We start from the raw sequence: 66,398 nt of genomic DNA on the forward strand, positions 1-66,398 counted from the left end.
AGATTTCATACCTTGGTTGGGTTGGATTGATGAATTTAGTGGTGTGTTATCTAAGGGAAAGGAAAGTTGCTAGATCGTTAGATTCGTTGATCCAGAAGAGAGTCGAGGAGCATATAAACGGGTTTGATGATGATGGTCGTAACCAAGAAGATAAAATTCAGTACCTTGTAGACGTTCTGCTTGAAAGTCAGAGGAACGATTCATCCATTGATATGGACACTGTCAAAGCACTTTTTATGGTAAATACCTACTTGTACTTAATAGGAATATTTATAATAGTTGGGCCTCAACCATCACTTTAATATTTTGGTTGAGATGGTTCATCTATCATGGTATCAAAGCCGGTATGACCCAAGGTCACGGGTTCAAATTCTGGCAACCTCAAAACTCCTCAAAAACTCGAAGTGGAAACCCAGCACACGGTACGGGGGAGCCGGTGCACAACTAACCACTCTTCATACCCAATGGGCATTTGAATGAGGGAGCGTAATAGGAATATATTTATAATAGTTTTTTTTCTTAAATGAAATTTTCACTTTTGTTAACCAATTTACGTTGAGTTTACAAGACTTTACGAGTTCTTTTTTTAGTTGAGTTTCGAGTTGATATGGCCTGGGCAGAATATGATTACTGCAGGAATAGAGACAACTGCAACGTTACTAGAATGGACAATGTCTGAGTTGCTTATGCACCCGTTAGTCATGAAAAGGGTGCAAGAAGAAGTGAGGGGATTTCTCAGAGAAAAAACTGTAATCGACGAGGATGATTTGAAGGACATGATGTACTTAAAGGCTGTAATCAAGGAGTCACTAAGGCTACATCCTCCAATTCCCTTTCTACTATTTAGAGAACCTTCTGAAGATGCAAGCGTCCAAAACTATGACATTCGTGCTGGAACACAAGTTATCATCAATGCGTGGGCCCTACAAAGACACCCGGCCTATTGGGAAGAACCAGAGGAATTCAGACCGGATAGATTTCTAAACTATTCGGGGCATGATTTTGAATTCATCCCGTTTGGAGCGGGAAGACGAGGCTGCCCTGGGATGCTTTCGCTAATGTTGATGTTGAGCTCGTGTTAGCGAATCTTATTGGTCATTTCAATTGGAAGTTGCCTGATGAGGTGAATGTTGATTCTTTCATGGCTGCAAGTTTTGGCGCCTCATTGCGTAGGCGAGATCCTCTCATGGCCATTCCAACACCTTATTCGAATTATTAGGTGAAGCTAAAACACTCTGAGTATAATTGTTTCTGTATGTTTTGAGTTCTGTGATAGGATTAAGATGGACTTTGATAATTACCAGCTGATGATAATAAGATACACCTGTCCGTGTGTTTATTTGTTCTAATATTCAATCTGAGTTTGGATCGTCGTTTCTTTTAGGAAACGAAGATGTTCCTAATTTATTCCGATTTTGGATCCTCTCCTAAGAATTGGAGGGTCCAATCGCCTCGCATAAGATAATATAATATTTCACTTGTCATTGTCTTTTCCTTCATTTTTCGGTCGAACAATGTTAGGGCGCTACCGGGTGTTACACAATCTCGATACCACCCTAATTAAAATAATCATATATTAACAAATATTCAAGTTAGTTTAGACTTTGGTGCATTGGGCGTAGGGGCAGAAAAGTAAACTTAATTTACATAGCTATATACGACCATCTGCTTGTTTCTTTATCATACAAGGTTTATGCAGTGATAGCCATAGGTTGTAATCATGATTACAGAAGGAGCTACAATTAGCTAATACTTCGTACAAGCAAACAATTCTATAGCCACGAATTTATTGAAGTCGGTTTCTTAGACAACTGTCACAGTGGAAATTCGTTAAATAATCTCACTTTGAATTGCGATTTGATTTCCGTTAGATGTTTCATAATCAAATTTCATTTAAAAGTTGAGTGTATTTTGCATCGTTTTGCTCATCAGTCGATAAAAGCGTGTACTATTATCTTAAGGCGGTCGACGGTGGTCCATCAGAGATTGATATGGCGACTGGCGTGAAACGAAAAACAAGCTTTAGTTGAAGTCAAAGATTACTAAAATACGGTTATTGTAATTCCATTCTTACCCTTAACTAAATAATTGTTTGACTAATCTTGACTAATAAAGTAGGTGAACTATTGAACGTATTATGCTACTTATCTTCTTGGGTAAGTTATAAGTGTTAAATGTTTGGGCTGAAAAGCCAATTTAATCCCAAAAGCCCAACTTAGCCCACAAAGATTAGGTTTGGGCTCGCTAATAGGCCCACACATACCCAACCCACGCATATGGGCTGTTTTTTTTATCCTAGTCCAGCCCAAGTCCAGAAAAATGGAGAAACTTTCTTTTCTTCTTTTACCTCTCATCTCAATCCTAAGCTTCATAATCATACTCTACAAACGACAACACACCATAACCACCACCGCTACCGCCACAAGCCGAAACTCGAAGTTACCCTCGCCACCAAAGTTGCCCATCATAGGCAACCTTCACCAGCTCGGTACAGGTTATCATCAACGCGTGGGCCGTACAACGACATCCAAGTTATTGGGCCATAGCACCTCGTTGCGTAGGTGAGATCCTCTCATGGCCATTCCAACTCCATACTCGACTTTTTAGGTGATCGAAGCAAAAAGACTGTATGTACTATGTAGTACTTGGGTCTATAATAAAGCGCGTCCTTCTGTTTGTTTATATATGTATTGTTGATCTTGTACATTTTACATAACCGTTATCCCCCTCATTCTCGAGTAGCCGCGCTATATATAGCCAACTTATGAACCCACTACAACCATCCATTGTTGAATTCCGTTGTCTCTCCAAGCCCGAGAAATAAGGTGGTGTCTAGTGGTTAAAACTTGGGTTTCATGTTCAAGCCTCTTAAGAGCAATCTTGTGGAGTATTTATGGCCTGAGGCTATGCCTTTTAAACTTCGAGTTTGTCACTCTCGGTCTCGAGTGGCTTACCTGGTATATATGGTTTGCAGGCTATCACGTATATACTCGAGGATTTACACAATATACTCAATGGTTTACCCAGTGTGCACCAAAGGTTGAAGTTGTGCGTTCCCTTACCAAAAAAAAAAAAAAAAAAATTGAACACCTTTGTTTAATATCATCGAAATTGATGGATTTCTGTCTACGACTTGCAAAGTACGGATAATTATAGAATAAGACGGTTTTATAGCATAAGATAGACTCATAGACCTTTAACTGGGAAAACACTGCTCTTTTGGATTAATCTCCAATTATACTTACAAAAAAATTTAGCAGACCAGAGAGTTACAATTTTTGAAAGTTACCCACAAACTTTAGAATTATTCTCGAAAGATTTAATTAAAGATTAGATTAAGTGTTAAGATTTTGAATTTGTTTTCTTGGTCCTTTTAGAACTCATCAATTTATAACAAAGTTCAAATGACAATAAAACCAGTGATAATTAACCAATAAATTGATCTGATCCGACCCGACCTAGCCTATCTGATCTCTAGCATGGTATAAAAAAGGCCAGTACACTCCTATAAACAGTTGTAGGCCAGTACACTCCTATAAACCGTAGTATTACAGAGACAGAAAAGGATGATTCTTGTTTTTGTATTTTGATCCGTGAATAAAAGGTTGGGAGGAAAAAGTGGAATAGGTAGGTAAGGTGAAAAAAAAAAAGGAGTGGCTGTGAAGTGAATAAAGAAAAAACGAGAAAGAGATAAGGAGAAAAGGGAGCTCACAAGCCCGATTGAAGAGTGATAAACGGGGTCGTCGTACCCGATCAAAACAAATTAACTCAACTAGTAAGGGTAGTTGAGGTCGAATCACAAGGAGATCAAGTTTGAGTATTAGTTTTGTCTTAGATTATAAGTTAGCTACGTGAATCATGAGTAAGATTGATAATAAGCTAAATGACTAAACTAAAGTAACTAACTAAGACTACTAAACTAAGTAAACAAGTAATGAAAAGTGATTTAAACAATAAAGGAAAGCCTTTGGTCCGATCTCACCTCCGACATGTTCATTTACTATCATAATCCCGTTATTTAGTTATTAAGGTAATGTGTAAAGTGGAAAACGCCTCTAATTTGCCTACTAACTCCCTCTCGGGTTCATAATAGGACACTAGCTATCCCAACTAACCCCCTCTCGGGTTCGAAAGTCGGTATCCCAAGTTTAATACCCAACTACCCGAAAACACATGTAATTCTCAAGGTAGCCTAGTATTGACTAAGGTCATTAAGCCCACGTCGGTTTCCGGGTCATCCCTCCCCTTCTCTCGAAGGTTGATTTCAAACACAAGATTAGGGGTGCCCTCCCTTGGTTCTCCCTCTCGGTCTCAACCTAGGTTGGCAATTAAACTTAAATATGGTAACCCGATTCCCAACCTAATCGGCTCCCGCCAATGGACAAGGGTCAAGAGTCAATACTTACCACAAATAAGCACAAGACAAATCAAGTCTCCTAATCAACCTTACTACACCCCCAGCAACTAACTAAAATGGGATTTAATCAAATAACATACACATGTCGGGGCTAAATCGAACCCTAGTGAGAAGACTACTCACTAATCATACTTGAATTAACATAACACATAAACAACCATTATAAACATGGTATTAAATGAAATAAAATGATAAAGATTGAAACTTTAACTAATCTAATAATTAAACATGAATAAATTAACACTAAACATTAGTAAGAGTAATAAAGACTAAAACTTTAACTAATTAAAGTAATTACACTAGTTAAAAACATAACAATAAGTAAAGGAATGAGAGAAAATAATACCAACTTGAATTAAAAAGGGATTGAAAAGGTAGATCTTCATACAATATTGTAAATTAAGACGATAATCTAAATCTATATTAAGATAAATAAAGAAAGATGGGATTTTTGTGGGAATTTTTGAAGATGAAAATGTTGAATTAATCCTATCTACTACTGCTACTCTATTCTCCGTCTTCTGTTTCGTTCCTTTCAACTGCCCAGAACAAAGACAAAATGACGGCTCTCCCTTTTCACTCTTCCGTCCCAGCAACAAAAATGAAGATGTCGTCTCCTTTGTTAATCCCAAATCCAAGGGACTAAAGAGCCCATCAGAATGGTACATAAATAAAAGTCCAAAAATGTGGGTGGTGGAAAAAAAGCATTGATATTTTGTCCACCAATTTGTCCATAAATCAAACATTATCAAAATGGCCAGCTTCGAAATGAAAGGCTCACACAGTCACATATGAAGTCCATCATTGGTGTCAAAATAAGGAGACGCAATAGCTGAGCACAATGTGCTCGGTCCGTTTCGGCTCGTTTCGTCATATCGCTCCTCTATTCCGCGTTTTATTTCCGAAGCGATGCCTACAAAGATTAAATTAACAAAAGCACTACCAAAATCACAAGAAATAATATGAAATAATTTTATTTAAAATCAATCGGCCAATGTACGATATAAGACTAAAATGGATCGATTAAACTAAAACGAGTAATTAATTAGATAGAATAAGGGACAAAATGGGGGTTAAAAATCGGTAAATTACGGTCAGGACGGGTAGAGAGGAGCTAAGTTTGAAGAGGTCCAATACCTATTCCTCAAGCAACTCCCAAAGATAGGTCTGAGCACTTCGGCACACAAACCCAAACCCGCACAAGAACAACCCAATTAGCAGGCCAGACAAGAAAATGCAAGGACAACAAGCAAGGTCCAATTACCTAGCCCAAGCCACAAGAATACGAAAAAATTTCAACTATCCATCCCACATTTTTTTGCCAAAAAACACCCTCTTAACTCACCCTGCGCACTTTTATATTGGGTACTCATATTTTCACGGGATGAATAGACCAATCCACGGGAAATATGAGAACTATGCCTGTAGCGCCCTTTAAATATATTGCCGATTTTGCATGGGGCCCGCAATAAAACAACTTTTTAGGGGTATGATAACTTAGATTGTCCGTGGCTTAGTTTATTCACTCCGTGAATTCATCAGCACCCTTTATATAAGGAGGGATATTTGTTTAATATATAAAATAGTACATCGTTGTCTAAAAAAAGACATTGACAAGAAACTTCATAAATTTACTTTGACTTTAGTGGATCCTACAGTTAGATGTGAAGTGTGAAATTCATTTTTGACGGAAATGTGACGGCAGACAGATGGATATCAAATTCTTAACTAGAAAAATTTAAAGCTTGGGTTATTGTTGAAAAAAATATGCAAAGTTCAGTCCATTATTTTAGGCTTCACTCGTTTTTAAAATAATACTCTGTATTAAATGAGGTGAAGAGTTGTCTAGGGTTTCCTAGGGCTCCGTCTTAATCTTCTTCGTTTTCTCCTCTGGTTCGAGGCTCCTCTCACGATTTTTATCGTGAGATTGGGCAACGCTTTTGTTTTTTCTTTTTGCTTTTTCTTTTCTGTGCAGGTGCTAATGGAAGGCGGATCGAGGGGTCAACACCGGGACGGGAAGGAGCCAATGGGCACGGCCGACGGCTTATTTGAATGGGATGATGAAGGGTCTTCGACTGAAGGTCACGAGAAGATTCTCCTTGTGGGGAAGTTATGGGCATCGAGAGCGATCAATGTGAAAGCCGCCGTCGAGACGATGATTAAGTTATGGAACCCTTCAAAGCCGGTTATGGGTAATGTCCTCGACGCAAAAGAAAAGACTTTCATCTTTCGATTCGAAGCAGAACGCGATAGGGCACGAGTTTTGGAAGGACAACCATGGCATTTCGACAAGTTTATGTGGTGCTTTAACGAACCCAATCAATCAGGTAAAGTTACGGACACATCTCTGGTTCGATTTCCAATTTGGGCACGGGTATATGACCTACCCATTACGGGGAGGACCTGTAGTTCTAATGCGAAGCGATTGGGGGATTGTTTGGGGAAGTTTATCAACTTCGAACATGGTCCAAACCCGGAACTTGACTGGGCTATTCGCGTCCGTGTGCTATATGATATTAGAGACCCGCTTAAAGCTGTTATTCCTATTCGTATGAAGGGAGGACAAACTGTTTCGTTTAATGTGAAATATGAACGCCTTCCGACTTTTTGCTATGGGTGTGGGTTGATTGGGCATGGGGAGAAGGATTGCGAGGACGGTCCGTATGAGGAGGAGGACCTGAAATATGGGGAATGGTTACGTGCTTCGCCTTGGAAAGTCACTAAAACGGTCAAGGAAGGGAGTGGTAGAGTTGCGAGAAACTTAAACACGAAATTCGATGAAATGAAGGTGGGCGAGTCTGAAGATGTTATAAACTCTATGATCACGAAGCCTCAAAATATTGCTCTAGACCTAAAAGCCAAGAAGAATGTGCGGAATGAGAGGTGTCAAAGCGGTAGTGTGAGGGAGTATGCGGATGATTGTAGGGACGTTGGCCCTATTAAAATCCAAGGGCAGGACCAGGGAGGCAGAAAGAATGGGGTCATGGGGGAGGGTGATGCAAGTGGACAGCTGGATACGGGAGTAGGAGAAGGGTTGGATAGTGGCTGCTCTGATAGTGTCGATGTGGGGTCAATGGAAACGGATGGGCAGGTGGTGGAGGCCGTGGTGGTGTCAGTGGAAGCGGGTAAGGATACGGGTGGGGAGAGGAGTGGTAGGGGTTGGCGTAGGTTTATGAGGAATGGTGATAGTTGTGAGGGACGAGAGAAATCGAAGTTGGCTGGGGATCAAGAAGCTATTAAGAGGGGCAGGGAGGAAGAAGAGGGTGAGGAGGCACAAAAGAGGGTTCGCATAAACTTAGACGGGGGCGTCTTAATACCTGAGGCGGAGGTTGAAGGTGGTCAGCCCCGTTGGGCCCAATGAATGCTTTAAGTATTAACTGCCGGGGCTTGGGCAACCCCGATGCAATGTGTGCGCTCTGTGCGTTGGTGCGGAAGGAGGCCCCGACCATACTTTTCTTATGTGAAACTAAATTGTGTGGTCGTGATATGAGGAAGGTGAAGGAGAAATTAGATGGTTATTTCGGGATTGAAGTAGATAGTGTGGGTCGGTCTGGTGGTCTAGCGATGCTTTGGCGTAAGGATGTCGACTGTTCCTTTATGTCGGCCTCAGTTCACCATATGGATTTTTCTATTAAATCTAAAGAAGGGGAGTGGAGAATTACGGGGTTTTATGGTTGGCCGGCTGTTTCAGATCGTCATCTTTCATGGGAATTACTTCGGCTTCTTAGTAGACAGTCACAGCTGCCTTGGGTTTGTCTAGGTGATTTTAACGAAATTCTTTATTCGACGGAGATGATAGGTGGTAGTAGGTCTCAGAGACAGATGAACAATTTCAGGGATGCTATTGATGACTGTGGGCTCAGGGATGTACCATGGGAGGGATACAACTTCTCGTTTGATAATGGGTAAGCCGGGGACGCGAATAGACAGTGCATGCTTGATAGGGCTCTTCGCACGGCTGCTTGGACTGATTTATTCCCTTTTGCCAGGCTATTCTATTTGGCTAGGGAATGGTCAGACCACGCACCCATTAAATTGGTTCTAAATAGAAGGGATATTGAAGAGCCGAGACCTCGTAAATTCAGGTTCGAACAGATTTGGGTTGGAGCGGAGGGGTGCAGTGATGCGGTGGACAGAGGGGTCGAGAAAGGAGGTGGGAAATTGGTACGGGTTTTGCAGGAGTGTGCGAGAGAGTTGCGTGATTGAAGGGGCATGAACATCAACGGTATTGGCAAGAATATAGGGAGAAAACTTAAGCAAGTGGAAAAGTTAAACACGTGTTTGAGGACGACTGAGAATGTGCAGCGAAGGAAGAAGCTTTTGGCCGAGATAGCTGAGTTGAGACGCAAGGAGGAGCAATTTTGGAGGCAACGGTCCCGGGCTTTGTGGTTGAAAGATGATGACAAAAATACAAAGTTCTTTCATACACGTGCATCGGAGAGGAAAAGAAAGAATCACATAGCTAAGCTCGTTGATGATGAGGGGCGGGTTCGGGAAGGGGATGATCAAGTAGCTCAAGTAGCTAATTTATATTTCCAGGAGCTGTTTTCTTCCTCAAATCCCACGGTGCCAGCTGGGGTATTGGCGGGTTTGGAGGGCAGAGTCACAAACGGCATGAATGAGGAGCTAAGGCGAGAATATACGGAAGAGGAGGTGATCAAAGCCTTAAATCAAATGCATCCGTTAAAGGCTCCGGGTCCGGATGGGATGAATGGGCTTTTCTACCAAACATATTGGAGCTCGGTTGGACCGGATGTGATAACTGCTGTACTGGCTATTTTGCGGGGTCATAAATCAGCTCGGGAATTGAACAAGACTAACATTGTTCTTATTCCTAAGAAGAAAGCTCCCGATAAAATTCGTGACTTCCGCCCTATAAGCCTCTGCAACGTTGCGTATAAGTTGGTATCAAAAGTCCTCGCAAACCGTTTGAAGTCCTTTCTTGGTGAAATAGTTTCGGAAAATCAAAGTGCTTTTACTCCCGGGCGAGCGATTTCGGATAATGTCATGATTGCTTTTGAAGTGTTTCATTATATGAAATATTTAAACAATATTGAAGGATACATGGCTATTAAATTGGATATGGCAAAGACGTATGATCGAGTAGAGTGGATTTTTTTGGAGCGTGTGTTGAGTATACTGGGTTTCTGTCGAAGCTGGATTGATCGTATTATGGACTGTGTGTCGACGGTCTCATTTTCGGTTCTTATTAACGGCTGTCCATTGCCCGAGTTTCGACCTAAGAGAGAGCTAAGACAAGGCGACCCCCTTTCACCATACTTGTTTATCTTATGTGCTGAAGTATTATCTAGTCTGGTGAGACGGGCTGTGGAGTCCAATTCCTTACACGGCGTCCGAATATGGCCAAGTGCTCACCGATTTCGCATTTGTTTTTTGCCGATGACAGTATCTTTTTCGCTAAGGCCGCGGTGGAGGAGGTTGAGGTAATCCAGTCCATTCTACATAGCTATGAGAGTGCTTTCGGTCAGCTAGTCAGTTTGGATAAAACTACCATGTCTTTTAGTAAAGGGGTTCCTCGACAGAAGCGGAGCAATTTGGCAACAAGATTGGGCATTGTGATGGTGGAGGAGCAGGAGCGGTATCTAGGTCTTCCCACGGTAATTGGGCGCTCCAAAAAAGTGCTCACGAATATCATGCGAGATAAGCTTAGTAAGTGTTTGTCCTGTTGGAAAGGGAAAACATTGTCTAGGACGGGTAAGGAGGTCCTTATAAAGGCAGTAGCTAATTCGCTCCCTACCTATGTTATGAGTATTTTCAAAATTCCCGTCAACTTTTGTGATGAACTGAGGTCGATGATATCTCGTTTTTGGTGGGGCCATGAGGAAGGAAAGAGGGGGATCTCGTGGGTTGCGTGGAGGAAGCTAACCCAATCGAAGAGTTTGGGGGGAGTGGGTTTCCGGGACTTCCACTTGTTCAATATGGCTCTTATAGGCAAGCAAGTTTGGAGACTTTTAACCGAGCCAAATGGTTTATGGGCGAGAGTTATGCGTGCCAAATATTTCCCAGGGAGCGATGTCCTTAAAGCGGAATTGGGTTCTCATCCAAGTTACACCTGGAGAGGAATTCTTGAAGCTAGAGACTTACTCATGGATGGTTGGCGGGTTCGGATAGGAGATGGGCTAACGACTAGAGTCTGGAAGGATGGGTAGATCCCTGACTCCCATACGGGTCTTATTCTATCCCCGAGGGTTGTGGGTCACGAAGATATGGTAGTGGCAGGGCTGTTAGATGCTAATGGAGTGTGGCGGGATGATTTAATCAACTCACTTTTCCTGAGCTTTGAACGTGATCGAATATACAGTATTCGGATTAGTACTCAGCGTCCTAGTGACTCTTGGTTTTGGGTTGCGGAAAAGGATGGCATTTATACGGTGAAATCTGCCTATAGACGGCTGGTAGGGGACAAGAGTGAGCTCGAAGTGGGAGGGGCTTCGAATTGGGTTAGGGAAAAATGGCTATGGAATCGGCTCTGGAAAATCCCGGTGTGGCCACGAGTGAAGCTCTTCTTTTGGCAGCTGTGCAGCGAAGCTTTGGCAACTAGAGCGAACATCGCGGCTCGAATTCGAGGTGAGTGTCTTTTATGCTCTTTTTGTAATTCACGTCTTGAGTCGAGTCTCCATATTTTTCGTGATTGCAGTTTGGCTAGACGGGTTTGGGAAGGTCTTGGGATGGAGGAGGATGATGGTGAGGATGGGGGAGGAGTGAGGGACTGGATTGAAGCACGGTGGAGGGAGATGGGACCCCGAGAGCAAGCTAGACTAATGGTTGGGTGTTGGGCTTTGTGGGAGCACCGGAATAAAGTCGTCTTTGATGATCGGGAACCGGATCATAGGAGTGTAGTGAGGAGAGTTGTGGAGGTGATGGACGAAATGGAAGGAGGTACGGCTGGTGTGAGGAAGGGGGATGTGGCTCGGGCAGAGGAGGAGGGAGAGCGTGCTCGATGGTTGAAATAAACGTTGATGCTGGCGTGAAGGAAGGGGAGGGGGTGAGCTTGGGGGTGGTTTGTCGTGATGGGCAAGGGGTCGTTAAGTGGGGTATATCGTCTGTTTTGTCGCAAGTGTGGGATCCTACGATGGCGGAAGCAATGGCGGTCCTCGAAGGTGTCACGGAGGCGATTCAAAGAGGATATACAAGGGTGGTTGTGGAAAGCGATTGCCTCCCGGTTATTAAAGCTCTAAAGAAGAGATCGAGTGGTCGAAGTTCTTTAAATTTAGTTTTTGATGATATTTTGTCGCTTTGTAATTCCTTTATTTCGGTTGTTTGGTCGTACACTAGTAGGAACAATAACAATGTGGCGCACGCGCTAGATCACGTGTCACCTAGAGTAGTTGGTAGAGTAGTGTGGTCAGATGGTTTACCATCGGTCGCAAGTTCGTTTGTCATCGTTGATTCATTATTAATGAAGTAAGCCTTAGGGCTTTCCCTTTCAAAAATAAAATAAAATAAAATAAAATAATACTCCGTATTTTGTTAGGTGGTAGATTATGAGACCCATTTAAAAAGGAGAAAAAAATCTTGTCATTGTTGAAATTAGTTCTTAAAAATCAAGTTTGTTATTTGGTGAGATGGGACTGATGTGTTAAAAGACAATGGACATGGAAGGACACGTAACACGGCATCCTATGAAATTTAGGACACGGGACACAATATTCCATGAAATGAGCGATTAAGATCGAGGTAGTATATTTTATAGTTATAAACGTACTATTTTAGTTTTGTAAAAGTATTTGATATCAAATTTAAATAAGTGAAGGTAAAACTTGATCTTGACTATAAATCATTCTCATTTCCAACCCAAAGTCATATTCAAACCAATCTCTTTCGACATCTTATTCCTCCTCTTAAACACACCATTCACCCCAATTCAACTCATTTCCACACTATAAAACAACGCGTACTACTATTCACCTTAAATTTAACTTGGTTCCATTTGAAAGTGTGTCTAAAATGTGTCCAAATACCATGGACACATATCTGAGACGTGCCCAAATACCATGACCACGTACCCAATTAAATGAAGAAAGTTAAACACGGCTTTATAGGCATCCGACACGTTTAGGCGCGTGTTCCACGAGTGTCGATGTTCGACATGGTGTCGGACACGGGACGACTGATTAAGAGGAGTATCCGTGCTATCTAACCAAGTCATATGTATTTTGATCGAAATGCTTGCACTGATTTTGATGCTGACGAGATTTGAACGCAGATCATGAACATCAATCACCTTTCATGACATTACCAATTATACTCCATAATTAACACTACTCGGCCGAGTAGGCTCTACTCGGTCGAGTATACAACTTAATAAAATCCGTAGTATTACACTTATTTACATATTAAGCATATCCATTTTATTACTCTCTTCATTCCACTTTTATTGTCCACTTTTTTCAAAAATTTATTTCAAATTAATTGTCATATTTCTAAATTCGGTATGCTAAAATGGGTGAACTGCTGTTAGTACCCTTAAGCTTTTAACTACCACTCCTCTATCAAAATGACATTGTCCTCATCCTTCATAATTGAAAGGGTAGATTAGTAATTTTATATCTATTTCTTAAATCTTCCTAAAATTGAAAAGTGGACAATAAGTAGAGAACGGATGGAGTACCGAGTATTTATCATGATTTGTACCTACTTTATTATTAATAGTGTCATTTTTTTTTTAAATTGTAAAATGATCTTCAAATAAACTTATTGAGAGAACATCTCTAAAAAAGCTCGCTGATCAAGGCTAAAACCACATTCTACATTTTACATTTACCCAACTATTTTAAAATCCGTGTAACACACGGGCAACACACGAGTATTTTAGTATTTTCAGGTTATATTAATCTCATTATTCTTTTTTCGTTCAAATCTTAATTTTTTTTTCTATTGTGTAATTCTTGGTGCTACACTATATCAAGAATTCCAATAACGAATATGAATCTTGACTTTAAATTTAAAAAATAAATGAAAGAATTGTGTAAGCTAAACACACTAATAACAAAGATTGAGATATTGGACTATTAGATTTTAAAACCGTAATATCTGACTTTGTTTTCCAAAACAATAGAAAACTAAAGACTAATTAGTTATAACTTATAATAACTAGGCCTTCGAATTAGTTTTCATTTAAGGCCTTTGAAATCCTTGACACAACCCTAAATACAATAATAGTGACAACTAACTCGTTTAGTTTAATAACTCTTTCACAAATAGTGTCTCCCACACAAAATCAGAGTGGATAGTTCAAGTGGGTGGGAAATGGATTCCCTCATTTGCCCTCTCACTTGCATTTAGTGAGAGGAGCACTATCCGTCTACAACTTTAGACGGATAATGCCCGTCTACAATGAGACAGATTGAGAATCATTCCCTAATACTTTTTTGTATTCATCACTAATTGAGTTATTAATAAGTGATTACTCTATCTGTTCCAATCAATAGTTATCTATTTAATTTTTTAGTTTAGGATATTTTAATTAATAGTTACTCTCTCCGTCCCGGTCATTTGTTGTGTTTTGGTTTGGCACAAAGACCAAGGAAATGGGAAATGGGTCAATTACTAAATAACATGTGAAATAAATTGAATGTGAATGACCAAATTACTCATCAAATTCATTCTTAAAATAGATAGGACAACAAATGACTGAGACTCTCAAAATGGAAAAGGACAACAAATAACCGAGATTAATCTTACAAGCTAATACTCGTACCTTTTTCAGTACGTCTTGCTCCAGACAGGTCTTTTTGGTCTGAAATAATAAGACAGGATTTTATAACCATTTTACAATTAAATGTGACCACTATTGAAAAACCAGTTACCATAAACTATAACACTACCTATATCATTGTGGTTACTTTTAACTATAAAATGATCGATCACGTATGCACGTTTGAAAAATAAGACGAAAAGTGTTCGTCTGAAACAAGAATTTGTGTACCTTTTTAGTTTATTATACTGATTTCTGTAAACCACCATCACGGGTTTAAAAAATTGATATGTCTCAATAAAATGAGTGAATAATTAACCAAGAATTTTCTTTTTTTGTTTAAATAAACACACTTATGTCACGAGTGAGAATCAAACTCCTGATTTTGTAGTTGGAATAAGAAAGCTTTTACTATTTGGTTAACTCTTGTTCTCATTAACCAAGAAATTTGAAGTAGATCATACTCTACCTGAACCAATTGATGTCGCATTAACGTCCCAAACCCATCATAACCAATTCGCGTGTAATTATATTAAGCAGATAAAATACGAGTCTGAAATAACCTGACCAAAACCAACAAGGCCAAGTAGACCCGGCAAACTGATCGGACCCAAATAATTTGACCCAACACCTGAACTGAGGACCCGAGCATGATCCAAAACCCGAACTAACCCAAACGAATTTTTCCTGACCCGAATGTTTATTGATGCAAACTAGCGATTAACCTTAAATGACTTGATTATAATATACTCAAAAATAACTCGAACCGGAATTGACCCAACCCGACCAGACCATGGCTAAATTCTTACTAAGCCAAAAGACCAAAAGTCATCCAACCTGACCCGAACTCGCTCGATTGACCCATTTGCCGGGCCTACGACCAAGTACCAACCAGATTGTCGACATGGTATGAGGAAACGCTTGAATGCTTCTTTTTTTTATTAATAGAAGGGATAAAATCCCAGAGACCTACAGAGAGTAGAGTCCCAGAAAATTCACAAGAAGCAGAAATATAACCAAACGAGTACAAAAATAAACAATCCATCCTTTTCATCCCTTTCAACACGAAAAACTTGCGTACTAGTATCACGCACCAAGCCTCCTTTGCATAATCCTTTTCTCCTTCTATAAGTAGTAGTAGTGCAATGCTTCTATAAGTAGTAGTAGTGCAAGTGATGATTACAAGAAGCAAATCAGATAAATGGATAACGTGACCATAGTAGTACAAAGTTTAGGGAAACTCCCTTTTCTTCATCTAGCTCTCATCATTTCACTCCTAACCTTCATAATCATATTCTACAAATGCCTATACAACACCACCACCAAAACCAAAAATCCGAAATTGCCCTCGCCGCCAAGGTTGCCTATCATAGGCAACCTTCACCAACTCGGCAAACTCCCACATCGCTATTTACGATCCTTATCGGAGAGATATGGAGACCTTATGTTGCTCCACCTTGGCACCAAGCCAACTCTTGTCGTCTCATCTGCAAACGGAGCAGAGGAAATCATGAAAACCCATGACATCGTCTTTGCAAACCGACCATACTCTAAGATCGCGCGCTTAATCTTGTATGATGGTAAGGACATAGCTTTTGGCAAGTATGGAGAGCGCTGGAGGAAGATTAAGAGTATTTGTGTATTGAACATGTTAAGCAACAAAAAAGTTCGTTCCTTTCGAAAAATCAGGGAAGAAGAAGTTGGGCTCATGGTTGAAAGCATCCAAAAATCGACACCCAATTCGGCACTAAATTTGTCCGACGCTTTAGTAAAAACAGTAACCGGTTTGGTGTTCAGGGTGTCCTTTGGACAAAATTACGATGAAGAGTATTTTGGACCGGTTTTAAAAGAATTTTTTGAGGCACTCGGGTCATTGATTATTGGAGACTTCATACCTTGGTTGGGTTGGATTGATGAATTTAGTGGTGTGTTATCTAAGGGCAGGAAAGTTGCTAGATCATTAGATTCGTTGATCGAGAAGATAGTCGAGGAGCATATGAACGGGTTTGATGATGATGGTCGTAACCAAGAAGATAAAATTCAGTACCTTGTAGACGTTCTGCTTCAAAGTCAGAGGAACGATTCATCCATAGATATGGACACTGTCAAAGCACTTCTTATGGTAAATACCTACTCGTACTGATACTATTCTCTTCGTCTTAATCATTTGTTTTTTTTTTAATGAAATTTTCACTTTGGTTAGCCAATTTACGTTGGGTTTACAAGACTTTACGAGTTCTTTTTTTAGTTGAGTTTCGAGTTGATATGGTCTGCGCAGGATATGATTACTGCAGGAATAGAGACAACTGCAACGTTACTAGAATGGACAATATCGGAGTTGCTTATGCACCCGTTGGTCATGAAAAGGGTGCAAGAAGAAGTGAGGGGATTTCTCATAGATAAAACTGTAATCGACGAGGATGATTTGAAGGACATGATGTACTTAAAGGCCGTAATCAAGGAGTCACTAAGGCTACATCCTCCATTTCCCTTTCTACCATTAAGAGAACCTTCTGAAGATGCACGAGTCCAAAACTATGACATTCGTGCTGGAACACAAGTTATCATCAATGTGTGGGCCATACAACGACACCCGGCCTATTGGGAAGAACCAGAGGAGTTCAGACCAGAGAGATTTCTTAACTATTCGGGGCATGACTTTGGATTCATTCCGTTTGGAGGGGGAAGACGAGGCTGCCCTGGGATTGCTTTCGCTAATGTTGAAGCTGAACTCGCGTTAGCGAATCTTGTAGGTCACTTCAATTGGAAGTTGCCTGATGAGGTGAATGTTGATTCTTTCATGGCTGAAAGTTTTGGCACCTCATTGCGTAGGCGAGATCCTCTCATGGCCATTCCAACACCATATTCAAATCATTAGGTGAGGCAAAAACACTCTGTGTATGTTTGTTTCTGTATGTTTTAAAGTACTATGATAGTATGATATGATAAATAATTACCAGCTGATGATAATGAGATAGTCCTGTCCGTCAGTAAGTAGATTATACATCTGATGTAGTACATCAGATGGTATAGTTTTTGAGTATTAAGATAAAGTTTTTGAGTTTTAATCTAAAATTTTTGAGTTTTATTTTAAAGTTTTTGAGTTTATTTACTTAAATTTTTGAGTTTAATCGCAGAAAAGTAAACTTAATTTACATAGCTATATACGACCATCTGCTTGTTTCTTGATCATACAAGGTTTATGCAGTGATAGACATGGGTTGTAATCATGATTACAGAAGGAGCTACAATTAGCTAATACTTCGTATAAGCAAACAATTCTGTAGCCATGAATTTATTGGAGTCGGTTTCTTTGACAACTGTCACAGTGGAAATTCGTTAAATAATCTCACTTTGAATTGCGATTTGATTTCTGTTAGATGTTTCATAATCAAATTTCATTCAAAAGTTGAGTGTATTTTGCATCGTTTTGCTCATCAATCTATAAAAGCGTGTACTATTAGCTTACGACGGTCGACGGTGGCCCATCAGAGATTGATATGGCGGCTGGCGTGAAACGAAAAACAAGCTTTAGTTGAAGGCAAAGATTACTAAAATACGGTTATTGTAATTCCATTCTTGCCCTTAACTAAATAATGGTTTGACTAATCTTGACTAATAAAGTAGGTGAACTATTGAACTATTATGCTACTTATCTTCTTGGGTAAGTCATAAGTGTTAAATATGAAAATCCAATTGAATCCCAAAAGTCCAACTTAGCCAACAAAGACTAGGTTTAGGCTCGCTAATAGGCCCACACATACCCAACCCACGCATATGGGCTGTTTTTTTTATCCTAGTCCAGCCCAAGTCCAGGAAAATGGAGAAACTTTCTTTTCTTCTTTTACCTCTCATCTCAAATCCTAAGCTTAATAATCATACTCTACAAACGGCAACACACCACAACCACCATCACTAATTCACTACGTCTACCGCCACAAGCCGAAACCCGAAGTTACCCTCGCCACCAAAGTTGCCCATCAAAGGCAACCTTCACCAGCTCGGTACAGGTTATCATCAACGCGTGGGCCATATAACGACATCCAAGTTATTGGGAAGAACTAGAGGAGTTCAGACCGGAGAGATTTCTCAACTATTCAGGGCATGACTTTAAATTCATTCCGTTTAGGAGGGGGAAAACGAATCTGCCCCGGGATTGCTTTCACTAATGCTAGCCGCGTGAGGAGTCTATTGATCGAATACGAAAGAGGGGGGGTGAATTGAGTATTAAAACGATGACCACTTTTTCGAAATATATGATGTAAAATTAATTGTTTGATTTTATTGATTAAAATCAACTAATTAATTTACTAATAATAAGCGCAAAATCGAAATAACAAAAATAAAGAGAGAGAGAAAGAGAGACACACAGGATTTTTGAAGTGGTTCAGTTTCACAAATCGAAACCTACGTCCACTATTCTCGATTAATAATTTTTAGTACCTTTCTCCGGATTACAAAAGTTATCAATCCACTCGTATAATCAACTATATGATTATAACTTAGATTGAGTATCGCTAAATACTCTAGGTTGCTCTTACGTTAATAAGAAAAGTACAACGATAAATACTAATCTCACGTTATGCGAGTGAGTATACTATCTTTGTGTACTTAGTATCCTATAACGATTTTTCTTCGAGTGATTGACAAAATTGATGCGCATCTTTTGTATAAGCAAATTATAAAATAAGAATTAAAGCACAAAGAATTTTGTTTAAAATATTTTTCTCTCTAAAAGTGTAGATGTGTGTCCCTGTTAAATGTTGAATGAATGAGAGTATTTATAGTTGTAGAGAATTAGGGTTTAGGAATGTTTTGGAATTAGGGTTTAGGAATGTTCTGGAATTATAAAACCCTAAACGACTTGATGAACAAGTAAGAGACAAGGGTAGAGGAATTCGGCCTCCTAGGGTTTCGGCCACTAGGGTTCGGCCTCCTAGGGTTTTGGCCGGCCCATTCGGTCCCTCTTGCTTCCATAGTCCACAACAAATTGAGATAGAATTTAGTTTAAACCCTAGGTTGCATGACGACATAAATATCGTGTTACAAACCAATAGTTTATTCAACTTAAATTCTTATTAATTAATTCCAATTAAAATAAATACTCTCTTATTTTTATAAAACACTAAAAAAAAAATTTTCCAAAAATTAACGCATCATTTTTGTCTAGCAATGAAGTTATGGCTATGAGGTCATAACTTCACTAACCTTTAAATCAAACAAAGTAAAACCATTACCGGATGACGACCTATACTATCTAATCTTCAGTAGATCTTCAGTAAACGAATCGTCTTTTCACAAGTCTCTCATCTTGAGTCTCGTGGTAGTTATTTGGTCTTGATCTTGAACATTACGATCAAATGTCTTTGAAGTAAAACCTCCTTGGTCCAATACTTCAAGCTTGCGTCATTGTAATTGTTCCTTTCTAAATTAAGACTTAAGTACACAATTACACGCATATGTTTATAATATTAAGTCCACATACAAATCATTACTGTCATTATCAAAACAACTAATTAGGACTAAAGGTCCAACAAATTCCCCCTTTTTGATGATGACAAGTCTCCTATGATTTGTGTCTAAGTCTAGTTCCCCCTCAACATAATACTTCCCAAATTATAGAACAGTTAAGCGCAGAAACTAATAATCTTTTCAAAGTTATAACTATAGAACGCCTTGAGGGAATTAACTTGAGACGGTCGCAAATCATAAAAACAATTCCTCCTCTTGTCATCATTGAAAAGATGAGAACAAATATAAAACAACTAGAATAATATATTATGAGACAAGAATTAATCATGAAAAACATATTATATTAAACGCAATCTAGTTCTTAATTAGCATAATAATAATATAAACCTGCAATCACACAAGAAATAAAATGCGGAATTGAAAAGCTAATATCCATAAGAATGGATTTTTATTGTGAGCAAAGGAATTAAAAAGATAAGGCTAGGTTGGATGGGTTAGGGCGAGATGGTTACGGGTAGTGTGGGCTCGGCGGGTGTAACCTCGGACGGGTCCGAAATTCCAAGTCCTCGAGTCGCGCGTGACAATGGTCTAGGAGTGCAACTTGAGCAGTCAATCGAGTATCGAAGTTACCAATCCTCAAAGTCATAGCCTTAACTGCCTCATATATCGTATGCATCTCAGACCTCATCTCCTTTCTACAATGTAATAGCTCATCACCAAACTTAACCAAACTATCCAAACCTTCCCTTATAAGAGTAGACTCGGAGTGTGTTCGCACGGCGGCCTTAAGAGCATTGTCGATTTTTGTGTCAAACCGTGTCAACACGGTATTTAGACGCGCCGGGCTAATACTACTTGGTCCACTAGTATCAACTCTCTTTTCCTTTTTAATAAGATCAAACAACTCACTTAATTTCTTGTCTTGCTCATTAATCCTTCCAAAAATAGAAGTAAAATTTGATTCCATCTTAGAATCCAACATCTCAAAACTCACATTGCTTTTTCCTCCTTTTTCTCCTTTTGATTCAAAACATAATTCCGGGCCATTAATAACGAGCTTCATATAAGATAACTAAAGATCGCTCATCTCGTCATTTGTTATAACTCCATAACTATGCATCCCAATAACTCTTTTCTTCTATAAAATTCGAGAGATCCAATTCCCATAAGGCAAACTTAAAGTAGAAGCTAAATCATCCATCTTATCCGTTACACTAGCTTGTATAATTTTATGAAACACAAGCATAGGTAGACTAACATTTTCTCCTTCAAGCCAAGCCTTCATATAATAATAATCTCGTGAACCCCGAATTTATCTCTACCTTCTTTGCGAGGAACAATAGTAGTCCAAAGAAAGTTCAAAAAGAACCTCAAAGTTGGCGACAACTTAGTTGTTAAAATAGTTTCAGACGAAGTCGCATCTTGTTTGAAATACCGTTTCACTATTAACCTGTCATCAGGTGACATACTTCCCCATTCTACGCTTGGATTAATTTCGATTCCTCCTCCAGGAACTCGAGCCAAGTCGCAGAAATCACCAGGTGAGACACGTATGGATGTCTCATTAACCACAGCAAGTAAATTTCCTTCCTTAAATTGAACAGTAGCATAAAATTGATATACCTCAATAGGAAAGACAGGACCACTTACAGCAACAATATTTTCCCATCCTTGATCTTTGAGAAAATTCCTGAAGAACCCAAGTGCTTTATATTTCTTTAACCAATCAATCGAATATACTCGTCCTGCGTGAATGCGATATTGAGCAACCTGATTGATATTCCTTCGTTCTACTTGAGTTAATCAAAGATTATTCAGTCCATTGTTGGTGTAATCATCCATATGATGTGCGTAAAGAACACGTGAAGAACCATCTTGAAGTATATAGCTCTCAGTTTTCGAGCTTACCTCAGTTTCCGAAACCAATTTTCCCTTACCCTTAATTAATTTTCGTCTTTTTGTGAGGTTATTGGGTAGGTCGACGGCGGACCGTGGGGAGCGAGGGGTTTCGGGCGGCGTGACGGAGCGCGTGGTTCTCGGGGGTGATTGGGTTACCTTCTTTCTAACAACAACATGTTTCTTGGATTGAAAACGGGTTGTAGATTGATTTGCCATTATTAAACTTGAAGGTTTTGAAAAGTATTAGGGAAGAAGATAATTGAATTGATGAGAATTATGGAGAGATTAAAAGGGTTTAAATAGCATAAGGAATTTGTGTTTTGGTAACAATAGAATTCTTAAAGATAGAAAATAATACCAATTTCCTTTTTTTTTTTTTCGGTACCATCTTTTTTTTCGCACTTTCTTTTTTTTTTCGTGCTTTTCTTTTTTTTTCGTACTTTTTTTTTCGTGCTTTCTTTTTTTTTTTTTCGTGCTTTCCTTTTTTTTCGGCACTTTTTTTTTGTTTTTGGTATTATCTCCTATTTCTTATATGATAAAAATAAGATAAGAATCCTCTAGTTTGTGTTTAGGCAGGATTGTAAGAGGTGGTTACAAGATATGGCAAGGATAGAGATTTGTGTAGGAATATAATAAGATAGAATTATCTTTATTATATTTAGGCATTTTATTGTAGATTTTGTCGAATTTTTGTAGGAATATGTGATCATACAGAATATAAAATATTACCATACACATAAGCAAGATATAACACGTAAAATAAACATTATTTAACATAATTAAACTTGCAACAAAAATATACGGATACAATCGTACAATCTCATCTTCCTAGCCAGTCATTCAGGTTCCCAGACATAATTATGACGGATTTAATCACTACAAGAAAAAGGCCTATTTGCAACGGACCAATCCGTTGCGAAATAACCCTAATCCGTTGCTTATATACAGTTTGCAACGGATATCCGTTGCAAACTGGTGCGTTGCTTATATGGCGTTGCAAATGAAAAAATATGCAACGGATCGGCGTTGCTAATTTTTATGCAACGGACGTATATTTTTTGCAACGAATGATCCGTTGCTTAAATGAGGTCCACGTGGCACCTGTTTGGTCAATTATGAGACGGATTTCCGTTGCAAAAAAATGTTTTCCGTTGCATAGTAGAGGGAAAAGTCAACAAATTGACTTTTTAAATTAATGGATAGCCGTCACAAAACCTGTAATTTCCGTTGCAAACACAAATGCATTGACTTTTTAATTAATGGATATTTGTCACAAAACCCGTAATTTCCGTTGCAAACACAAATGGGAGATTCAAGCATTCCTGCATCCATTTTCCTCCATTTCGTTACGATATCAAACAATTAAACAATAAACTTTAAAGAAGCCAACAATATAGAAACTTGGAATTGTTCATTTAGCAAATTTAAAAGAGTACATACATTGAAAACATCCTCAAAAAAAAATCCATACGTAATTTGCTAAGCAATTTCGTTGTCTAGCTATTATGGAGTAATCTAGCTAATTAGTTGGGATTGATGTCGAGTTGCCACTTCCACCATCATCATTGAAGTCGTCTCGATTTTGGAACTGGTTGCTAGAGTTTCCCGATCGAGAACAGTAAGCTTTTGACCAAGTCTTGCTGCAAGATTCTGAACAAGTGTAGTTTTACCAGTACCAGTTTCACCAACCGAAATACGGGCTCATTCCATTTTACACCACAAGCTATCATCTCCAAAACGTGAAAAGAACTATGAAGCTCAACAAAAGGTTTCATTGCATGAGAAACCTGTAGCACAGTTAACAAAATACAGTTTAAATATTACATCGGAAAATAACTTGATTATTAGGACAGATTTATTCAACTTACAGCATTCTCTCATCGGAAAAGGTTTCTTTCTGTTTGCAATACAGGTTAAAGCAGCGTACATCCCGCTCCTATTACCCCGTCATAGGCTCGAGGCGTTGAAGCGATAAGATAATTTAAAATACCATACAAATAATATAATATTTTAAACCAATCTCCATAAAAATATTAGGATGAACTCGAAACATAAAATACACATAACGCTCATGACAAGAAAATCATTAAGTATTCATCTCACAGACCTTCAGTGCAGTGATACAAATCAACCTTTGAAGTTGATATAGTTGAAAATAATCGAAAACCTCCGGCAACTGTAATAGCCTGCAAAAAAAGTGAGTGTTCAGAAACCCGGTTAAATTCCCCATACTAATATCATGCTAGCAAATAACGGCAACTTTGAGGCAATGCAAATGACTACCTCTCCATAACCAGTCAGAAAAGAACTATTACCCTCCAGAAGAGGTAATAGAATTGATTGCACATCTGAAGCTGCTTGGTCTATATTTTCAAACACCACCCACAAGCCAGTTTTAATAGCCTGTTTTAAGATAGTCATTCAGTGCATTAAAAAGAGCGTCAATTAGAAGAGATGGGGGAAAAGGATAAATCTGGAACACGAGAGCTCAAGGCCAACTTATAAAATACACATTACAAACTGAGACAACCTGAGTCAGAGGACCTGGTTGCCATCGGAACTCTCCAGGCAGCTCGGTACATACATAGCTTCCAATTAATCGCTTCCCCTGCATTTTAAATGTTCAAAGTTACACTTATATAATTTCATCCTTCTTCTGGTACTAATTATAAGTTGAGTAAGAAAATAAAAAGCTGACAGGTAGTGTAAAGGGGAAATGCCCACAAACAAGACTTTAGTGTTACAAGAGATTGACGTTGTAATTGATCCACATAGCCCAAGTTGTTAGTCCTTTATAATACCCACCACACTGGTGATATTTGGTCAAATTAGTATCTAAACAATTAATATCTAAATAATTTGTTTATTTATAAAATATTTTTGGCCTGTAATGGTTACAAAAAATGTAAATGGTACAAAAAACTAAACACAGTTTGAGAGAATAGGTAGAGACACCTTTTATATGTCGTGTTTTGATGATGCGTAGTATAAAAATTACCGGCTATTGTAGGAAAACAATGAGTAACAAGACGGAAGCGAAAAATTGCTTGAGGTTGACAAACAATATGCACAACCTTCTCCAAAGAAACTGGGCACACACTATAGTCAATAAAAAAAAAATCTTCATGTAATGACGAAAGGGCATACTGATAAGCTGCAATAATAGAGTTGAGTAGTAATAGGAATTCTAACTTGTAACTAAGGAAGTACTGCCATGGAAGTATGCTTGCTACTGGAATATAAAAGGAAGTACTATCATGGAAGCATGACTGAGGAAAATTAAGTTGGACAAAAAATAGTGACAATCACCATGTTCACATAAACACAATCCAAAGTCCCATAAGTGATAACTAATTCTCCCAGTAAATCAGAATAACTCATATATAATATAACCTTGATCAATATTCCTTCTCAGTAAATCACATATCTCTAATTGTGATTAAGATTTTTGAATGAAACGTAAACATTCAACTACTAACTACTACAGATTATAATAACCAACATAAACAAGAACATAACTTCAACTTATAAAATACTCTCTTTGTCCGAATCATTTGTTTACCTTTGATTAAAATAGTGCTCGCAAAGAATATAAAAGTTAAACAAATGTTCGGGACGGAGGGAGGGAGTAAATAATGAAAAAAAATAAAAGCATCAGAACTACCAAATATTGAGCATGTACAGAAGGAGTAATTAATAGCTTCAAATTAGTGTTACAAGGATCATTTATCCTTATGCTTAATTTCTAAGAGTCCACTCAATTTTTGATCCCTCTATAGTTATATCATGGGCTGATATTATCACCCTACTTTTTTTGGGTTTCCAATCACACCTAGGCTCAGATGGCTTTATTTTACTATAGATCAACCTCTTTTAAATCCAAAACCTAATGATTATGAAACAGGAAGAACTTACCTACTAGTCACGAGAAAGATGCTGAATATAGGAAGATCGGCAACATAACAAGTACTGAGAATTCCTCAATCGCATGTTTTTGTCACAACAGTTGGAATAGTTGAGTGGCTCGAATATAGTTATGGTTGATGGCTCTATTTTAACAAATTTTATGATGATCTAGTTTGTTCTCATTGCAAGACATGAAATTATTCACACCTCATTAACACTACACACCCATTGTTGACATGGGAATTAATAATATTAAAAAAAAGTGCGCATTTAGCTCTGATTAAGCAAATCCCAAATCGAAAGATAAAATCCAATTAAAGAAGTTGCACATTTAGCCATTTAGGACTGATTAAACATGCCCTAATCGAAAGTTTAATTCTAATTCTAACCTAGATTTTTAATCTAACAATTAACCACATAAATTTGTAGATAAACTATTTGATTCATACCACATTAGCAGGTTGAAATCAAATCTAAACGTATAGAACAAAAAAAAGTTCCTAAAAAAAATTAAAAACAATGACAACCAGATTGAACTCGACAGTCTGCAAGTATGTGGTAGAACAGAAAATCAAAAACTAGATTAGAAAACTTACCCGAAGATCCCAAATCAATTTGAGTTGGAAATGGAAATAGAGAAATTGATGGTGAGCCAAATCCATCTTCATTGATAGGAACTTACCCGCAAAATCAAAAACCTAGATTAGAAAACTTTCCTTATTTCGTTCATCTTGATCATTTTAACTTGTTTACAGCTTGATCAACAATTAACCCTAATCTTCATCTTCTCCGATTCTCTTCCCTTTAATTTTCCTCAAATCCATCTTCATTACAATACATTATGAGGAAATCGACCAATTCAAAGCCGGGTACATTGATTACTTCCCTGGGGAGCCTCTTAGAAAGGTTGCTCACCGCAAAAGCTGATAGAGAAATTGATAGAAACTTACCCGCAAAAGCTGCCTCTTGGAGTAGTCAGCAAGCAGTATAGACGGCAGTGAGCGGTGCAGCGAATATGGTTGTCGAGGATAGGCTAAAATTGGGTAAGTTTAAATGGAAATGGGCAATCTAATTTGTACCGGGGTGTTCATGTTAGGGTTTAGGAGATGAACAATTGAACAAAGCTCTTACATCGATTATGTATAAACCGATGGCAACAAAATTTTTAACATCAGTTTTATATAAAAACCGATATAAACATACTAAACTACATTCAATTGACATCGGTTTTTTGAAACAACCGATGTCATTTACTAACATTTACATCGTTTCAACCGGGGTTGTGAATTTTGACTTGTCTAAATAGTATAAAGATGGGTTTTTAATAAAGAGGGAAAATGGAAATAAAACCCGCGCATGATGGTTTATTAGGAATTGTAGGAGTTTAACCAATATGCAACGGATAGGCATTACAAAATCCGTTGCATAAATTAACCAGCTTTAAATTTATTAGGCGGGTAAATAGATATGACGCATATCCGTTGCAAATTTTCATTAAGCCGTTACATAATTTAATATCCGTTGCAAATTTTCATTTAGCCGTTGCATAATTTAATATCCGTTGCAAATATAATAATATCTGTTGCAAGTAATACTTAGCAACGGCTTATACAGTTCGTTGCAATTAGTCCGTTGCAAATCAGCCTTTTTCTTGTAGTGAATTATCGCTAATTAAACCAATCTCTAGTCTCAATAACTCAAAGCGTTTTCTAGCTAACGGCTTAGTCAAGATATCAGCCCATTGCCTTTCGGTACTACAAAATTCAAGTGAAATGTTGCCTTTCTCTACATGATCTCGTAGAAAATGGTGTCGAATATCTATATGTTTGGTCCTCGAGTGCTGAGCAGGGTTCTTAGAAATTACTATAGCACTCGTATTGTCACACATAATAGGCATACGACCTACATTTATACTATAAGCACATAGTTGTTGTTTTAACCAAAGTAATTGAGAACATACCAGTCCAATGAGATACATACTTCAAAAGAGAGACATTGCAACTGAATTTTGTTTCTTTGATCCCCATGTGATAATACAAGGTCCAACAAACGTTGCATACCCAGAAGTGATTTTCCTATCTAAAGAGCATCCTGCATAATCTGCATCTGAATACCCTACTAGATCGAAATTACACTCAAGTGGATACCATAAGTACAAATTTGATGTACCAATTAAATATCTCAAGATACGTTTAACTGCAATCATATGTGACTCTTTAGGACACGATTGATATCGCGCACAGACACATACACTATACATTATATCAGGACGACTTGCAGTTAAATATAAAAGTGAACCAATCATACCTCGATATGTAGTCTCATCGACGCACTTACCATGTTCATCTATAGTTATCTTCTTTTCAGGTACCATAAGTGTATCGTAAGATTTTGCATTTTCCATACCGAATTTTTGAATCAGTTCCTTGATATATTTCTGTTGGTGAATCTTTATACCATCCTTTGTTTGTTGAATTTGTAAACCTAGAAAGTACTTCAATTCTCCCATCATGCTCATTTCAAACTCAGAAGTCATTAGATCTGAAAAATACTTGCACAATTTTTCATTAGTAGAACTGAATATAATATCGTCTACATAAATTTGTACAACAAGTAAATTAGAACCTTCGGATTTTAGGAACAAGGTTTTATCGACAGATCCTCTTATAAGATTATTTTGTAATAAAAACTTGGATAATCTGTCATACCATGCCCCTGGAGCTTGTTTCAAACCATATAAAGCTTTGTCTAATTTATAAACGTGGTTTTGAAACTTGCTATCTAAGAATCCGGGAGGTTGTTCTACATAAACTTCTTCTTCCAAATAGCCATTAAGAAATGCAGTCTTAACGTCCATTTGGAATAATTTCATTCCTTTATGAGTAGCAAAGGCAATAATGAGACGAATAGCCTCAAGTCTTGCTACGGGTGCAAAGGTCTCGTCATAATCGATCCCTTCTTGTTGATTGTAGCCTTGGACAACTAGTCGTGCCTTGTTTCTTATAATAAGTCCTGCATCGTCCAGTTTATTTCTAAACACCCATCTTGTACCAATAACAGTTCGATCACTAGGTCGTGGCACTAAGTGTCATACCTTATTGCGTTCGAATTTTTGAAGCTCATCTTGCATAGCGGTTATCCAATCAGGTTCAGCAAGAGCTTCTTTAATATTGGTAGGTTCAATGGTTGATAGAAAAGAAAAGAACGAGCAAAAATTATTCAAGGACCTTCTAGTTTTAATGCCTTGTTCTAGATCCCTTAGGATTTTGTTCAAAGGGTGGGAGCTTTGATGTTTCCACTTTTTGAGAACTCTAGGCTCATTATCATTTGATGAACTCGCACCATCTGCAGACGTGGAATCATGATTTGTTCCCCCTGAGTTGGACTCGGGATTTTCTTCAGAAGTATCACTAACTTCATTAGAAATTTCATGATTTGGATCGGAAGTTACACCATCATTAGGTATAACTTCAAGATCTTTTTCCTTATCTAAGGAAGGATCAATAGTGTCATTAACTACGGACTCATCACTTCTCTTAGGATCGTTTGCAGAATTATCTAGTTCATCATTGATACGTTGAATATCTTTATCTTCATTTAAGGGCTCATTTCTTGCTAAAAAAAATCGGGCTCATCTGGATCCTCTTCTTCCTGTTCAACTTTATCAAACACATTATCTTCGTCAAAGCGAACATGAACACTTTCTTCTATGCGCAAGGTTCTTTTATTGAACACTTTGTAAGCTTTACTATGATCCGAATATCCCAGAAAAACAGCTTTGTCACTTCGGGGATCAAATTTTCTAAATTGTCTTTTCCATTATTGTGAACAAAGCATTTTCTCCCGAAGCAACAGATATGTGTTAAATTGGGTTTTCTCCCTCTCAAAAGTTCATAGGGAGTCTTTTTCAAAAATAGGTCGGATCATAGCTCTATTATGCACATAGCATGCGGTACTAACAGCTTCTGCCCAAAAACTTCTAGGGAGGCCACTACACAAAAGCATAGTGCGAGCCATATCGTCTAGGGTTCGATTCATACGTTCCACGACACCATTTTGTTGTGGGGTACGTGGTGCGGAGAAGTTATGCCCCACACCATTTTCCCTACAAAATTCTATAAACAATTGATTATCAAATTCTGTGCCGTGATCCGTGAATCGAAATAAGCTTTTTGTCATATTTACTTTGGGCAAGCTTAATTAATACCACAAATTCATCGAAAGTTTCATATTTAGAAGAAAGAAAGATTGGCCAGACATACCTTGAGTAATCGTCGACTAGAACAAATATATACTTTGATCCACCACGGCTTCTAACTTTCATAGGTCCACATAAATCCATGTGTACCATCTCAAGTGGTCGTTTAGTGCTAACTACTCTTTTAGGTTTAAATGAGGATCTAACATGTTTGCAGCGGGCACATGAGTCACACATTGTCTCTTGCTCGAATTTAATTGAGGGCAAGCCTTCAACTAAATCCATGGACTTAAGTTTCTTTAAAATAGTTGGACTAATGTGTGCAAACCTCTTGTGCCACAAGCAAGACTCATCTGAGGTTGCTTTCATACACGAGAAGGAATTTGTATTGACAACATTTAAGTCAATCATATACACATTCCTCATACGGTGACCCTCAAGTAAAACATTACTAGTACCTTCAATTATGATACGACAAGCATTGGCATGCAAAACAACTTTGTTACCTTTGTCACATAATTGAGAGATACTAAGTAGGTTATGTTTAAGACCACTTACCAGATATACTTTATCGATTGAATGGGAGGTTGAAATTCCAATTTTTCCTACTCCAATAATCCTACCCTTCTTGTTTTCTCCAAAAGTAACTTTGCCACCGAAGAAGGGCTCTAGTGAAAGAAAAAAATTTATGTCTCCTGTCATGTGTCTCGAGCATCCACTGTCGAAATACCATAGATTATTTTCTTTCACTACTACCTGCAAATGAATCAAATACAACTTTTAGGTACCCAAGCTAAGTTGGGTCCTTTATGGTTAGTGACTCTATATATTTGATCATTTCTAACCCATACTTGTCTTATTATTCTTTTGGCTTTAACATTGGGTTGTCTTGGTCTTTGTCTCACAATCGGAATATAAGGTACTCTAGGTTTTGTTCTAACAAAAGTAGCTCTAGATCTAGTACCTTCATGAGACGCTCCACAGTAATTGCAAATCAAATATTCTGGAAGATTAACATATTTTCTTTTTCTGAAATCGTGATCAGAAGGATTAGATTTGCATTTATCATGGTCTCTACGGCTATAGCATTCATGACCAAGTCCCATCTTCATGTTATTATCAGATTGTTCAGTGAGGAAGTTTAAAACTTTTGTGCTTCCTTCCCATTTATCATGAACTTATCGTGCATGTAAGAGTAATTCTTTCAAGGACTCAATTTCATTTTCACATTTTGAATGATCTACACTTGAATCCTTGGAAGAGTTACCTTTCTCAAAGTCTTCACGAAATTTATCAAAACGTTCATTCAAGACACGTTTCTCATTTTCATGTTGTTCCTTAAGTCCAGACATACTATCACTAGCTTCTTTCAATTGCTTAGAGAGAAATATAATTTCTCTCTTGTGTTCGAAAACCACACTATCTTTGCCATTAAGTTCATCTTTTAAAATCTCATTGACTTTCTTCAGCTCAGAAGTTATAGCATCACTAGCTGTAACTTTAGCTTGAAGATGCTTAATGTTGAGTTTGAGCTCTTAAGTTATGGCATCACTAGCCTTAACTTTTGATTCAAGAGCGTTTTTCTCAGCATTTGTCATGTCTGAAGTTATAGCTGGGGTAGCCATAACATTAGGTTTGAGCTTTTTGGCTTTGGCTTTTAGAAGTTGCTTTTCCTCGGCAATATCTAGAATTTGTTCCTTAAGGTCTTTTAACTCTAGACTTTGTTCATGACAATGATCAAGGGATTGTTCAAGATACTAAATTAAATTATCCTTAGAAAGTTTCTTAACTTGCTTTTTGAGTTCAAGAAAACTTACCTCTTCATCCTCTGAATCTGAATCTGAATTTCCAACAAGACACATCTCGGCATTTGAAGCATTACTTTCATTGTCGCTGTCGGAGAATAGGTCAAGACCGACTATTTGCTTAGGCAAAGATTGGCAGTTTCTTCTTCATCTTCGGATTCGCCATCTTCAGAGTCCAAGTCTCCCCAACAATATGCCATCATTACTTGCTTGAATTCCCTCTTTGTTTTGTCACGTTGATTTTTGTCTTTAATTTTCTTCCATGTAGGGCAATCTTTGATCATGTGATCATTATCACCACACTTGAAGCATCCACGGTTAGAGAAAGACCATTTTGACTCAGAATTTTTCTTGGGAGTTTGTTTTGATTTGTTATTTGTTTTATTTTGATTTTGATTGAAAGCCTTTTTCCTAAAACGTTTAACAAACAACACGGTTTCATCTTCAATGTCTGAAGAATCATTAATCTTGCTAGACTCAGCTTGTAAGGCCATCTTTTTTCTTGTACCAGCTTCCTCCTCATCCTGATTCAGAGTAATCTCGTGAGCCATTAAGGTTCCGAGTAGCTCCTGATAGGATAACGAAGTTAGGTCCTTACATTCCTCTATGGCAGACACTGTGACACCCTTAAAATTAGCGATAAATTAACACCTAAAATCTACGGAAAAACTGACAGGATATGTTTGTAATTGGTTCAACTAGCCAAAAACCTGTAATTTCAAAAAAATTTCTAAACCAATCACAACATTTCCAACATTCCCAATAGGCGGGTGCCAAAACCTGCAATGCTAACGAACTAATTTACATACATAGCTAACGATAAGAAAAAGTAAAGATACAAACCCAAAATAGAAAAGGGAGACATATGTCCCTTCAAATAATATACAAAACCAAAAGTTAAAAGGTTTACTATAAGAATAGCCAAAACTAGGTCCAAGGTTCCTTATGCTCACTAGCTCGTCTGTGACCCCAACAAAGCATCAACAACCTGTCAATCGCATTTTATACAAACACGAAAGCCACAATTCAGCGGGGAGTAACTTCGAGTCCTCCCAGCCACGAATCGTCAAAATTAATGTAACATGTAGTAAAACATGTAAACAATATGATAAACAATGTAATTATCATGTAATCTAACCTATGACCCCTAAACTGACCAAACTAAACTATCATGTGAATCATATAACAAATAGTAATCCAAACTTTATCAACTCTAACCGGCTTACATCTCACCTATTACAGTTCATAAAATCACCATACAAGAAAGGGCAATATATCAAAGACAGGCATAAGTTCTTAGCACCGTCAATAGTCACTTTGTAACTCGAGTCTATACCACGGGGTAGGGAAGGTAATGGAACCGGTATCTTGGCTCAGCGGTTAATATTAATAAAACATGGCCAAGACATAACACAACCCTAGCCTAAAATCTGCGCAGACCTAGACATGCGGATACACACCACCGCACCCAAGACCCACAATTTTTCTAAAACAAAGTGAGTACCCTAAGGAGTCCACCAAAGGGTTGGCTAGTACTTAAGCTGACCACTTACTAACAAAATAAGTAACGAGGTCATGCCCCAACTTGGATATAAATCCACTAGTCAGGAACACAAAGGCTATCAAGCAGTGAACATATACTCGTCAAAGACTATAAAGACCTATCTATGATGAAGGCCGAAATACTCACCTAGGACCTAGTCCCAGCTAGTCCCAGCTTGAATACTTTAGCCCACACCACACAAGACAAGTAAGACACCCACTTAACCATAAGAGGACAAAAAGTCCAACTTACCAACCTAAATGCTAACATTCTATCATGTGAAAGGCTATATAAATGTCTATTCAGCAGATAATCCAACAGTGTCCTCAATAAGAATTCAATACTAATTTCCAATTCTAACAATATTAACCATGTTAAAGGCTTCAGGGAATCTAGGGTCGTTTCTACAATATAAGAAGCTACTTAAATCAACTAATTACACATGTGAAATAAAAATATAATAAATGGCCTAAAACAAGAAAAAAGGCCGATTATCTAATTCATTCAACCGAATTTTTACCCGCAACCCCACCTGCGACAGTGCGGGTTAAATTGCGGCCGACCAATCACTCAATTAATCGACATCGCATCGGTCAAAGGGACTAAGGCTCGATTTTCGCAAGACAATCAACAAAACATTACAATTATCGCTATATAATTCATTCTGAGCCTAATCTTTACAATTTCATTTTCTAACCTATACTAACATATGCAACTACCAAAATAAATATAATTTTTACCTTTAACATAATTTTTATTACTAATTTGATTTAATTCAAAAGTTTACCCATACATTACTTATTCTAATTATCTCATTAATGAACCTAAAATGACGAACAATGCATGGAAAACCGCGAAACAAGCAACGGGCCGACCCGGGCCAGCCATGGGCCAGCCGTGGGCCTGCCGGGCCTGCTGCCGCCCCCCTACACCTCTCTTTTTTCCATTTTTGTTCATTAAAACATCGTCTGAACACGAATTAATCGTTCCCAATTCAACTTTGTTAACTTAAACTAACAAAAGGCATAAATTAAGCATGCATGCATCAAATTTTAACATGTGAAAATTTCTACTCAAACCAAAAATCACAAAACATCCAAAAATAACAAAGCATGTGACGATCTTCCGTCGAGTAACTCGAAATATGTTACCTTAAGCTAGAAAAGGAGCAATTAGCACCTTAAACCCAAACTCTAACAAGCACTAGCCGCTATCCTCGACAATATACGAGTCCTCCAATTCTTCACCTAATTAAACAATAAAAACACACAAATAAGTACATAAAACCGAAATTACCCAAAATTCGTCTTAAAACAACTTCAAGAAAACTGAAATTAAAACATACCAAGGTTATAGATCTCGGCGAGGGGATTCCGGAAATGTAAATTTCGTGAAAATCCGAGTAGAAATGAGGGAGATGTGACGATTTTAGCTTGAAATGTATATGAAAATGGTGTTTTGATAATGGAATGTTAGAGAAGGAAGAAGAAGAATAGAAAAATCAGAAAAAAAAAAAAAAAAAAAAAAAAAAAAGAAAGGGGAAGGGGGTTTGGTCCGCGGGAAAGGGAGAAAGGAAAGGAGGGAGTCGGGTTTGAGTCGGGATTTTTCGAGTCGGTTTTGACTCGTTTCGATAATAATTAAAACCGTAAGTCAAATGCAAATTCCGACAAGACCAAAGTTTTTAAACACGAGATTACAAGAAAATTGAGTATTCATACGACCCATTTCCAAATTCGTTTACCCAACGTTCAAAAGAATTGTCATTTTCCCCCCGATACGCCCTTATTTCGAAATAAAAAGTTTTACACGGTTTAAACTATTTTTAAACATTTCGAAACTATCAAAATAAATACTTTTCTTCAAAATATAATAAAATTATATTTCTTTGAATTATTTTTACTTTAGATACTTAAATATCAACTTTTATTTGATTAATAAATTATTTTCGAAATATATTAACGGTCCGAAATTACGGGGCGTTACAGACACTTTATGTCTCCATCTGCGAGACATGCTTCTGAGAATTTTTCTAGCAATTTCCTCGGAGTCAAAAGTTCTTCCTAAATTCTTTAGCTCATTGATGATGCTAGAAAAGCGAGAGGACATGCTGTCAACTGACTCGTTTTGCTCCATGGCAAACAGCTCGTATTTTCGCATTAGTAATGTCATACGTTGCTTTTTGACAACAGTGGTTCCCTCATAGGCTAATTCTAGACCATCCCATATTTCCTTGGCAGATGAACTGGTTGAGAAACGATCGAATTCAGTAGCAATCATACCGTTTTGCAATAATGTAATACCACTCAAATTTATAACTTTGTTTTTATTTTATAAACTTGAACTCGAGGACGAAGTTTTCTTATAGAGGGAAATATTGCAATATCCAAATATTTTAATATTATAAAAGTAATTTTCCGTCTTTTGATAAATAAACTTACAATATAATTTGCGGATTTCAAATCTCTAGAATTTCATCTTCTCGTCGAGTACGGAATAGACTTTAATATTAATAGTGGAGCCCGTTTCCTAGAATTACAATAAGAGCCAAACCCTACAATTCTTTACTCTCTCGTTCTTTCGGTGCCTCCACCCATTATTCATCTGCTTCATACATAAACATGCGACTATGTTTGTCTATCAATTTTCATGTTTGGCCAAAAATTAGAGCTGCCCACATTCACACAATCACACGTGAAACAAGATTCCTTTTCCTTGCTTTCCGGATTTCTCATATTTGCTCAAATTTATAGTCACCGTTATCCTCGAGTCAGCCGCATCAATTAATTTTCCGTCAAAAGGTAACACGATTCTACCGATCCTATTATTATTACTATTGTTCGAGGTTGTGTGCATATGTGCTATTTAATTTGTCGCGATTTATAAATTGAGGTGTTTTTTTAATGTGATATATTGCTTACCGTTCCTATTTTACATACTACCAATTGTACAATATTTTCTAATTGTGTTTATTTTGGGCGAGATGGGTTGACACAATTGTTGATGTGGTTGGGTTAAAATTTGTGTGTAATAGGAGAATTATGGGCTAATGGATGTGAGTTGTCTATCATGATTACCATGATTACGCAGTATATTAGTTAGGCGTATATAGAGGTTGAATTGATTAATATGGTATTCGGAGATGTGTACAAATGAGATTGAAAGTAATACTCCCTCCCAGTCACTATATTGTTCCCATTTGATATGGGCACAATACTTAAGGAAAAGTATTAAAATAGGAGTAAAAGAGTTGTGTGGGGTTGGTGATAGAAGAGAGGGATGAATTATTAGTAGTTAAATAAAGAATTGTGGGGCCAAAATATAAAGGAAAGTAATAAAATAGGAGTAAAAGAGTTGTGTGGGGTTTGGTGATAGGAGAGAGGAATGAGTAAAATAAGAGTAAAAGTTACCAAAAAAGGAAATGGGAACATTAGTTGAATAACCCATTTCGGGAAAGTGGGAACATTATAGTGACTGGGAGGGATTAGTTTGCATGTGCTGATCAAGCGGTTATCGAGTTTTGTGAGTGAAATAATAAGTTTGACACTAAGTTAGTTGTTATTATAATTGAGCTTCTTGGTTTTTCGGTTCGTATTGTATTTGATTTGTCCCTCTGACATTGACCCGTGGGTGAGTAGCTTAGAGATTTACTCTAAGTGCTGAGCATGGTTCATTATTGGACCTTTAACGATATTGATATTGAAATTAAGATTGGTTACTAGTAGTGAGTTATGGGCCGTTGTGCCATATTGTGTTTACGGTCCAGAGTGACCATGGTTAATGAGTTTTATTTGAGTTTGGAATCGATATTGATATGGAAATATTGTTTTGCGGTTTTACCCGCCAGTTCACTCACCCCTTGTCCTTGGCTTAGATTCGACGATGAAAATACGATACTTGGTTATATTATGAGATAGAGTAATGAGTGAGACGGAGTAATGACTGAGACGAATTAATGAATGAGATGGAGTAATGAGTTGAGATTGAGTTAATTATTGGGTCGAGATAGTATATTATATTTTGGAATTAGAAGGAGTTGGTTGAGTTTCAGATTAGTCATGGGGAGTGTTTTTATTATACTCTGTGTTTATTTTTATTTTTACATGTCTGTGTTTCCACGCCATGACCAAAACTAACTGCTAGATCGGGAAAGTTCCATTTAAGGAAACTTTCCATTTTAAGAAGTTTCTATTTTTGGTAACTTTCTATTTTGGGAACGGGAATAGTTTAAGTAATTGTTTATCATTTATTTATCTTTCAGAGGGCGAAATTGTTGTGGAATATTACTGAGCACCCGACTATTTGACTGCAGTACTGAGGTAGGGAAATACACTTGACTTATTATCGTTGTTGTTGAATTGTGTTGACTTGTTTGTGTTTCATATGACCAAACTGTGAACGTTGACTTGATTCGTGGTTGTTGATTCATGTTATGATTCATATCCTGGAATGTGCTTGACTGAATTGATCGTATTGAGTATATTATCACAACATTGAACCTAAGGCATGATTCTATGATTTACCAGTTCAATGATATACATATTGTGTTGCATTAATTTCTTGAGCATTCATATGCATTGGAGATGGAGGATGATGTGGTGATGTGGTGTGGTGATGATGATGTTGTGATAAGGCCCAGGCGGGTTCTGCAGGACTTGCCCTGGTGTCCTGTGCGAAATGGCGGATCGGCTACGGTCGATATATAGTCTACCGGGGATCGGTATGGCTGGGTTGTACGGGTTATGAGATATGAGTTGAGATGGAGATGGAGGTGACGGAGGAGCATGCATATCATACTTTGTTGTTTCATTGTATTCCCTACTCAACCTCGCGGTTGACCCTGTGTATTCGTGTACGCCCGTGATGATCCATTTTTGGGGAGCGATTGAGTTGTTGAGACATATGGAGCTGGCAGGGGAGAGAGCATGGATCACCTGACTTAGAGCTAGCCCACTTTTATTGCAGTTTAGCTATCAGACTTTATTTTCAGTTTTGGGACATGATCCATTTGAGTTGTAAACATTTATAACTTTCAATTTAAAGTACTGTTTATTTTTCCTTGGTTATCTACTGCCTCGGGTTTCCGAGATGATAACACCCTTCTTTATCTGAGGAGTCCTAGTCCAGGCCCTTAAATAAATGGGGGTGTTACAAATAAGCTTATTGCTTTTGAATTTTTCTCAGCCTTTTTATAATCCGCCTCAATATAATCTTCTTCTTTCTTTTCGACGGTAGTGCCATTATTGGTTGCAAGTAAGATCTTATTCGGACCATTCTTGATAATCTACCAACACTCCCAGTCGTTTCCTTTAATGAAATGGGTCATCATATTTTTCCATAAACCATAGTTCTTCCCATTGAATATAGGACACTTAAGGTGTGGAATCCATTTGATAAAAAATAAATGCAGCGGAAAAAAGATAAATAGACTAAAAAAAAAAGATAGATCAGACTCTAGCCGTTAGGCTTATCAAGAGCACGAGGCTCTGATACCAATTGAGGAGTCTATTGATCGAATACGAAAGAGGGGGGAGGTGAATTGAGTATTAAAACGATGACCACTTTTTCGAAATATATGATGTAAAATTAATTGTTTGATTTTATTGATTAAAATCAACTAATTAATTTACTAATAATAAGCGCAAAATCGAAATAACAAAAATAAAGAGAGAGAGAAAGAGAAAGAGAGACACACAGGATTTTTGAAGTGGTTCAGTTTCACATGTCGAAACCTACGTCCACTATTCTCGATTAATAATTTTTAGTACCTTTCTCCGGATTTCAAAAATTATCAATCCACTCGTATAATCAACTATGTGATTATAACTCAGATTGAGTATCGCTAAATACTCTAGGTTTCTCTTACGTTAATAAGAAAAGTACAACGATAAATACTAATCTCACGTTATGCGAGTGAGTATACTATCTTTGTGTACTTAGTATCCTATAACGATTTTTCTTCGAGTGATTGTCAAAATTGATGCACAACTTTTGTATAAGCAAATTGTAAAATAAGAATTAAAGCTCAAAGAACTTTGCTTAAAATATTTTTCTCTCTAAAAGTGTAGATGTGTGTCCCTATTAAATGTTGAATGAATGAGAGTATTTATAGTAGTAGAGAATTAGGGTTTAGGAATGTTCTGGAATTAGGGTTTAGGAATGTTCTGAAATTAGGGTTTAGGAATGTTCTGGAATTATGAAACCCTAAACGACTTGATGAACAAGTAAGAGACAAGGGTAGAGGAATTCGGCCTCCTAGGGTTTCGGCCACTAGGGTTCGGCCTTCTAGGGTTTTGGCCGGCCCATTCGGTCCCTCTTGCTTCCATAGTCCACAACAAATCGAGATAGAATTTAGTTAAAACCCTAGGTTGCATGACGACATAAATATCGTGTTACAAACCAATAGTTTATTCAACTTAAATTCTTATTAATTAATTTCAATTAAAATAAATACTCTCTTATTCTTATAAAACACTAAAAAATATATTTTCCAAAAATTAACGCATCATTTTTGTCTAGCAATGAAGTTATGGCTATGAGGTCATAACTTCACTAACCTTTAAATCAAACAAAGTAAAACCATTACCGGATGACGACCTATACTATCTAATCTTCAGTATATCTTCAGTAAACGAATCGTCTCTTCACAAATCTCTCATCTTGAGTCTCGTGGTAGTTATTTGGTCTTGATCTTGAACATTACGATCAAATGTCTTTGAAGTAAAACCTCCTTGGTCCAATACTTCAAGCTTGCGTCATTGTAATTGTTCCTTTCTAAATTAAGACTTAAGCACACAATTACACGCATATGTTTATAATATTAAATCCACATACAAATCATTACTGTCATTATCAAAACAACTAATTAGGACTAAAGGTCCAACACCGCGCTAGCCAACTTATTAAACGACAACAACCATCCGTACTTGTTGAATTTCGTTGTCTCTCCAAGCCCGACAAGGAAGGTGGTGTCTAGTGGTTAAAATTTAGGTGAATTCTCAAGGGTCATTTCAGGTTCAAGCCTCCTAAAAGCAATCTTGTGAAGTATTTATGGCATGAGGCTATGCTTTTTAGACTTCGAATCTGTCACTCTCGATCTCGGGTGGCTTACCTGATATATGTGGGTGCAGGCTTTGTGTCTTTTAACACCTTTGTTTAATATCATCGAAATTGATGGATTTCTGTCTGCGACTTGCAAAGTATCGAAAATTGTAGAATAATACGGTTTTATTGCATAAGATAGACTCATAGACCTTTAATTGGTAAAACACTACTCTTTTGGATTAATCTCCAATTATACTTCCAAAAAAATTTAGCAGACCAGAGAGTTACAATTTCTGAAAGGAGTAGGTCTTCTGAGAGACGGTCTTTTAATAAGATTTATTGAGAGACCATTGTACAATTTTAAGAAAAAGTGGTACCAAAGGTAATAAAATAGGTACAAATCATGATTAATGATAAAATGGTTACATTTATTATGTATATAGGTACGAAATTACTATGTCACGATCAACAATAAAAATGATACGAAATACAAATAAAAGGGTATGAAAGATTGGTCTCTCAATAACTTAGTGAGAGACCGTCTCTTCCAAGTTTTAGTGTTCTGAAAGTTACCCACAAACTTTAGAAACACAAATTATTCTCGAAAGATTTAATTAAAGTTTAGATTAGGTGTTACTCCCTCTTATTCATTAAGATCTTCCACATTTCTTAAATTGAAAAATTCACAAAAAATTTCCACTTTTTTTATTTGTCTATCATTTGTGGTTAATATAACATTTAACTAGACCTGGTAAAACGGGTCAACGGGTCGGGTTCAGGTCGGGCCAATTCGGGTCTCTCACTGAATTCGGGTCGGGACAAGTCTTTTTCGGGTCAAGCGGGTCGGGTTGTTTCGGGTCGGGTCATTTTCGGGTCAATTGAATAATAGAGAAATAGCCATTTGAAGTCTTTTCGGTTCATTTAGAGTTGTATTTGTCGGGTCATTTTCGGGTTTGATGGTTTCGGATCGGGTCATTTTCGGGGCGGGTTAGTTAGGGTCAGGAAAACTCGGGTCGGGTCGGGTCAATTTGGGTTTTCAGGTCACATTCGGGTGATGTAGTTCGGGCCTCGGGTCAGTTTTTTCGGGTTGGGTTACTTTTGTCAGGTCTACATTTAACCCCACATTCTTTCTCCTACTTTCATTTTCCTCCACGTATTACCACTCTACTAAATATTGCTCCAAAACGAAGATCATATAAAATAGGAGTGAGTAATATTTTGAATTTGTTTTCCTAACCCTTTTAGAACTCATCGATTTATAACAAAGTTCGAATGACAATAAAATCAGTGATAATTAACCAATAAATTGACCTGATCCGACCCGACCCGTCCTGACCTATCTGATCTCTGGCATGGTATAATAAAAAGGGCCAGTACCCTCCTATAAACAGTTGTAGACTTCATGTTCCAAGTGTTTACGAGACGCAGGCCGAAAAATGGCTAGTGTAGCAATACAATTCCTAGAGAAACTCCCTTTTCATCATCTAGCTCTTCTTGCCATCCTAAGCTTCATAATTATACTCTACAAACGGATATACACCACCACCGTCACCACATCCAAAAACCCGAAATTACCTTCACCACCAAAGCTGCCCATAATAGGCAACTTTCACCAACTCGGCACACTCCCACATCGCTCCTTACGATCCTTTTCAAAGCGATATGGAGACCTTATGTTGCTTCACCTAGGAAGCAAGCCAACTCTTGTCGTTTCCTCTGCTAACGGAGCAGAGGAAATCATGAAAACCCATGATATCGTCTTTGCAAACCGACCTTACTCAAAAATCGCGGCCTTAGTCGTCTATGATGGTAAGGACATAGCGTTTAGCAAGTATGGAGAGTATTGGAGGAAGCTTAAGAGTTTTTGTGTCTTGCATATGCTAAGCAACAAAAAAGTTCGTTCCTTCCGAAAAATCAGGAACGAAGAGGTTGAGCTCATGATTGAAAACGTCAAGAAATCGACACCCAATTCGCGACTAAATTTGTCCGATAGTATCACCAAGATGGCGAGTGATGTGGTGTTTAGGGTGGCCTTCGGGAGAAAGTATGAAGAAGAGAAAGTCGGAATACTTTTGAGTGAGTTTATCGAGGCACTTGGGTCATTCACTATCGGAAATTTCATACCTTGGTTGAGTTGGATCGATGAATTTAGTGGTGTGTTAAGGAAGGCCAGGAAAGTTTCCGGTTTATTGAATTCGTTCATCGGGAAGCGAATTGAGGAGCGTGTGAATGGCTCGGGTAGTGAAGGTAAGGAGGGTGATAAAACTCGGGACTTCATAGACATTCTGCTTGAAGTTCAGAGGAATGATTCATCTTTTGATATGTACACAGTCAAAGCCGTTCTTGTGGTAAATATATACTTCTATCATATTTTCACCTATAATTCTCTGTAGATCTCCAAACGTGCCGGGCGGGTCGGGTCATACGGGTCGGATTAGGGTCAGAATACGGGTCAAGAAATAATTTCTAACGTCTTTTCTAAACGATTTTTTTAATTTAAAAAATGTAAAACATATTTAAAATTAATACTTTAATCATATTCAACGTTTACGTTAATTATATTAACATAATTATTAAAATAAAGTTTTTTTAATAATTATTATATTATTAAATATTATAAAAGTTATATAAAATTGACTTTTTAGTTGTGTTTGTAATTTTAAATAATAAAAAAAAATTAACTATTTGTTCAAATATAATATATAAATATTAATATTTTAATAAAATTCTTGATTTACATTTGACCCGACGGGTCGACCCGTTCGGTCGGGTCTCGACCCTAAAATAACGGGTCATTTCGGGTTCGAGTCGGGAAAACGGGTCGGGTTTCGGGTCGGATCGAGTTTTGACAGGTCTAATTCTCGGATTTACGAGATTTAACTTTTTCGAGTATTGAATTATATTGCTTGCACAGGATATGGTTGCAGGAGGAATAGAGACAATTACGACACTATTAGAATGGACAATGTCGGAGCTGCTGATGCATCCTCTAGTCATGAAAAAGCTTCAAGAAGAAGTAAGGGGATTTGTTAAAGGAAAAAATATAATCGACGAGAATGATTTGAAGGACATGAAATACTTAAAGGCCGTGATCAAGGAAGGACTAAGGCTACATCCTCCACTCCCCTTTCTCGCATTTAGAGAACCTTCTCAAGACGTAAGAGTTCAAAATTACGATATTACTGGTGGAACTCACGTGATTATCAACGCGTGGGCAATACAACGACACCCAAGCTATTGGGAAGAACCAGAAGAGTTCCGACCAGAGAGATTTCTCAACTGTTCAGCGCTTGAATTTAAATTCATTCCATTTGGAGCGGGCAGACGAAGCTGTCCAGGGAATGTTTTCGCTACTGTTGAAGCAGAGCTCGCCTTAGCTAATCTTGTTGGCCTGTTCAATTGGGAGTTGCCTGGTGAGGTGAACTTAGATTCTTTCATGGCTGAACGTTTTGGCACCTCATTGCGTAGGCGAGATCCTCTTGTCGCCATTCCAACTCCATATTCGAATATGTAGTAGTGTAGTACCTAAAACTGTAAGATTATGTACTGTAAGATTGTCTGTTGTTTATTAGCACAGTAGGGTTAATAGGAGCACTCGACCCCTAAATAATGAAATTTTTGATATTTTTAATTTGCATTACCAAAAAAGAAATCAAATTTATTTTATTGTATTACTCGTTTACCATCTTAAACTTTTTTCGCTCCCTAAGTAAAAAATTGGCACTCCAGACTTCAAAGAATCTCCGTCCTTATCGGTACACAGCATTGTATGTCACAAATTTACTGCACTTCAATGAAGTTATATGAAACCAAGGATATATACACATCCTAGCACATTTGCACATATATTGGACACATTAGGCTGTAGATATGTAACACAAGCAAAAAAAACCGTGTCACCTTTAAGAAGTAAGAACGCTTTTAATGCTTTTGTTTGATATCAAACTAAACTGATAGTTATCTGTTTACGGTGGACGACCTTAGTTATGTCAGAAGGGGTTTCGGCTTTCACTGGTTTTTCCTTATCAATTGGCCTCCCTTGACTCAATAATTGACGATTTGACGAATGAACAGCTCATTTAAGCCAAGATACGAAAAAAAATAATCAATTCCGACACTTAGACACACACCAGTATCAAATCTTTCTACACAGGCCTAACATAAGTTGTCATCAACACGTGGGCCATACAATGACACCCGGCTTACTGTGAAGAACCAGAGGAGTTCCGGCCTGAGAGATTTCTTAACTCTTCACGTGTCGGGATATTTGAGGAACTGGTATCCATGACATGTTTGGCATGTCATGGTGTATATGGTCTGTCATGCATTTTATATTATGACGGTTGTGATTGTATATGTTGGAGGATTTGTGTTGTTGTTTTGGTGACGTAAGACGGTTGGGAGACCGTCTTGCTCTTAAGTCGCCTCTTGGAGTTGCCCACTCAAAGAGGGATGTGCGCATTAACGGCTTGAGTTACGGAGGGACTCGTGTGGTTGAGACACGACGTCTGGCAGGGGTCCGGTTGGCTTTAGGACCCGGTACGTTTGGGCGTGTCCCGGTACCTGTTTGTGATTATCGGTATGTCTGGGCGTGTCCCGGGACCAGTGTGGTTGTCGGTATGTCTAAGCGTGTCCCGGTACCGTGGTGGCCGTTGTTTGATAGTGGTTCATTCATATCATAGTCATGTTGTATATTCACACACTCAAGTCGGATCACATTTTATTTATTTTAATGAAACTGACATTTTTTGTGTCTGTGTAATTGTCACCTACTTCCGGGATGGCATGTCTCGATCCATATGATATTTCCGATCATATGGGGAGCAGGTTAAGTACAGGTTGTTTGGATAGCACGTGGGAGACGGGACGAGCTTGATGAGACACGAGACGATTCTAGTGGATTAGAAGAGTATAGTTGTCCTGAGTTATACTTTTATTCATTTGTTTACATTTTATGTAAATCATTAAATATTACGTTAATAAAATGTTCTTTGATTGAAGTTTTGAAACCCGACCTCGGGAAATCGAGATGGTAACACTTCAATTATCTTGGCCGAATAGTTGCGGTGTTACAAGATCATGGTAACGTAAATCAACGTTTCAATGATGCCATAAAATACTAAACAGTCCAACGATTTTAATGATGCCATAAAAGCTAATGTTGTATAATACCTGTTGTTTTACCTACGTAACGCGTAACGGTAACACTGTTCAGGTTTACGTAATTGTTGTAGATTAAAATAATTTAGGCGTGGAGCACTTAAACATGTTTTAGTCTTTCAGAATGCTTACTGTTTTGTGACTTTTTGCCTTCGGTTTTCCATCTTTTTTTCTTGTTTAGTTGTTTGCCTTATCCACCTTTACAGACCCTCTTGAAGTCTTGGTACTATTGTGGCTGATAGGAGGATGTCAAATACTTGGAGGATGTTATACGGAAAAAGCCCGCTTTAGCCAGAAATATAGCCCGTTGAGGGTTTGGGCTTGCAAAATAGGCCCGTAGTTTAGGCCTGGCTCAGCCCAACCCATAATATTGGGCTCTTTGTTAAGCAATGGCCCGGCCCGGCCCCACCCGGCCCGAAATCAGCCCTAGCCCGGTGGATTATTAAAATGTTTTGTTAAAATATTGGAATTTTTTTTTAAAGTTACCTTATGCTATTACTCATTCGCTTTCACTGATAATTTTCGCCCGGTTAAGTTCATATTCTAACTCCGCTGGACCAACAAGCTTGTGTGCTTCTATAAATAGTAGGAGTGCAAGTGATTATGAGAAACAAATCTGGAAAAAAATGAACATGACCCAAGTAATACAAAGTTTATCGAAACTCACTTTTCTTCATCTAACTCTCATTTCACTCCTAAGCTTCATAATCATATTCTACAAACGCTTATACAACACCACCACCAAAATCAAAAACCCAAAATTGCCCTCGCCGCGAAGGTTGCCTATCATAGGCAACCTTCACCAACTCGGCAGACTTCCACATCGCTCCTTACGATCCTTATCGGAGAGATTCGGAGACCTTATGCTGCTCCACCTTGGGACGAAGCTAATTCTTGTTGTGTCGTCTGCTAATGGAGCAGAGGAAATCATGAAAACCCATGACATCGTCTTTGCAAACCGGCCATACTCTAAGATCGCCCGCTTAATCTTGTATGATGGTAAGGACATAGGTTTTGGGAAGTATGGAGAACATTGGAGGAAGCTGAAGAGTATTTGTGTATTGAATATGTTAAGTAACAAGAAAGTTCGTTCCTTCCGAAAAATCAGGGAAGAAGAAGTTAGGCTCATGGTTGAAAGCGTAAAGAAATCGACACCCAATTCGCCACTAAATTTGTCCGATACTTTCATGAAACTAATAAGTGATGTGGTTTTCCGGGTGTCCTTTGGTAAAAATTGTGGTGAAGAATATATTGGACCGCTTTTAAAAGAATTTAGCGAGGTATTCGGGTCATTTATTTTTGGAGATTTCATACCATGGTTGGGTTGGATTGATGAATTTAGTGGTGTGTTATCTAAGGCCAGAAAAGTTGCCAGATTATTCGATTCGTTGATCCAGAAGAGGGTCGAGGAGCATATAAACGGGTTTGATGATGGTCGTAACCAAGAAGATAAAATTCAGTACCTTGTAGACGTTCTGCTTGAAAGTCAGAGGAACGATTCATCCATAGATATGGACACGGTCAAAGCACTTCTTATGGTAAATACCTACTCGTACTGATGTTATTCTCTTCGTCTCAATCATTTGTTTTTTTTTTATTATTATTTGTGATGGGTATTTTAATCAAAGACAAACAAATGATTGGGACAGAGACAATATATCTTTCACCTTGATCCACATTTTTTAAATGAAATTTTCACTTTGGTTAGCCAATTTACATTGGGTTTACAAGATTTTACGAGTTCTTTTTTTAGTTTTGAGTTTCGAGTTGATATGGCCTGCGCAGGATATGATTATCGCAGGAATAGACACAACTAAAGTGCTACTAGAATGGACAATGTCGGAGCTCCTTCTACACCCTCTAGTCATGAAAAAGCTGCAAGAAGAAATAAGAGGATTTATCAAAAGAAAAACCATAATCGAGGAGGACGATTTAAATGACATGATGTACTTAAAAGCCGTGATCAAAGAGGTACTAAGGCTACATCCTCCAAGTCCCTTGCTATTATTTAGAGAAGCTTCACAAAATGTAATAGTCAAGAACTATGATATTGCTGCTGGAACACAAGTTATCATCAACGCGTGGGCAATACAACGACACCCGGCCTATTGGGAAGAACCAGAGGAGTTCAGACCAGAGAGATTTCTTAACTATTCGGGGCATGACTTTGGATTCATTCCGTTTGGAGGGGGAAGACGAGGCTGCCCTGGGGTTGCTTTCGCTAATGTTGAAGCTGAACTCGCGTTAGCGAATCTTGTAGGTCACTTCAATTGGAAGTTGCCTGATGAGGTGAATGTTGATTCTTTCATGGTTGAAAGTTTTGGCACCTCGTTGCGTAGGCGAGATCCTCTCATGGCCATTCCAACACCATATTCGAATTATTAGGTGAAGCAAAAACACTCCGTCTATGTTTGTTTCTGTATGTTTTGAAGTTTATGCTAAGATTAAGATGGACTTTGATCATTACCAGCTGGTGATAATAAAATGTATTCTCTGTTTCTTTTAGGAAATGAAGATGATCCAAATTTATTCCGAGTTTGGATCCTCTCGGCCTCTCCTAAGAATGTGTATGTAGTAGTCTAGTACCTAAAACTGTAAGATTATATGTACTTTAAGATTGTGTGTTGTGGATGGTTTTGAAGTTGAAGTCCGTGGCCAGACTGTCGTCGTACGCCACCAACACGGTATTGCCGGCCGATGCACTTACCTTGTTTTAGATTACGTTATTAGTAGTTCTTTCGTGTTTTATGTCGTTGTTTATAGAATTATAGATATGGCTTAGTGAGTTGTGCCACCACAATGTAAAACATTCTCTTCACCGTTGTCAAAAAAAAAAAAAAAAAAAAAAAATTGTGTGTTGTGTCAGTATACTTGGAAAAACAGTATGTGTATGTAAGCACCCTAGACCTTATGTTTTAACACTTTAACTGGTTAATGAGTTGGTCTCATACGTGAAACTGTCTCACGTTGTTTCTAACTTGTCTCTCTCAGAAATTCGATGTGAGAAATAGCGGTTTTGATTAATTTAGTGTAAATACTCGTACTCTCGTAGTATGAAGTTCATAAATTACGAGTTGTTTGAGAAAATCTAACTAGTCTAAACGACCACCTTTGAATACTCTCGTCACAGTGCTACTTGATCCGACTAAATATCCATGGCCCTTCAGCCGTAGCAAAGCCAGGGGTGCTAATAGGAGCACTCGGCCCCTTGAATAATGAAAAATTTTAAATTTTTTATTTGAACTACCATTTTTTTTTCCGAGTTTACTTATTGTATTACTCGTTCACCATCTTGAACTTTTTTCGCTCCCTAACTCAAAAATCACAATTCCGCCACTGCACTCCAGACTTCAAAGAATCTCCTTGTCGGTACACAGCCCACCAATTTACTGCACTTCAATGAAGCTATGAAACCAAGGAGATATACATCCTTGCAAAGTTGCACATATGTTGGACACATTAGGCTGTAGATATGTAACACAACCAAAAACCGTGTCACCTTAAGAAGTAAGAACACTTTAATGCTTTTGTTTGATATCAAACAAAACTGATGGTTATCTGTTCACGGTCGACGGCCTTAGTTATGTCGGAAGGAGTCTCGGGTCTAGGTGATTTTTCCTATTACATTGTCAAATTATCAGTCAGCCTCCCTTGACTCAATAATTGAGTCTTAATACCCTCGGATTGTACCAAAAAAAAATAAAAAACACGAAATCAATAGTTTAAACCTCGGTCCCAGTTATTCATTTATTCCTGCCAAGTATGGAATATTTGTTTGTGTAAATCGTAGTAGTTTAATTGTATACGAGAATCAAGTTAGAAAAATGGAGAAACTCTCTTTTCTTCTTATACCTCTCATTTCAATCCTAAGCTTTATAATCATAATCTACAAACGGCTACACGCCACCGCCACAAACCATAACTCGAAATTGCCCTCGCCGCCAAAATTGCCCATCATAGGCAACCTTCACCAGCTGGGTACACTCCCACATCGCTCCATACGGTCCTTATCGAAGCAATATGGAGACCTTATGTTGCTTCACCTTGGCTTCAAGCCAACGCTTGTCGTGTCGTCTGCTAATGGAGCAAAGGAAGTCATGAAAACCCATGACACTATCTTTGCAAACCGACCTTACTCTAAGATAGCGTCCTTAACCGTCTATGATGGTAAGGACATAGCGTTTAGCAAGTATGGAGAGCACTGGAGGAAGATTAAGAGCATTTGTGTCTTACATATGCTAAGCAACAAAAAAGTTCGTTCTTTCCGAAAAATCAGGGAAGAAGAAGTCAGGCTCATGGTCGAAAGCATCAAGAAATCAACACACAATGCACCATTAAATTTGTCCGACAAAATCACAAAGACGGCGAGTGATGTGGTGCTCAGGGTCACCTTCGGAAAAAAGTACGAAAAAGAGAACGTTGGACGGCTTTTGAGTGAACTTGTCGAGGCACTTGGAACATCAAGCTTCGGACTTTTCATACCTTGGTTGAGTTGGATTGACGAATTTAGTGGTGTGTTTATTAAGGCCAAGAGAGATTCTCGAGCTTTGAATTTGTTCATCCAGACGAGAATCGAGGAGCATATACATAACTTCGATAATGAGCGTAACGAAGAGGGTAGAACTCAGGACTTTGTTGACATTCTGCTTGAAATACAGAGGAATGATTCATCTATTGACATACTCACGGTTAAAGCACTACTTGTGGTAAATACTCCTGTCATAATTACGATGCCTAGACCTGGCAAAAGCAACCCGACCCGATTGAGTTGACCCGAAAAGGCTGACCCAAGACCCGAAGTTGACCCGAACCACATCACCCGAATGTGACCCGAAAGCCCGAATTGACCTGACCCAGCCCGAACATGACCCGAAACAAAAATGACCGGATCCGAAACCAGCAAACCCAAAAATGACCCGGCAAAATATAACTCTAATTGAACCGAAAAGACTTGAAATGGCTATTTCTCTATTATTCATTGACACGAAAATGACCCGACCTAAAACAACCCGACCCGCTTGACCCAAAACAAACCCGACCATTGTACCCGAAATAGACCCGAAACCTGAAATAATCCGTCCCGACCCGAATTAACCCAAAATCAATGAGAGACCCGACCTGAATTGGCCTGACTCGAACCCGGCCCGTTGACCCGTTTTGCCAGGTCTAGAACTCCATCCCCTCCTTTTATTTAATTCCGCTGTTATAATTCGAGTTTTGGGTTAATATGGCCTGCTCAGAATATGATTGCAGGAGGAATAGAAACAACTGCAACGCTACTAGAATGGACAATGTCGGAGCTACTTGTGCACCCCCTAGTCATGAAAAAGCTGCAAGAAGAAGTCAGGGAATTTCTCAGAGGAAAACTCCTAATCAACGAGGATGATTTAAAGAACATGATCTACTTAAAGGCCGCAATCAAGGAGGTACTAAGGCTACATCCTCCACTTCCGTTTCTATTATTTAGAGAACCTTCTCAAGATGCAAGAATCAAGAACTATGATATCTCTGCTGGAACACAAGTTATCATCAATGCGTGGGCCATACAACGACACCCGGCCTACTGGGTAGAACCAGAGGAGTTCCGACCAGAGAGATTTCTTAACTATTCAGGGAATGACTTTGAATACATACCGTTTGGAGCAGGAAAACGAGGCTGCCCAGGGATTGCTTTCGCTAGCATTGAAGCAGAGCTCGCCTTGGCGAATCTTGTTGGCCAGTTTAATTGGACGTTGCCTGGTCAGGTGAATGTAGATTCGTTCATGGCTGAACGTTTTGGCACCTCGTTGCGTAGGCGAGATCCGCTTGTGGCCATTCCAGCTCTATATTCGAATAATTAGGAGAAGTAGAAACAGTATGTGTATATACTACCTAAGACTATGAGTCTGTCTATCATCCCTTTTGTTTGCTTTATATAATGTAAGATTATATGCTACGATTAATATGGATGTTACTACAGAATACTTCTGAGTTCTGGCCAAAATATAAAGAATTAATGAATATAGGGTCTCTAGCCAAGCCGCTTGCATGTATTTACATTAAAAAAAAAAAAAAAAAAAAAAAAAAAAAAAAAAAAAATAGATCCAATTACTAACACATGACTACATGAGCACAAACGGAGTATTATTCATTTTCAAGAATCGTCCTAAAATCCAAACATTTGTCAGTTACTTCCGAATTCATCAAAACTCTAGAAGTGTATAAGTCGGAAAGGGGCCTTCATCTCTATCCGTCATTTACTTATCAGAAGAGTGAAGTTTGCTGTCCAAGACTCGACTTTTACTTGTAGAAGTTCACGGTGTAGTTTTTTAGCGGACTTTTTTATTTACAATGAACTTCAAAGGAATGAATTATCTTCGTTACAATGAAGTTGCAAGGAATGAACAAATCATGTGAACACGACGTCAAAATGCCATTATGTACCAAATATTTGTACTAAAAGCACATATAAACGAAAATTGGGAGGCAACGGAAGCAAACCAGTTAAAGGGTGTCAATGCTATCTGCTGAATCTTGTCTCCGGTGCTCACTTACAGGAGTCCGTGCTTCTGAGCTGTCGATATCGATAGCCACCTCCTCGGGTGTTGCAGTTAAGGACGAACCGAAAGGCTTCCGGCCATGCCGGGATTTCAGAACACGTGACAACACTTGGACTATGTCTCTCATGGAAGGTCGTTTCTTAGGGGCACGTTTGATGCATTTGTAAGCAAGTGTTGCTACCTCGTTGAGCTCTACAACATCGAATTCACCATTTAAACGGGAATCAACAATTTCCTCCCACCCGGACCCTCCATCTGTATTCATCGCAGCCTGTCATCATTAGATCATAACAAATATGAGCGCAAAATTGGGATATTTAAAGATTTTTCCGATAAGTTTATTTTAAAGTCAGAACACCACGGCACAACAGAGAGCATGATAACATGAGAGCAAAATTGGGATTGCGCCAAGAGAATTTACCGCCGTATCATTAATGTCCTTAGTATTTCTTCCAAAGTTATCCTCTAAAATTCATTTTGGTGAAAGTTAACAATACATCTCATGATAACCGCATGTCTAGCATGTTAAACGCCATTTAATTCTCTTTACTTTATCAGAAACTTTCGTTTTCCTATAATTCGAGGCTCACATTAACATTTCAGACAAGGTCTTTTTAATCCGTTAAACTGCCCAGTATCTTGACAACGAGTCGGAGCCCTAGGAAGCCGAATAAAAAAGATATTGAAGCTTAGGAACAAACTTACCAACTCAACATATTCCATCAGGCCTTGGTGTGGGTTCCTTGCCGCAATAAGTTCAAAAAGCAGTACACCATAACTGTAGACATCACTTTTCTTCGTAAAGGTTCTGGACGAAATATACTCGGGATCAAGATATCCAAAGGTTCCTCTCAAATTGGAGGCATGCCCATCAACCCTCTCTTCCCTTGAAAGCCCAAAATCAGCCACCTGGACATAAATTTTGACATCTACTGATACATCAGAGAGTTCTAGGTTACAGAAAGCCTTCATAAATGAAGGCACATACAGAAAAGGAAGACTTACTCGAGCTTTCATAGACTGATCCAACAAAATATTGGTGCATTTAATGTCTCGATGTATTACAGGAGGAACCGCCTGATTGACACAGAAACAGAAATAACGATCACATCACATTGAAATTGCTGAATAAATATAAAGTTCGCCAAAATAAACAGAGGCAAATAGCAAAAACAGAACTTACGCCGTCATGGAGATACTCCAATCCCCTCGCTACATCCAAGGCTATATGAATCCTTCGATCCCAGCTTAAAGGTTTTATCTTCTCATCTAGATAAACGAGTCACCAAATATTATGCTAACGCGGAGGATCCATCTTATGGCACATAAAAAGGTATAACTGTGGATATATTTACAGATGTGATGAATGTGAGATTAAAAATGCATGGAGTGGGACTTCTGAATTAGTAGTTAAGCGTCACCATTTCATTTACGTAATGAATCCATCTATATGCCAAAAAGACGGATGAAAATAAGGCTAATGAATTACTTACTGTATAAATGAGAAGCTAGATTGCCATTGCTCATATAGACATAAATAAGCATGTTTTTGCCCTTTTCGATACAATACCCAACCAAATTCAAAAGGTTTCTATGATGCAACCTTCCGAGTAGTTTAACCTGAGAATATGGCAGACAAAAGGTAAACAACGTAAGATGAAGAGACCACCCAGCTGAATGCCGCGGCAGAACAGAACATGATAGTTCATCCTCCACTCAAGAAATTAAGAAAAGTCTGTTATTTGCAGTTACCTCTGTTTCGAATTCCCTTTCCCCCTGCTTTGAGTCCGTTGCCAGAACCTTCACGGCAACTACTTCGCCAGTCAACATCTGAGCTTTGTATACAGGACCAAATGCACCCTGTCCGATCAATGTTGTAAAATTTTGGGTTCCTTTTTGTATATCCCTGTCCAAATGATCAGCCACCAAGAGGTCACCAAAAGAAGTATAATTACAGAAGCATGTACATTGACGAACGATGGCAAGAAACGGCTAACAATTACATACTCATTCCACAAAAATGATGATACTGATGATTATGGACAAGGGAGAGGGAAAAGGTGAAACTAGTTAGAGACTGATGTTGGTAAAACTAAATAAATCAGCATCATTCAAATCTTCCGACTGTCAACTTTCCTCTCCCTTCTCTCAACAAAACACATAAAAAACCTTAACCCAATTTCTTTGCTCCGCCGTCTCCACCTTCCACACATCGCCTCCCGCTTTCTTCCCCTACCCTTCGCCGGAGATGGGTTCTTCCCATTGCCTATCTCCGGCGAATCGACAAATTTCCTTGAAATCCCCAATAATCACCTTTGCCATCCACCCAATGTTCCTACGGCTGCGGGCTTCGTGACCGGAGATGGGACCGTCCTTTCTTATCTCCGATGATGCGTCACTCACTCTCATTTTTAATCTTTACCCCAGTTTTCATCTTTTCTTTTCCGATTTGTTTTGACCCGGTTTTTTCGTGGTTCATGAGATCGGGTTTCTCCTGTTCGGTTTCTCATGCCTATCCGTCTGACTCTTTGTTGGTCTCTGTGCATGCAACAAATGAAGTAATGTTTGATCTTGGTGATGGCTTTACAGCCTATCACTTTTTCGGGTTTGGGTCCTTCATTTTCGTTACCGTCCCTCCGGTACCTTGTCCTGTCACCGTTAATGTTGTTTTTAACCCAGGGGTGATCCCCCCATTTCCCCACCCCTGGTTTGTCTGTGGTCGTGTCGATGAGTATAGCTCATCTTGTTGTTGTTGTCCTATGTGGTTGTGTTTTGGGTCCGATATGGTGATCCCCCCATTTCCCCACCTACCGGTCTCATTTCCCTTATCACTAGTGTCTGTCAGTGTCGTCCCTTTGTTTGGTTTGGTTGCATGTAAGATGGTGGTCCTGGGAGGTGTCGTCTGGTGAAACGGCTGTCTTTGCGGTGTCCTCGATCCGTCCGGTGTTATTTGTTGTTCGGTGTTTTACTCCTGTTTTGTTGCATGCATGTATGTTTTCGATGGTTTGGGTCAGTTGAGGTTCGAGTCTTTGGGTCATGACGTTTGGGTGCTCTGGTTTGTGTGGTTGTTGACGGCTTTGGGTCCTTTGCTGGACCTTTTGGTGGTCGTCGGGTCTTTCTTTTCGGTTTGGTGTCTCTGGGTGTTTTTGATTCTTTTTGTTTGTGTGGTCTTGAGTGGGTTTCGGGTTGGGTTGGTTGGCTTATAGGTGATGGCTCAGCTTGGAGTCTGTTTATGATTTATTGGGCTATTTCTGTGTTTTGGAAATGTGTTGGGTAGGGTGAAGTCGGGGTCTGGTAATGTTGTTGGTTGGCCGGATGCGGTGGTCTCCATCTCCGATTAATGTCATCAGTAGTTAATTTGTTTTTTTCTTTAGCCGTTCTAATAATCTCCTATTATAGGAGTTCTTGTTGTAGTCTTGGGTTGCGTTTGAGGTTCTTCGCTGGGAGATTGGTTGGGGTGCACTCTATAGCCGTATTTCTCAATTTACTTGGTTCCTTGGGTTGTTGGTCTTTGGACTGTTTGGGTCGATCACCACGGTGTAGGAGATTTTTCTCCGCTGAAGACAAGCTCGTTCGGCTCGTTCTTCCCCTTTTCTTTCTAGGCTCTTGTGGCGTAAGTGCACCTGGTCCGTCCCGTTGGCCTATGGGAATTTTAAGTAAAGCTGTTGACGTGGACTATTTTGCTCGTGTTCAAGCTTTTCTTCATCAGCCTGCCCTCGTTAATCTATTTTGCTTTGTTGTATTTTTAGTTTTAATAAACGTTTATGTAACCTTTAAATTTGGCTTTGTTGCACTACTTTTGCTAGGCGGACTTTTAGTGCAACCTAGTCTAATAGCTTGTACTGTAACTTTTGGGGTACTATAATCACCCTTTTTCTCTCTGACAAAAAAAAAAAAAAAACTTCCGACTGTCAAACCAGATTCTCGTGTTCATTATGTCAAGAACTTGCCATCGGCACCAGCAAATGAAATCAAGTTAGCACTTAAATAAAAACTGTGTTCACAACAATTCATGCTGTTCAAACAGAAAAGAATTTGTGAAAAAAAACATACCTGTAAGTGTACTCAGGTATACCCGATTTAGAAACAGCATTACTCTTCCGAAACCCATCAAACCACGAGGACATGGCATCAACATTTTTCTCAAACTGCCGGGGTGAATCTGCACCCGTGGTAGAGTCTGAGAAAACTGTACAAGTATCAATACCACGGGACCGAATGGGAATTGCTGATGCTCTCCTAGAACTGCTATCTTCTATATGTGCATGTTTCTTCCGGTATCTTAAACAATACAAGGTAAAAATAGCCAATCCCACACCAATTACTACTCCAATGGAGATACCGAGTATCAAACCACCAGATTCATCACCAGCCATTTCCTTCACAGTGCTAAGCTACCTTGTCATTGATGCATACTTTCGTCAAGTAAAGCTGCCAAATGAAATCAGTCGGGATTACAAAAAAACCCCACAAGAGGATTCAAGTGTTTAGCAAAAAATAGAACAACTCGACATGAAACCAATCAACATATGCCAATAGGGTTTTCATTCTCACCAATACAACAACATTACTAGAGTGCCTCAAGGGCACCCGCAAATTGCAGGGAAGGGAGACAATGCCCAAATGTACACAGCCTTAACCTCTGTGTTAGCAACACCGTGAGACTGTTTTCAGATGACCCAAAATGATAATTGCAACAATAATTGTATCAAATGACGGCTATTTCACAATAAAAAGAAGTATAGTCACTTTAGTGAACCATTTTGCTTTACTCCCGGGCAAAACTGATCAAAAACCTATTAGAACTCATGAGAGCATCCCAAAAACACCCAAAAACCAGCAAAAACACCCAAAAACACATTCATTTCGATTTCGAGAGAAATAGTGAACTTTACATTAACAATGGAGATGGGCAGGCAACATCAATATTGTTGACCCAAAATGTCAATTCTCCCATCTATTTCTCTGTTCTAAGCAATGTATTTCCACAAACTCTCAAAGTGTAGAACTATACTCAACCTTCTACACATTAATTAATAATTAAAAGCATCAAAGCTACTTTAATTTTAGCCTTTTTTTCTAAAATTATCTAAAAAGTAAGAGATTAGGTAAACTAGATCCACCTATCAATCAATCAATAATCAATAAAATATCCACAATTCAGAACTACCCAGTAAAGAACAGTACAGCATCAAGCAAAATTCAATCTCAATACCAAAACCCAAAATCAAAAACACCAACTACGGAATATTCCGTCTGTCTCAATCATTTGTTTAACTTTGATTAAAATACACGTAACCAAGAATAAAAACTGTAAACAAATGATTGGGACGGGGGGAGTACGATACGATAGAATCAAGAAATTCAATTGCTTACAAAACCCACCATGGACTACTAATTTGTATCAAGTCAAAATTTGAACTTGAACGCAGTAATGATGAAAAGATTGAAAATTGAAAAGGAGTTGAAAAAGTCAGAGATCAATACCCCATTATACAAGTAAGAATTTTATGCAATGCCCCTTTGTAAAACGAATCCAAATCACAAGAAAATCAGGACCCGTATTAGAGTAAAAGTAGTTATCAAAAGAACCGTTTTACTATATACTACTTCTATAAGAACTGTTGAAGTCAGGAATTTCTTGGAAATAATTAAGAAATGAAGAAAAAATGGGGAGAGATTCAAGGAGTGATGAAAGAGAAAGATGGATACGATGTGTGACTTTTTGAGTTCTGACTTGTGAGTTGTGACTTCCATATTTCTTACATGAGTTGCTCAATCTCCACTTTTAGGGGATCACTTGTTTTGTTTTTTTCTTGTTTTTGTTTGTTACCCGAACCGAACCGAAACTCGATTTTTAAAATTTCAAGTTTCGGTTTTTCTAAATTTGGATGTTGTATTGGTTATCTGGATAATTTTGAGTTTTGACTTATAAGAATTGAACTTGACTCGCTTTATTGTTTAGAAGACGGGTTTAAAAGTGGTCGAGGTGTAAAGAAAGTGAGAACGGTAATAATCGTTTACTCATTTGTTCTTTTGAGTTTTGAAGACTTAAGTCTATGATTCATCTAACTTCACTTGACCAAAAAAGAACCGGAGGAAAAAAATCAGAATAAACCCTAATTTTATCTGGACTACTGTGCAAGTCGCGGAATCACAATCTAGCATCTCCATTTTCATATTTTCACATTAGTTATCTACTTTGGATATTGCGCCTTTTCTATACGCTTGTAGAGTTTTAAAAAGGTCATAAACTTGTGTAACTTGAAACTTTGTGAGGATATTAAATTTAATTTTCATATGGTGAAGTATAATTTGGAGTTTATATTGGGATTTATTGTTGGTTTTTACTTTTTACAACAATAAGTCAGTTGATAAGTAGGTAACGACATCATGTTTGATCTATAGAAAAAGGACAAAATGTTAAAATCTGGTTCTAAACAAGTTCGGGTGTTCAGATTTGTAACACTCCAAGAGATTGTGAGAAAAATGCCCCACATTGGGAAATTGAAAGGCTATAGTCATATTGTTTATAAGGGCTTTCACTTAGTCTTAGTAAGGCCTTGTACTTTTAGGCTTAACTGAAGACAAATTACGGGTCCAAAGATGCAAATTCTCATCTTAATTCGAGTATCCAATTTTGCTCACGGTTAACATGCCTGAAGAAGAATATTGGGCTCTGAAAAGTATCTGGCCTTGTCCATTTAGTTGGGCTCATTTAATCATTTGTTATTGTTAGGCCCATTTTATGGATTACAGTCTACCACCTTCTCCCCCACTTTCTAAATTTCGTTTTTCAATTGTACAAATTCTCATTTAAGACGGTACTGTCTTAAATTTATAACGGATCAAGTATCATATTACTTGTGTATATAAGACGAATATATTGGTTTTCTCTATACATTCTTATATACATAAGTGGTATGTACTTGATTCATCTTAAACTTAAGACAGATAGTATCATTTAAGAAAGAGATAGTTACTTACTTGTACTCCGCTAATGTTGCCTAAATTTATGGGCGAAAGATTACGTTAATTAATTGATAATTGAAATCTAGCATGACAACAAATTACACTTGCCGGTAGATTTTCCAACAATTATACCACTGAAAAGTGAAAATGCCAAATATTCTTGACTTTTTACCGTCAAAAGTACTACACAATATACTGCCAAAGTAGAAAAGACGTGCTACACGAGTTCTCCATCCCTTTCAGGTGTCAATCGTCCCTTCATAATTCCTTTTTACCGTCGTTACTTGGTTATATGATCGTTGTCTTTTTCTTGAATAATTATCGTTGATCTCCTTTAAGACGGTTACCTGTAAAACAGATTATATATTATCTTATTGGTAATGATACATAATTATCATTGAATAATTATCGCTATATTTAAGAACTAAATTACTTCACAAAATGGCATTAAATTAGAAATTTAAGACACAATTACGCGTAAATTGATGTCATTAATGTTTGATTTAAGGTTTTCATTCCTTTTTAAGATTTTAAATATAAATTTAAATTTGTATTTATCATTTCCCTTATCTTATATAGGTATTAGTAATGTCTTGTGTTTGAAATTGATTAAGAACTACCGAGTACTGAATTTGGTTACCCGAGGCAATGATAATCAAATAAACAATGAAGAAACAACATTTAAATATAAATACTTAGTGAAGAGTACAATTCTCAAAACCAAACCAAAATGCAATACATGTTCTCAAACTGACTGTTCTAACCGAAAAGTAAATAACTAATAAGCTACAAATGGAAGACTTCTATCATCATGTCGTGGCCATCCCCGGCTATCCCAAGATACTCATCTCAATACCGCTCACCATCCCCGAATGGATCACCGCAGTTTACAAAACAACACCGGTCGATACTAATCACACAATTCAATATATACTAACAATCGATAAAAGCATGACTTAACAGCGTCACACACACACAATCACGCCAAACCCAATCATCTCAATCATCGATCGTCCACCTTTGGACACCACGCCGATGGGGGACCGCAACCGTACCCACCAAATCCCCGCTCCACATAGTGAGCGATAACCCTGTCCATTAATGTGCACATCCCTTCTGTGGCGGGTTCCACAGAAGGCGAAACTAGGGCGTGAAGCCACTCCCGCAAGTGACCCCACTCAGCCGAGGCCACGCCTCGCGAACCATCAACAACGATCACAACCACAATCACAATACAATTACTATATCAAACAAACAACCAAACACAATACATCAACCAATATCCCATTATGGGACTAATACTGAGTAGGAAATCCTACCTGGTAAGCACACAATCAGACGGTCTCTACTGCTGAATCAAAAAGCTTCCTCTATGAACCCTCCTCCTATCATACAACACATAAAGGCTACCAAATCACATACTACATAAAACCCCCAAATCTCTAAATTAGGGTTTCAAAGGAAAGACAATAAAAAGGGTACATAGATCTTACCCTCGACGCAAGGAACTCAACGGTATAATCAACGCTAAGAACTGACCTTCCAAACTCCGGGTATTGCTAATAATGCGATTAGGATGAAGAACTTGCATGCTTTCTCTCTTAAACAGTAATTTAGGTTTTGTAAAAGTGATTTAGAATAATGACGACAAAGCTTATATACCTTAATCGCATAATTAACAAAATCCGAGAAAACTCCCCGTAAAATAAATTTACTCGATCGAGTACCGAGGTACTCGATCGAGTACCCCTTACTCGATCGAGTGCCCCAGCTACTCGATCGAGTACCCAACAGGTCAGAAACTTTTCTAAAACGCAACTTAACCTTACTCGACAGAGTAAGGCTTACTTGATAGAGTACCCCAAGACTTATAAATACGGAGTATTACACTGATACTATGTCAAGAAAACATCTTAGTCAAAATCTTAAACTGATGGTTGGAATCCATCGATTTTTATACTCTAACATATCACATTCAACCATATCCATAATCCCAAATAATGCTATTTTTTCATAGAAAGTTCATTAAATTTGTCGATAATTCTTAAAGTTGGATAACTTGGATTTATCCTTATGAACGGAAGAATAAATTCAACTAGAATTCACTTTTAAGGTGTTCAATGCATTGCCTTTTTATGGTGCAAGAGAAACCTAGCTGATTTTTTGCTTTCACGAGTAATTATGTCGTATAATAGTTGAGTCATTGTCGACCTAAAAAAAGTCTTCTTTTATATTCATTTGCTACTTAAAAGGTATATATGATGTGATGTCACATTGTATAAGATAAGAAGAAATCATGAGACCACCAAATTGTCCGATTTACTCGTATATATGTATTTAAGGATAACTTTGAATTTTTGATCATTGATCAATATTCAACATGCAACAGCCGTGAAATAAAATCAATAGAAGGACTTTCAAAGAAAAAGTTTCATGAAAAGGGTATTTGTCTTCGACAATAGGGAGACATCGTCAAAAAAAAAAAAGATAACTAATCAAATGAATTTGGTGTGATGTTATTTACCTCATTCCTTAACTATGAGGTCAAGGGTTCGATTTCTACTTATGGGAATGGAGCAAACTTTTTAGCCAGCTGTTTACCTCTTTGTGAGAACAAGCATCTGCGGCGAGGGGATAATACACTGTTGTGGATGGTGAACACTCCGATTTGCACCAAAATATTAAAATAAGGTAACTTCTGAAATATATATAGGTTATAGAGTACAAAGTTTTATTTAATTATTTAACTAATTTAAGAGATAGCTACGTATTTAGAATATTGAGATAGCGGATTCTTTATCTTATTCAATGTCTCGTCTCTTATCTCATTTTGTATATAATCTCTTGTCTCATTATTTTTTTCTTGTAATTGTCACTGGTTTAATATACTTACCGTCATTTTTATTATTTATTTGAAGATAAATGTAGTGAAACTTGAGATATAACACGTGAGACAAATAATCTCACTAATTACTAAGTTATGTATATTAATCTGCTATTATCTCATCATTAGATATCATCAATGTATAAATCAGCCTCCTACATCTAATTAAAAAAAAATAGCTCTAAATTAAGAAGTACAACAACATTTAGAGCTCGGATATATAAATTTTATTTTTCTTAACAAGCTTGTTGACTGCATTAATAAGACGTCTTATGAAAATATTCATAAGCAACCGAATAAAATTCTAAATAATTTGGGAAAAAAGGACATAAATTATTGGGCAGAATTGTTTATGGATTGCACAATCTAATATTGTGGTTCCATTTAACCCACAATATTAGTCAATATTAATCACTTTATAAATTTAAATTTAACGTGAGCTCGGTCCCTATTCAACCCACAATTACAAGTTGCGAGTCATAAGTCATAACGCGTCAATGCGCAAATTCAGAGTTGAGAGTCAAAGCTACGTGAACGTGGCATTCCATTTTATTTGAAAATTTCAATTTCAATTTCAATATATGAAGCTCATTAGCTCAGTGATTAGATCACGTTTATGTCACGTGATTGACACTAGTCGAACACCTTTATTTCACCAGCATTTCCCAGATTGTGAAGCTCACTCACTAGTCACCACTTTTCTTTTTTATTTTTGCCTCTAGAACATACTTCTTGCTGTTTCACTCCTCGCGTCGGCTAAATTGTCATCTTCTACTTGCTTTTCCTTCAAATCATTTTTACATCATGATAAATACTCCATCTATTCAACTTTTATAATCTCACTTTAATATAATATTAAATATATTGAGGAAATGGGGTGATAAATGTTGAATAAAGGGAATATATTTCTATTACTCTCTATTATTTTTTATACAAAAATTAACTAACGAAATATAAGGGTAAATTTAAATCACACACACATAACCCCACATGCATATGTAAGGACTAAGGTGACCCACAAAAAGCTATCATAAATTGAAATAAACAATTACACTATTGAGTAATACACCTCAAAATAGAAATAAATAATTATAGATCAAAATAGAGGAGGTATTATTTTAATAACATTGCCAAAATCGACAAAACGTGAGGTTAAATTCAGTGTTATTAAAATCGTCTTCTCTGAGAACTTAAAAATTAAACTAAGTGCATGACGAACATGTACTCTAAAGTCTACAACAACAACAACAACAACAACAACAGAGCCTTAATCCCAAAATAATTTGGGGTCGGCTGACATGAATCATCTTTTCGAACCGTCCATGGGTGAACGCATGCCTCAAAATGCGAATAAAAAGGGAAGATGAAAAACAAAAGGAAAGAACGATAATGTAATGGAAAGTCAAGGTGAACTTAAGGGTTTTCATATCATAGAATTGTATGTTGTGTTTGATGATTACATATATATATATATATAGTGTTTAACCAACTACACTAACTTTCTCTAACTAACCATGATTAACTAACTATAGTCAATACTTGACTAATTCTGTTTTATAACTAACTTTAACTAACTCTTCTTATATACTTCAATATCCCCCCTCAAGCTTGATTTTGGGGAAAAACTAATCCAAGCTTGGTTGATAAAAAAATGGTGTTGATCTGCTCCCAAGGCTTTTGTCATGATGTCTGCAATTTGCAGTCCTGTCCTGATATGTTTAGTGATTAAGAAACCCTCATCTTGTTTGTCCCTTACATAGTGGCAGTCGATACTCAAGTATTTCGTCCTTTCGTGAAACACTCGATTGAGAGAAATATGTTGTGCTGCACGATTATCACAAAACAAGGGAATGGGTTTAGGAACCACTATTCTGAAATCTTTCAACAATCCATCTAACCAGACTAATTCTGAAATGGTATATGACATGCTGCGATATTCAGATTCTGCACTGCTTTTAGAAACAGTCTTTTGTTTCTTTGTTTTCCACGATATGAGAGATTTGCCCAGAAACACGTAATAGCCACGTACTCAATGACTTGCAAGAGAAAGAGCATTGCCCCTAATCAGCATATGTATAGGCAGTTAGTTGAAGGCTAGAATCAGCACTATAAAAGAGTCATGTATTCACTGTTCTTTTGTGATATTGCAGGACATGTATTGCTGTTTGGAAGTGAGGCTTGCGTGGTTGACTGACAAATTAACTTAAGTGCTGAACTGAGTAACTAAGGTCTGGTCTAGTCATGTTAAGATAAAGTAATCTGCCTATCAGACGCCTGTACTTCTCAGGATCTTCAAGTATTTCCCCTACATCGGTACCGAGTTTCAGTCCTCTTGGCATTGGAAACTTTGCTTCAGTTGTATTTTCCATATACATATCTTGTAAAATATCCAGAATATATTTTCTCTGGTTGATTAGTAAACCAGAACTATTTCTGGAGATTTATAGCCCCAAAAAGTACCTAGCATTCCCCAAATCCTTAATGAAGAATGCTTCATGTAATCATGTCTTAGTTGTTGTGATTGTTAAAATATCATCACCAGTCAATTGTAACATTCCGTTTGATGTTTATGAGTGTCTTGATATTGGATTTTCTAGTGGATAATATGTTAGTGAAACGGAGCTAGCGGCGTTTGTGGATGGTAGTTGGTAGTGTATGGAGTTAGTGTCGAGAGAGGCGATAATGTGGTGGATACGATATCGTGAGTCATATTGTGGAAGTAGACATAGTTGGTGGAGTTGGTGTTACGAGTTCATGTTTTATAGGTTGGGGTTTCGTTTTGAGTTCTTAGTTGCGTTGTTGTGTCTTGGTCAAGTTTGTATGTTTGTTTTGAGTACGGGTTGAACTTCGGGGACGCAATTCTTTTTAAGGAGAGAAGACTGTAATACTACGGTTTTCTATATCTATGGGTACTCTATCGAGTGGGACTTACTCTGTCGAGTAAGTATGTTTTTATACGAAACAGTAGGCTGCCTGATGGGTACTCGATCGAGTATGTGTGTCACTCGATCGAGTAAGGGGCACTCGATCGAGTAAGGGGCACTACTCGATCGAGTAAGTGAGTCTTACGGGTTATTTTGTCGGGTTTTGATAGTAATGCGAGAAGGATATAAAATCATCTTTTGTCAGTTTCTCTTCATTTTACCCTTTTCCAAGTTTCTTAAAGAGTGAAAACATGTTACGTTACTCTCCTCTTTCGCATTGCTATCAAATCCTAAGGGCTAGAGTCATCGGATCGTCGTGTTCTTTACGCCGTTGAGACCGTCGTATTGAGGGTAAGGTCCTAGTACAGTTTTTACGTTGTTTCTTTGACTTTAGTTGAAACCCTAATTGGGTAATTTAGGGGTTTTGGGGAGTATTGTTGATGTTAGATTGTGATTGTATGTTTGATAGGAAATAATTTCATTGAAGGACGATGTTGATTAGCTGATTGTGACGATCTTGGTGATTGCTGTTCCAGGTAGGGTTTCCCTACTCAGTATTAGTTACATAATGTTGTTGTTGTTGTTGTTGTTGTTGTTGTTGTTATTGTATCTCATATCGTTGTTGGATTGGTTTTGGTGATTGTTGATAGTATAATGTTGATTGGCTGTGTAACTGTCTGTGATCTTCGGGGTGCGTCCCTGACTGAGTGGAGTCACTTACGGGAGTGGCTTCATGCCCTTGATTCGCCTTCTGTGGAACCCGCCATAGAAGGGATGTGCACATTAATGAACATGAGTTTATCGCTCGATGGAGATGAGTGGGGCTTAGGTGGGAACGGTTGCGGTCCCCCACTGGCGGCGAGGAGTATCTGTTGCGATGGGTACTCTGGCAGGGCTACACACTTTGGTGTGTAGTCAGATATGTGGAGATATGATGGAGTTGTGGAAATTGAGATGTGCTGTTTGAGTTGTTTATAATATGGTTTTATTGCGGTTGTTGTTTTTATGTAAATAGTACTGACCCCGTTTAAATGTTTTAAAAACTGTGGTGATCCATTCGGGGGTGGTGAGCAGTTGTTGAGCAGGTATGGTTGATGCGCATGGGATAGCTGGGTTGAGTAATCACGAGATATTGTAGAAGTCTTCCGCTGTGTCGAACGTTGTTCTTTAACTAGTTGGTTTACCATTTAAGAACCTTTGTAATTTCTTTTATCAGTTTCGGTTTTGGTTGTATCACTTTAAACCTTATTTCTATTAAAGTATGTTTCGTTATTGTCTATTTGATTATCATTGCCTCGGGTAACCGAGATGGTGACGTTTGCATACCTTAAGTGGTCCTGGTAAGGCACTTGGAGTATGGGGGTGTCACATCAATAGAACATCGTCCACATACACTAATGCAACAACAAACTTCATGGTGACCTCATTATACTTGGTGAATAGGGAATAATCCTGCTTAGACTGATTAAAACCTTGTCCCACCAAATACTTTGTTAATTCTTTGTTCCACTGCCTTGATGCCTGCTTGAGGCCATACAAGGACTTTTTTAGCTTGCAATCTTTGGCCAATTTGCACTTTATAATCCTCAGGAGGTCTCATATATACTTCTTCAGCTAGAAATCCATGGAGAAATGCATTGTTGATGTCAAGCTGAAACAAATCTCATCATTTTACATCAATAATAGCTAAGAGTGTTCAGATAGAAGTGAACTTTGCTACAGGTGAGAAGGTGTGAGTGTAATCCATATCATTGACTTGATTATACCCCTTTGCTACCAACCGTGCTTTGAATCTCTCTACAGAGCCATCAACTTTATATTTGATTTTGAAAACCTACTTAGAGCCAATAGTTTTCTTGTCTTTAGGCAATTCCATTAAATCCCATGTTTGATTAGCTTCTAATGCTTGAAGCTCTTTAT

At 38.0% G+C, this 66,398-nt stretch overlaps 7 protein-coding genes and 1 long non-coding RNA gene across 9 annotated transcripts; 5 read left to right on the plus strand and 3 right to left on the minus strand.

The window, feature by feature from the left end:
• Positions 1 to 4,670: 4,670 nt before the first annotated feature.
• LOC141645855 (uncharacterized) lies at positions 4,671 to 5,879 on the minus strand. The gene is made up of 2 exons (XR_012545185.1): positions 5,555 to 5,879; positions 4,671 to 5,330 (listed from the first exon to the last, which is right to left on the minus strand). It is a non-coding gene; the product is annotated as an uncharacterized LOC141645855 (long non-coding RNA).
• A 4,765-nt stretch (positions 5,880 to 10,644) lies between these two features.
• On the plus strand, positions 10,645 to 11,391 carry LOC141648569 (uncharacterized). Its single transcript, XM_074457298.1, has one exon. It carries the CDS (start codon positions 10,645 to 10,647, stop codon positions 11,389 to 11,391), a length of 747 nt encoding a protein of 248 aa, XP_074313399.1.
• A 3,895-nt stretch (positions 11,392 to 15,286) lies between these two features.
• LOC141646924 (cytochrome P450 736A117-like) lies at positions 15,287 to 17,230 on the plus strand. Its single transcript, XM_074454929.1, has 2 exons — positions 15,287 to 16,257; positions 16,414 to 17,230. The coding sequence occupies exons 1-2, from the start codon at positions 15,337 to 15,339 to the stop codon at positions 17,011 to 17,013; spliced, it is 1,521 nt and encodes a 506-aa protein (XP_074311030.1). The 5' UTR covers positions 15,287 to 15,336; the 3' UTR covers positions 17,014 to 17,230.
• Positions 17,231 to 22,900: 5,670 nt separating this feature from the next.
• Positions 22,901 to 26,253, minus strand: LOC141645856 (midasin-like). Its single transcript, XM_074454037.1, has 5 exons — positions 26,009 to 26,253; positions 24,037 to 24,114; positions 23,790 to 23,909; positions 23,614 to 23,692; positions 22,901 to 23,293 (listed from the first exon to the last, which is right to left on the minus strand). Exons 1-5 carry the CDS (start codon positions 26,078 to 26,080, stop codon positions 23,265 to 23,267), a joined length of 378 nt encoding a protein of 125 aa, XP_074310138.1. The 5' UTR covers positions 26,081 to 26,253; the 3' UTR covers positions 22,901 to 23,264.
• Positions 26,254 to 41,435: 15,182 nt separating this feature from the next.
• On the plus strand, positions 41,436 to 43,513 carry LOC141648570 (cytochrome P450 736A117-like). Its single transcript, XM_074457299.1, has 2 exons — positions 41,436 to 42,347; positions 42,914 to 43,513. The coding sequence occupies exons 1-2, from the start codon at positions 41,436 to 41,438 to the stop codon at positions 43,511 to 43,513; spliced, it is 1,512 nt and encodes a 503-aa protein (XP_074313400.1).
• Positions 43,514 to 45,785: 2,272 nt separating this feature from the next.
• Positions 45,786 to 47,611, plus strand: LOC141648571 (cytochrome P450 736A117-like). Its single transcript, XM_074457300.1, has 2 exons — positions 45,786 to 46,697; positions 46,945 to 47,611. Exons 1-2 carry the CDS (start codon positions 45,786 to 45,788, stop codon positions 47,542 to 47,544), a joined length of 1,512 nt encoding a protein of 503 aa, XP_074313401.1. The 3' UTR covers positions 47,545 to 47,611.
• A 1,372-nt stretch (positions 47,612 to 48,983) lies between these two features.
• Positions 48,984 to 51,156, plus strand: LOC141648572 (norfluorocurarine oxidase-like). Its single transcript, XM_074457301.1, has 2 exons — positions 48,984 to 49,865; positions 50,400 to 51,156. The coding sequence occupies exons 1-2, from the start codon at positions 48,984 to 48,986 to the stop codon at positions 50,997 to 50,999; spliced, it is 1,482 nt and encodes a 493-aa protein (XP_074313402.1). The 3' UTR covers positions 51,000 to 51,156.
• A 304-nt stretch (positions 51,157 to 51,460) lies between these two features.
• Positions 51,461 to 57,471, minus strand: LOC141646925 (calcium/calmodulin-regulated receptor-like kinase 1). Of its 2 annotated transcripts, none has more exons than XM_074454930.1 (8): positions 57,186 to 57,471; positions 55,752 to 56,129; positions 53,451 to 53,604; positions 53,192 to 53,318; positions 52,882 to 52,967; positions 52,704 to 52,775; positions 52,404 to 52,607; positions 51,461 to 51,969 (listed from the first exon to the last, which is right to left on the minus strand). In XM_074454930.1, exons 2-8 carry the CDS (start codon positions 56,072 to 56,074, stop codon positions 51,643 to 51,645), a joined length of 1,293 nt encoding a protein of 430 aa, XP_074311031.1. In that variant the 5' UTR covers positions 56,075 to 56,129; positions 57,186 to 57,471; the 3' UTR covers positions 51,461 to 51,642. The 2 variants fall into 2 exon arrangements, with proteins under 2 accessions (XP_074311031.1, XP_074311032.1); XM_074454931.1 differs by lacking the exon at positions 57,186 to 57,471 and adding an exon at positions 57,084 to 57,173.
• Positions 57,472 to 66,398: the final 8,927 nt, after the last annotated feature.

This window comes from Silene latifolia, chromosome 3 (assembly GCF_048544455.1).
Source record: "Silene latifolia isolate original U9 population chromosome 3, ASM4854445v1, whole genome shotgun sequence".
Classification (NCBI taxonomy): Eukaryota; Viridiplantae; Streptophyta; class Magnoliopsida; order Caryophyllales; family Caryophyllaceae; genus Silene; species Silene latifolia.

Excerpts from the sequence above, each read along its gene's own strand:
- LOC141648572 (XM_074457301.1), top strand. The coding sequence starts at position 48,984 with ATGGAGAAACTCTCTTTTCTTCTTATACCTCTCATTTCAATCCTAAGC. Across the intron at positions 49,866-50,399 it reads CGGTTAAAGCACTACTTGTG|AATATGATTGCAGGAGGAAT; the intron begins GTAAATACTCCT and ends TGGCCTGCTCAG.
- LOC141645856 (XM_074454037.1), bottom strand. The coding sequence starts at position 26,080 with ATGAAGATGGATTTGGCTCACCATCAATTTCTCTATTTCCATTTCCAA. Across the intron at positions 24,115-26,008 it reads AATTGATTTGGGATCTTCGG|GGGAAGCGATTAATTGGAAG; the intron begins GTAAGTTTTCTA and ends TTTAAAATGCAG. Across the intron at positions 23,910-24,036 it reads AACCAGGTCCTCTGACTCAG|GCTATTAAAACTGGCTTGTG; the intron begins GTTGTCTCAGTT and ends ATCTTAAAACAG.
- LOC141648571 (XM_074457300.1), top strand. The coding sequence starts at position 45,786 with ATGAACATGACCCAAGTAATACAAAGTTTATCGAAACTCACTTTTCTT. Across the intron at positions 46,698-46,944 it reads CGGTCAAAGCACTTCTTATG|GATATGATTATCGCAGGAAT; the intron begins GTAAATACCTAC and ends TGGCCTGCGCAG.
- LOC141648570 (XM_074457299.1), top strand. The coding sequence starts at position 41,436 with ATGGCTAGTGTAGCAATACAATTCCTAGAGAAACTCCCTTTTCATCAT. Across the intron at positions 42,348-42,913 it reads CAGTCAAAGCCGTTCTTGTG|GATATGGTTGCAGGAGGAAT; the intron begins GTAAATATATAC and ends TTGCTTGCACAG.
- LOC141646925 (XM_074454930.1), bottom strand. The coding sequence starts at position 56,074 with ATGGCTGGTGATGAATCTGGTGGTTTGATACTCGGTATCTCCATTGGA. Across the intron at positions 52,608-52,703 it reads ATCAGTCTATGAAAGCTCGA|GTGGCTGATTTTGGGCTTTC; the intron begins GTAAGTCTTCCT and ends ATTTATGTCCAG. Across the intron at positions 51,970-52,403 it reads TGATGGAATATGTTGAGTTG|GCTGCGATGAATACAGATGG; the intron begins GTAAGTTTGTTC and ends TAATGATGACAG.
- LOC141648569 (XM_074457298.1), top strand. The coding sequence starts at position 10,645 with ATGGTAGTGGCAGGGCTGTTAGATGCTAATGGAGTGTGGCGGGATGAT.
- LOC141646924 (XM_074454929.1), top strand. The coding sequence starts at position 15,337 with ATGGATAACGTGACCATAGTAGTACAAAGTTTAGGGAAACTCCCTTTT. Across the intron at positions 16,258-16,413 it reads CTGTCAAAGCACTTCTTATG|GATATGATTACTGCAGGAAT; the intron begins GTAAATACCTAC and ends TGGTCTGCGCAG.